This window comes from Lutra lutra, chromosome 8, assembly GCF_902655055.1.
Source record: "Lutra lutra chromosome 8, mLutLut1.2, whole genome shotgun sequence".
In the NCBI taxonomy this organism is placed as follows: domain Eukaryota; kingdom Metazoa; phylum Chordata; class Mammalia; order Carnivora; family Mustelidae; genus Lutra; species Lutra lutra.
The window spans coordinates 40349772-40421860 of record NC_062285.1 but is presented as its reverse complement, the minus strand read 5'-3'; the positions used below and the strand labels follow the sequence as shown (position 1 = coordinate 40421860).

The 72089-nt window shown below is 43.1% G+C and overlaps 1 protein-coding gene and 1 pseudogene across 2 annotated transcripts; one reads left to right on the top strand and one right to left on the bottom strand.

Annotated features, from left to right (window-relative positions):
• Nucleotides 1–21219: 21219 nt before the first annotated feature.
• On the bottom strand, nt 21220–27800 carry LOC125106850 (60S ribosomal protein L6-like; annotated as a pseudogene).
• A 6760-nt stretch (nt 27801–34560) lies between these two features.
• Nucleotides 34561–50380, top strand: FGF6 (fibroblast growth factor 6). Of its 2 annotated transcripts, XR_007129676.1 has the most exons (4): nt 34561–35130; nt 36097–36200; nt 45996–47788; nt 49990–50380. XR_007129676.1 is itself a non-coding variant. In XM_047743336.1 (3 exons), the coding sequence occupies exons 1-3, from the start codon at nt 34785–34787 to the stop codon at nt 46170–46172; spliced, it is 627 nt and encodes a 208-aa protein (XP_047599292.1). In that variant the 5' UTR covers nt 34561–34784; the 3' UTR covers nt 46173–50380. The 2 variants fall into 2 exon arrangements, 1 of the variants encoding a protein (XP_047599292.1); XM_047743336.1 differs by having other exon boundaries at nt 45996–50380.
• Nucleotides 50381–72089: the final 21709 nt, after the last annotated feature.

The window sequence follows — 72089 nt, the reverse complement described above, 5'->3', positions numbered from 1 at the left end:
GGAGGAGTTACAGCAGTGTGAAAATCATTATCACAGTTATGAAATAAAAAACATTTTACTACAGCACCTGATTTACCTGAAGTACCATGTATTCAGAACCATTTAGATGAATGGCTTTTCTACCCTTTAATCATCAAAGACCCTTTCCATTATCTTCCCCATATTTCTCTGAAACATTTTGAAAACTTTTACCTAGCAAACAATTGAAGTAAAAAAAAATCATTTTTGTTGTTGTAGTTAAAGACATATCTGGGGAGCTGAGTGACAGTATTAGTAAGCAATACATAGTGTATTATTATCATTGCACAATTCCCATACATAATTTTTACACATAAAATACATAGAATTATTGGGTAATACCAGGCAAATTCACAAAAACAACCTTGCTGTTTTACTTAACCTGCAAGATCTCATCCCAATGAAATGTATTCAGAAAGGTTTTTTTAGTTTATTTAATACTATGTTCAGTTAGCCCTCATTAGTTTTTGATGTAGTGTTCAACGATTCATTAGTTGCATATGACACCCAGTGCTCATCACAACATGTGACCTATTACCCAGTTACCCCGTCTCCCACCCCCTCCCCTCTGTAACCCTCAGTTTGTTCCCCAGAGGCCAGAGTCTCTTATGATTCATCTGCCTCTCTGATTTCTTCCCATTCAGTTTTCCCTCCCTTCCCCTATGGTCCTCTGCACTATTCCTTATGTTCCACATATGAGTGAAACCATATGATAGTTGTCTTTCTCTGCTTAACTGCACTTAGCAGAATCCCTTCCAGTTCCATCCATGTCAATGCAAATGGTGGGTATTCTGATGGCTGAGTAATATTCCATTGTATATATGGACCACATCTTCTTTATCCATTCATCTGTTGAAGGGCATCTTGGCTCCTCCCACAGTTTGGCTATTGTGGACATTGCTGCTATGAACATTGGGGTGCAGGTACCCCTTCTTTTCAGAAAGTCTTTTTTAATAGCTCAGTAACATCTCCAAGGACCACTAATTCCAGGAACCCCAAGCTGGGAACCACAACTTTAGATAGAAATACTTACGTGAGAGTACCTTACAAAGGGAGGGCAGGGATAAAGATGACATGAGTAGCAGATTGGCCCTAGAATCCCATTCCATAAGCACCAAATGTTTACTGAGTTTCTTCCGCACACAAAGGGCATGGTGGTTAGCAAGAGTCAGCCTCTAGAAGGCTATATACAAAGGCTATGGGACTTGAGGAACTATTTGATGAAGGTAAGAAGACTTGGCAAAGTTTTCTGTGATCTGTGATGCTGACTATGACCAAGATAAAATCCCAGGTGAAGCAGGTGAAGGGATAAGTAGCCTCCTGAGAATACCTACAGAAGAAATAATACGGGCTTGTGATGTCCTGTTCAATATACCAGCTACAATTATTGCAGTACAATCCAGATCTCTCTAGCTATCCTTTTCCTGACATGTCCAAATCCAAAATTTGGCTGAATTTTATGCCGTATATAGTCAATCCTCATTAATCATGGATTCTTTTTTTTTTTTTAAAGATTTTATTTATTTATTTGACAGACAGAAATCACAAGTAGGCAGAGAGGCAGGCAGAGAGAGGGAGGGAGAAGCAGGCTTCCCGCTGAACAGAGAGCCCGATGCAGGGCTCGATCCCAGGACCCTGGGATCATGACCTGAGCCGAAGGCAGAGGCTTTAACCCACTGAGCCACCCAGGCGCCCCAATCATGGATTCTATATTTGTGATTTCACTTATTGCTCAAATTTATTTGAATTCTAAAATTAGTCCATAAAGGCATTTACCAAGGCCCATAATCATTTACAAAAACAGTGGTTTTTTATTAAAAAAAAATCGAGTTGTGTGGCTGTTGTAAATGACTCACAGAATGAAATGGAGGACTTTTAGGGGCACTCACGAGAGAAAAATTTTGAGTAGACACACACACCTTCCCAGCTGAAAAGAGAAAGGTGACGCTCTGCCTTCTGGTTTCAGCGCTCATAAACAAGTGTCCTTTTCATGGTCTATTTAGTGTCATGTTTTCACACCTTTATGCTTTTTGTTGGTGATTTTGCTGTTCGCCCCCCAAGTGCGATGCTGAAGTGCTATCTAGTGTCCCCGAGCACAAGAAGGTTGTGATGTGCCTGATGGAGGAAATGTGTGTGTTCGAGAAGCATTGTCCAGGTGTGAGTTATAGTGCTGTCAGTCATGAGTTCATGGTTAGTGAGTCAACAATCTTTATTAAATAAGGTGTCTTTAAAAAGAAACACATTTTAAAATGTTATGTATGGATTAATTCACAAAAATGTAGTGAGAGGCTTGCAGAAACCTCACCCTATATTTCTTCTAGGAGCAATGGCTCAAAATTTCCTCCTCCGTGTTCACAGCACTAGAAGCAACAGGCTGTGTGTCTTCTCTCACAGGCCAGAGCACATCAAGGGCTACCCATGGATATCTTTCACACATGGGGAATAAGACATGAAACATATTAGCAGAGAAGCAAACAGGTCCTTTCTGGAGATGTTTAGGAATTAAGCAGAAATTGCTGTCATAAGTTAGTTATGATATCTGCAGGAGGAGAATGTATTTGTGGGTCTCTCCTTCCCTGTTTCATTCTCTCCTGCTTGCTATCCTTCTTTTTTTTTTCCTTTCTTTATACTAAAGTCCTAGCTTCTTGTTATCAGGAAATCTGTACTCAAAACTGCTCAGGATGACAGTATGGCATCAGAGATGGGGAGCACAGTTCCTAGAATTAAACAAATCAGGTTCAAGTGCCACCTCCCTGATTGACTTGCTGTGGTTTGTCACATTGGGCATATTACCTAACCCTCCTAGGCATGCTTCCTCGTCTGTAAGCTAGGAAAAATTAATAATAGTATCTACCTCATTGAGTAGTTGGAAGGATTAAGTCAGAAAGTGCACACTACCTGGCATATAGTCATTCTATAAATATTTACTGCTATTATCCTTCCTTCATGCCTTCCTGTCTCCCCTTCCTTCCTTCCTTCCTTCCTGTCTGACCTTTCTCCTCCTTTCCTTCCTTCCTTTCACTAGATAGTAGGGATCCGAAGTCATTTAAAATGTCATGTCCTCAAGGAGCTTACAACCCTATTGAGCTAAGAAGGGAAACTGTAACTCACAGTATTAGCCCACATAGAGTAAGGGTATACAGTCAGTGCAGAATAAAGTGTACACAGAGTGCTGTGGAAGTCAAAAGAGAAACATAAGCAATGCAGTGGGCTGAGAGGGATGTTGAGCCCCTTGAGAGCTGCTTGGCCCTGCCTTTCTCTGGCATTGCCTGAGTATCCTCTGGGAGCCCTTGTTACCCTCAATGTAGGTCAAGCACAAATCCTCCTGGCAGGGAGACAGAATGCCACCTGTGCCAGTGGCAGCAACAACTTCAGGAACAAAGGACAGGGCAGGTTAGAATGTCAGGAGGAAGTCACAAGGTAGGTGAGTAACCCTGTATTTGAGTGGAGCAGGAAGGACTATTACATTTTTATCAGGTGAATCTAGATTTTAGACATAACAGTAGTATGAAGTAATTATAAAAGTGAAAGTCTCCTACCCCTGTAACAGCTTCTGGATTTGCTTCTGGAATGCTTCCCTGGTTGTTCTCTTATGTCTCTCTTGTCAGTGAGCTGATCAAAAGTTTCCTACCTTACAGGTGACTGAGGCCAGAGGATTAAGTGCTGGCAAAGGATTAAATGCTACAAAGGTATAGGAAAGAAGTCCTACCAGTGGAGGATTAGAATTCAGACATAAGTGGACGACTTGGTATAATTGTGCATGTGGTGGGAGTGAAGGGCTGGGAGTAATAAGCACAACGCTTTATTTTAAAAATTGTCTTGGCGGGGCACCTGGGTGGCTCAGTCGGTTAAGCGACTGCCTTTGGGTCAGGTCATGATCCCAGGGTCCTGGGATCGAACCCCACATCGGGCTCCCTGCTCAGTGGAAAGCCTGCTTCTCTCTCTCCCTCTGCCTACCTGTGCTCACTCGCTCTCTCTCCCACTCTCTCTCTGTCAAATAAATAAATAAAATCTTAAAAAAAAAATGTCTTGGCTATCAGAATAACAAACCACTGTAAAACTTAGTGGCTGAAACAGGAAGCATTTATTTATTTATTTATTTATTTATTTATTTATTTAAATTTTATTTATTTTTTAAATTTCTTTCCAGTGTTCCAGAATTCATTGTTTATGTTCAGAAAGCCTTCATTATTCATGACTCTATGGTTCACCTCTGTAGTTCTTCTGGTCCTACCTGTGCTCACGCATGAGCAGGTCTTCACACCTACTTCAGTCGGTCAGATAAACAATTCTGATGAATGTGACAAGGCTCTCTCACATGTTTGAGTGTTGGTTGCTGTAGGCTGGAATAGAAGGACCTCAGCTGGGACAACTGGACTGTCCTTCACTGGGTCTCATCCTCCAGGAGGCTAGCCCAGAATTTTTCACATAGCTGTCGCAGAGTTAGCAAGGAGAGAGTGGAATCATGCACTGACTCTGGAGTTCTAGACTCAGAGGTGACATGCTAACACTTCCACCATGGTCTGTGGAAGAAGCAGGTCATGAAGCCAGCCCCTACTCAAGGAGTGAGGTAGTAGACTCCCCGTGCTGATGAGAAGGGCTACAGAAGTCTCACTGTGAAGAGCATGGGCACAGGATGGGGAGAAGAATTGACAATCTTTTTGCTCTTAATGTATCACTCTCTCCTCAGCAGTTACTACTCTCTCTTTTTTACATTAACATATAATGTATTATTTGTTTCAGGGGTACAGGTCTGTCTTTCACCAGTTTTACACGATTCACAGCACTCATCATAGCACATATCCTCCCCCCTACACTGTTGGGAATGCAAGCTGGTGCAGCCACTCTGGAAAACAGTATAGAGGTTCCTCAAAGAGTTGAAAACAGTTACCACTTTCTTGATGTTGTTTTTCACTCTTATGGGTTTATTTATAGTTTTAATGCATAGCTATATAGTGTAGCCATATATATACAGTGTAGCTGTAAATGTGTCATATTGAAATGTGCCAAAGTGTCATATTGAAGCTTTGTTTTCTACATGTCATTCAACAACTTGCTTTTTAAAATTTCAACATCATGTTTTTGAGATTTAATCATGTTAACATACATAGAGCTAGTTCACTAATTTTAGCTGTCATATTATTTTTTAATGCTCTGAATTATATGCTTGAAGCCCAGGTTATTTATTCATTCTCCTATTGATGGACAATGGGAGGTTATTTTCACACTTGTGCCGCTTTGTTCTGTGCTGCAGTAACCACATTCTTACACAGGATCATTGTGCATATACACTAGTTTCTCCAGGGTATAGATCTCTGAATGCAACTGCTGCATTACAGAGTCTTGACATCTTCAAATTGATAGTTTCAAATATTACTCCAAAGTGGTTGTACTAAATTCCCCTTCTATTTTCAGTATGTGAACACCCCCTTTTCTCCATATCTCATATAGACTAGGCACAAATTTTCAGAAATGTACATTTTTCCTGTTTTGATAAGTATGAAATATTATCTCATTGCTCTTTTGTTTTATGTTTCTGCGGTTACTGGTGATGATGAATAGCACAGCATGTTTGGTGTCAGTTTTTATTTTTGTTTTTTTGAGTTGTCCGTATGGATCCTTTCTATTTTTTCTACTGGGTTGTCTTTTTCTTGTCCTCTTTTTAAATTTTATTTATTTGACATAGAGAGAGGGACAAAGACAGAGCACACAAATGGGGGAGCAGCAGAGGGAAAGAGAGAAGCAGGCTCTCCACTGAGCAAGAAGCCTGATGCAGGGCTCAATCCCAGGACCCTGGGATCATGACCTGAGTCAAAGGCAGATGCTTAACTGACTGAGCCACCCAGGCACCCGTATTGGGTTGTCTTTTTTTATATTGATTTGTAGACATTCTTTTTATTATCTTATTATCTGAACATTAAACCTTTATAACTTATTCTTGTACATCTTTTTCTGCAATTTATAGTTTTCTTATCACTTTTTTATTACATTTTATTTTTCACAGTTTTAAATTTTAGTTTAATATAATTTATCACTCTAAGATGTATCTAAGATCTGAACAGGAAAGCAAAAATAAACCTACACCCAGGTTCTTCGTGGTAAAACTGCAGGACACCCAAAATGAAGATAAAAGTCTTAATGGTATTTTAACTTTTTTAATAAAAACCAAGCAAAAGCGTTTTGAATTACAATTTTGAAAAGAGCAGTCTTCTCAGTAGCAATAACAGATGCCAGAAAATGATCCGTGTCAGAGGAAATAACTGCCAACAAAAAAGTTTTATACCTAACTAAACTATCATTCCAGCCATACATCTACATAAATGCATTTAAGTAAAAAAAGGAGGTTTCAACTAGAAGAACTCCCTAAAAGATCATCTCAAGGAAATTACTTTACTTCAGAAAGAAGGAAACTTATTATCCTCAAAGGAAGGAAGAGTCTTTCAAATTGAGAACATAGAGTTTTTTCCTATAAAACAGCAAAAGGCCAAGAGAAATTTGGCCAAGTCATCAACAAAAATATTTAGCTATTTATGGATTTTCTGATAACTCTATCTTAAGAGTTTAGCCATGGAACACACATGGCACACTGTCCCCATTTAATGTTTGCCAATGTCCTTTTGTTGGCACAACCACCTTAGTTAAATCAAGACATCATTTCCCTTATCAGAATTTCTCCATCTCTAAAACTTTACTATTTTCCACCTATGCTGCATTCCAAGTCAATACTTCTTATCTGTTATCTGTTCACTCTTTCTCTTAATTTGTATGTAACTTACTCTTTGTTTCAAATTCATTTAACTTCAGAGCTGAGGACCACATAAATTCTACATTACTTTAATTTATAAAAATTCTTTGTAAATCTTCTTTATTCATCTGTTGACAGACATTTACGTTGTTTCCATATCTTGGTTATTGTGAATAATGCTGCAATGAACATGAGAATGCAAATAACTCTTCAATCTCCTGTTTTCATTTCCTTTGGATATATAATCAGAAGTGAGATTGCTGGATCATATGATAGTTCTATTTTTAATTTTTTAGGAACCTACATGCTCTTTCCAATAGTGGCTGTACCAGTTTACATTCCCACCAACCATGGACAGGGTTCCCTATACCTCACATCCTCACCAGCATTTGTTATCTCTTGTCTTTTTTTCCATCAGTTTTATTGACATATAATTGACATATTACACTGCAACATAATGATTTGATATACATATATATTGTGAAATAGATACCATAATAAGTTTAGTTAAAATAATCAAAATAGTATGGTATTGGCATAAAAACAGACCTAGATCAATAGAACAAAAGAGAGCACAGATAAACCCACACTTATATGATCAATTAATTTATGACAAAGAGCCAAAAATAGGCAAAGGGGCAAGGATAGACCTTCAATATATGGTGTTGGAAAAACCACATTTTAGTGGTTTCCTGTCTCACATTTAGGTCTTTCATCCATTTTTAATTCATTTTTGTATATGGTATAAGGAAGTGGTCCCATTTCATTCTTTTGCATGTAGCTGTCCAGTTTTCCTAGCACTCCCTGTTGAAGAGACTGTCTTTTTCCCATTGCATATTCTTGCCTCCTTTGATGAAGATTAGTTGACCATATAGTTGTGGGTTCATTTCTGGGTTTTCTATTCTGTTCTATTGATATAGGTGTCTACTTTGATCACTACAGCTTTGTAATATAACTTGAAGCCCAGAATTGTGATGCCTCTAGCTTTGCTGTTCTTTTTTCAAGGTTGCTTTGGCTATTCAAGGTCTCCTATGGTTCCATACAAATTTTGGGATTGTTTGTTCTAGTTCTATGAAAAATGCTGTCAGTATTTTGATAGGGATTGTATTAAATGTGTAGATTTTTTTATAGTATAGACATTTTAACAATATTTGTCATTCCAATCCCTGAGCATGGAATGTCTTTCCATTTCTTTATGTCATCTTCAATTTCTTTCATTAGTGTTTTGTAGTTTTCAGAATACAGTATACCTAGGAATAAACCTAACCGAGGATGGTGATGTGGATATTTTAACAATCCAAATCCATAAGCATGGGAATATCTTTTCATTTATTTTTTTCTTTAATTTCTTTCATCAGTATCTTATAGTTTTCAGTGTAGAGATCATTCACCTCTTCGGGTAGACTTATTCCTAGGTCTTTTTTCTTTTAGATGCAATTGTAAATGGGATTCTTTCTTAATTTCTCTTTCTGATAGTTCATGGTTAGTGTATAGAAATGCAACTGATTTTTTATATATATTGATTTTTTATCCTACAACTTTACTGAATTTATTAGTTCTAACAGTTTTGTGTGTGTATATGTGAAGTCTTTAGGTTGTCTATGTCATACCTTGTTATCAAATGCAGACAGTTTTATTTCTTACTTTCCAATCTAGTTGTCTTTTGTTGCTCTGTTGCCTAATTGCTCTGGCTAGGACTTCCAGTACTATGTTGAATAAAAGTGGGGATGGTGGGCATCCAGTCTTGTCCCTGGTCTTAGAGGAAAAGCTCTCAGCTTTTCACCATTGAGCATGAGTTAACTGTGGACTCATAATGTATGGCCTTTATTCTCTTGTGGGGCATATCCTCTAAACCCGGTTTGTTGTGAGTTTTTAAAAATAAATGGATATTGAATTTTGTCAAATGCCATTCTTTGTTGCATTTATAGAGATAATCATATAATTTTTATCCTTTATTTTGTTAATATAACATTGATTTTTAGATGTTAAATCATCTCATCCCAGGAATAAATCTAACTTTATCATGATGTATGATCTTTTTAGTGTATTATTGAATTTGGTTTGCTAATATTTTGTTAAAGATTCTTGCATTTATTTTAATCAAGAATGTTGTCTTCTAATTTTCTTTTCTTGTCCTTGTCTTATTTGGTATTAGGGTAATGCTGGCCTTATAAAATTAGTCTGAAAGTGTTCCCTCCTCTTCTCTTTTTGGAAGAATTTGAGATGGATTGGCGTTCATTATTCTTGGAATGTTTGGTGTAATTCAGCAGTAAAGCCGTCTAATCCTGGACTTTTCTTTGTTGGGATATTTTGTTTTGTTACTGATTCAATGTCTTTACTAGTAATTGGCCTGTTCAGCTTTTCCATTTCTTCAAGATTTAGTCTTAATATCTTGCGTCTTTTCAGGAACAAATCCATTTCTTCTAGGTTGTCCAATTTTTTAGCATAAAATTTTTCTTAGTAATCTCTTGTGATCCTTTGTATTTTTTGTGGTGTCAGTTGTAATGTTTCCTCTTTCACTTTTAATTTTATTTATTTGAGTCCTCTCTTTTTTTTTTCTTCATAGGTCTAACTAAAGGTTGTTTGTTTGTTTGTTTATCTTTTTAAGAAGACTATCTTAGAGCACCTGTGTGACTTAGTTTGTTAAGCATCTGACTCTTGATTTCACCTCAGGTCTTGATTGCAGCAGGGTCATAAGTTTGGGCCCACATTGGTCTCCATTCTGGGCATGGAGCCTATTATAAAAAAAAAAAAAAAAAAAGACTATCTCTAAGTTTATTGGCATTTCCTATTGTCTTTTTAGTATCTATCTCCTTTATTGCTGTTCTGATATTTGTTAATGCCTTCCTTCTACTAACATTGAGCTTAATTTCTTCTTTTTTTCAGTTCCTTGAGATGAAAGTTAAGTTGCTTATCTTTTTTACTCTCAGTTTTCTTGCCTATAAAGTATAATTAATACCTTTTTCCTCTCTCAACTTCATAGAATCAGACAGGAAAGAAAAATGAGATATGAGAATGCTTTATAAATTATAAAGTTACAAAAAATTTAATTTAATTAAAAAATATTTAATTTGATTCTTATGAGCAAAGGCCATATCTGGATATGAGAATCTTATTTCTTTTGAGGAAGGTAGACAGAAGGAAGAATAAAATTATCCACTAAATATTTATTACACAATTTTAAATACTAGAAATATTATATAATGCTGAAAAGGTCAGATACGATCTTATCTTGTGCCTAGTATGAGAGATATAATAAATCAAGAAGTAAATGCATGTGTAATTATAAATTATGATGATTCCTATGGGGAAATAATAAGAGGAATATAACGATATACAAATATGGGAAAGATTTTAGGAGGAAATGTCATTTAAGCAAAGACCTGTACAATTAATAGTAATGAACCAGACAAAGAATTGAGAAAGAGGTTTTCCCAAAATCAGGAAATAAAACAAAAGGAAGAACAAATTAAAAAAAAATTTTTTTTTAATTCAACAGCTGCAGGAAGTATGCAGGTGAAGGGAGAAACAAAAGGCCCAGACTTCTGACTAGAAGATAAAAAAGAGGGGACACAGGAAAGTCATGAAAAGTGAGAGCTTTAATACCCCATAAAGCTGTTTATGAACTCCTGGGATTACTCCAGAGATCTGTCAACATGGATCTGATCCTAAACATCATACTAAAAACTCTGATAATTGAATTACAAGTAGATCACTACCCAAATTCTGGACAGTTCACTGACCAGCACACATGTGAGAAAAATTCAAATAGCACTACGAAGACTTTGAAAATGGAACTTACACTGAAGCCATAATTCACAAAAGTTTGTTTTGAATTTTGGGCCTGAAAGAAATTGGATTGATTGCCAGTTAAGAGAAACATATCAACATTCTCTATAGGGTTTAAACAAGACCCACGATTTCATAACATAATATTATAAATGTCCTGGAGGCAATCTAGAAATATTTGTCATACATAGGACAAGAAAAATCTTAACTCCCAAAAGATAAACAACAAATGCCAATTCTGAGATTAACACAGATGTCAAGATTATACAACAAAGACTTAAAAAATAGCTATTATAAAAATGCTTTATGAACTAAGGACAAACTCTCTTGAAATGAATAAAAAGTAGAAATTCTTAGCAAAAACATAGATATAAAGAAGATTCTCATGAAAATTTAAGAACTAAAAAATGATTATCTCTAAAATCACTGGGTAGGGCCAGAAATAGAATGGAGATGGCAAAGAGAAGAATCAGTGAACTTGAAGATAATAGGAATTCTTCAGGCTAAACAACAGAGAGAGAAAAGTTTGGTGAAAAAATAAGCTGAGCTGCAGGGGCCTGTGGGAAAGTACCCAAAAGTCTAACATTCATACCTTTGGAGTCCCAAAAGGAGAATGAATGTAGTGCTGAAACAACATGTGAAAAAATATTGGCTGAAAACTACCCAAATTTAGTGAATGATAGAAATCTAAAAATTCAAGAAGTTCAGTAAATCCCAAAAAGGATAATTCAATGAAACTTACACCCAAACTCATCAAAATCAAACTACTGAAAACTAAAGACAAAGAAAAAAGCCTTGAAAGCAACCAGAGAAAACCAATACATTACTTACAGAGAATGCTAACTTGAATGACAGCAGATTTCTTTTCAGAAATTGTAGATGCCAGAAGGAAGTGGAAAAATATTTTTTAGGTGCTAAAAAGAGTGTCAACTCAGAAATCTGTACCCAGTGAAAATATATTCAAGAACAAAGGTGAAGTGAAGACATTTTTTGATGAAGGAAGAGTAAGAGAATTTGTGGCTAGCAGACCTGATTTGAAAGTATTGCTAAAGGAAGTTCTTCAGAAATTAGGAAAATGACTTTTAGGAAGAAATTTGGAATATCAAGAGTGAAGGAAGAATAACCAAAATGGTAAATGTCTGAGTAAATATAATAGACTATTCATCTCTTGAGTTCTTTAAACTATACCGGACAGTTGAAAACAAACAAAAAACAAGTAACATTGTCTCATGAGGATTTTGATGTATATAGATAGAACTACCTAACAGCTACAAAATAAAGGAGGGGTAAAGGGTTTATATGCTGATCAGGTTTTTGCATTTCACTGAAGTGGTAATATTAAGCCTAAATAGACTATGAAAACAATCAAGCAAATAAATAAACAAGTAAATATCCTGAGACAAGAAATTTGTCTGATGAATTCAAGTAAATAAGAAGTCAAATTGTACCAAGGGGCTACTGGGTCATGACTGCTTCTTCCTCATCTGAGAAAGATTCTAAATGGAAATTTTGCCTCATGACCCAGCCCTTTCCCACACACCCAATGTAAACAATCACCAAATCCTTCTTACTTCTTTCAAATCTCAAATATTTCTCTCCATTCTGTTAGGGTCTTCATAGTCCAGGATTCACTCTTTCTTTCTTTCTTTCTTTCTTTCTTTCTTTCTTTCTTTCTTCCTTCCTTCCTTCCTTCCTTCCTTCCTTTCTTTCTTTCTCTTTCTTTCTAGATTTATTTATTTGAGAGAGAGAGAGAAAGAGAAGCAAGGGGGAGAGGTAGAAGAAGGGACTCTCAAGCAGATCCCCCACTGAGTCCAGACCCTGACAAGGTGCTTGAACTCATGACCCTGAGATGAAGACCTGAGCTGAAATCAAAAGTTGGACATTTAGGGGCACCAGGGTGACTCTGTTGGTTAAGCGTCTGTCTTCAGCTCAGGTCATGATCCCGGAGTGCCGGGGTCAAACGCAACATCAAGCTCCCTGCTCATTGTCTTTGCCCTGCTCATGCTCTCTCTTTCATTCACTCACTCTCTCAAATAAATTTTAAAAATCATTTAAAAAAAAATAGAGTTGAATGCTTAACTGATGGAGCCACGTAGGTGCCTCTGGGGCATCATTTCTTATCTATATACCATCTCCCCCAGAAATGGTCTCCCTAATTCTAGTTTTGCCTCCTGCTTTTTTCTTCATCCCACTCCAATTACCTAAATTCAAATATTTGTATGTATTTCTGCTTATAACATCAATTACTCCCTCAATGCTTCTAAAATAGTGAATCCTTTAGCCTGTTCCAAGGCTTTTATTAGTATGCCTCCTGATCATCTCTCTACTCTCCTTCTTGCCATGCTAATTTCTCCCCCTCACTATATTCTCTAGACCAGCAGAGTAAACATTTTAGGTTTTGAGGGCCATATGTTCTCTGTTGCAGCTACTTAACTCTGCAGCCATGGATAGTATGTAAATCAATAGGTAGAATTATTTTCAATAAAACTTTAATTACAAAAACAAGCATCTGGCTGGATTTGGCCATGGGCCGTTATGTGGTGACCCCTGCTTTAGACAACTGAACTACCTACAAATCTGGGGACATGGCATTTTCTTTTATCTCTCGAGTACTCCACAATCTGTTGTCTTTTGGGAATGTTTCTCTCCTTTGTCTGGCTACTTTCAGTTCATTACCAGGTATCAACCTGGATGCTACTTCTTCAAACTTTCCTTAGACTCCCTATCCCTCTACCTCCATCATTGCACTTACCACACTAATATATTTACCTACCGATATGTTTCCCTGTTTACTTGCCTGTCTTCTCCCACTTGTGTATAAGCTTCTGGAGGGCAGAAACTATGTTCTGTCCACATTTTAATCCCTAATGCCTAGCAGAGTACTTGGCACATATAAGCACTTGATGAAATTTTCAGTTTTTCCATTGAATAAAGGGGAGGCCCATAGCCCTCTGGCTGACCCAGACCCTGTCTAAACCTTCAGGCTGGGAAAATACTGCCTAACTAGACAGTTGTATCTCCATGGAAGCTGTGATCTGTTTTAGGCAAGCCATCGCTTTCCTTTGGCCTGGATGCTTCTTCCAGGACCAACCACTGTATCGCTTCTCAGGCAGCACCCATCCCATCTACCAGGCAACTCAGAGTTGTCTGACCCCACTTTCGGCAAGCATTCTCAGCCACTGATTTTAAAAATACGCCCCGAGGGGGAAATTGCTACATCTCTTTCCAAAGGCTATTGTAGATGCCAAGGCGGTGGACAATGAACGATTTGTGGTTAAGGGTGGCGCCACCACCATTCAGCCAAGCATCCTGGGGACTCTCCCTGCCTGCTCAATGTCCTCCCTTTCCAGCCCATCACCAATAGAGTGGGAAAAGGGCAACTTTCTCCGCCAAGCCTTCAGGTAATTAAGTACCAGAAGGATCAACCATGTGTCCTGTTCTCAACTAGGGCTAAATGTCAGGTAAAGACACGGCCCTTCCTGCGGGACTTTACCATCTATTTTTAAAAATAATACAGGCATGTTTGAACCATTTAGAGGTTAGTAACATGCACTTATTTATTTACTCATTCACTTGAAAGTACCAACTCGATGCCAGGCACTGTGTGGGATGCTAAGTCACAGAGACAAAAAGTTCACTCAAGGATATTCTCAGTCAACTAAAATTTCCAGGAGGAATATGTAATGTGAGAAGGTTTTAGAGTTAAAGATATCAAAAGCTAAAGTTGTCAGAAAAAGTTCCATCAAGGACGTGGAACTTCAACTGGTCTTGAGGAAAGTATGGGGTACAGATTTATGAATGGAGAGAGAAAATAATTTCAGAAGAGATGACATGGCCAGAGGTGAGGAGGAAAACTGAGTGTGGAGAGAGGGGAGGAGAAGTCAGGAGTGGGAGATAAGGATAGAGAGAAAATGAAATATTGTAGTGGGAGTCCTTGAAAACTGGACATTTAACTCCAAGGGTGGGGGATAATATCCTTCTTCTTTTCTTTAACTGAGTTGTAGTTCACATACCCTAAAACTCACCCTTTTACAGTATAAAACTCAGTGGTTTTTAGCATATTCACAAAGTCATGCAATGATCATCATGATCTAATTCCAGAACAGACAATATCCTTTTGAATATTTCTGAACAGAGATTTCATGGATAAATGTGTGTTTCAAGCAGAGTACCCCAGCTACAGGAGCAGGAATGATTATGTGGGAAGAAACTGGATGTGGAAACAAGCTAAGAGGTTCAGAGGCTTGGAGACCTAAACCAGAATAGGTCATAGGCCACCTCCTGTCTATGATCTCGCTTCATCCATGATGGTGAGGTTTATGGCAGGATAATTTATCGAGATAATAATCTATGTCTTGCTCTCATATTTTCCCTCCCTTGTTCCAAGAAGATAGCAGACATTTGTGTTTCTTAACCTAAGCAGTTTCCGGGAGCTAGACTAAAAGCTAGTTGCCCATGGACAGCCGCCCTTCCTGACTTCTGTTTTAGGAGTTCTGAACTCAATGTTGGGATTGTGTTGGGGGAGGAGAGAAAAGAGACTCTTTGGGGGCAGTGGGAGCTGAAGATGAGAGAGCAGAGAGAGCAGAGCAGAGAGGGAGACTCCCCCAAATTTTGAGGGGATTTCTGGTTCCGAGAGTAGAAGGGGTGACAGCATGCTTGACCCCATGCCCCAGGTCCCAGAGCTTCAGGGCTGAAACCCTCAAAAAAGACTCTTGTGCCCAAGTGTGGTACAGGAAGTTTATCAATTCTGGCAAGATGAACTAAAGACCGGAAGAGCTCTCTCCTAAGTGTTCCATTCAACAAAAATGCCCATTCTAGGGGACGAGGAGCCCCAACCATAATGGAGACTGCATTAACCACCATCTTGGCAGGTTCAGTTTCACAATTAAAGAAGTTGAAGCACTGGAGACCTTCTTGAAAGGTAGTACAACATAGGGCTTACTCCTCCAGATTCTAGGAACAAACTGTCTGGGATTGAACCCATAAGATGGGCACATAAGGAAAGCTATGTAAGTGTTGACTTATTATTATTTAATAAGAGGGAAACAAATAGGGGAAAGTAGGAGTGTTGCCTTATAAAGCCAATCTATTGGGTGGAAATAAGTGTGGGGAAAATAGAGGGAATAAAGAATTTAAAAAGGCAATATTAAGGATGAAAGACTTAAGGTAGGTAGATAGCCATTTAGACACAAAGAAGAAAGGACAGTAAAATTAAAATGACGATCAATGGGGATAGAGAAATAGATTATTTGATTGATAGATATGAAATAAAGAGATTGAGAAATAAATACATAGTAAGAACATCACAAAGGTAGAACAATGGTGGCAAAGAGTATATATAATATATTCTTCTTATATACATAATATATGTAACTGAGAAAGTTATATAGTTGAGAAAGATCAACTAATATGGTAGATGATAACTCAGAATGAAATATAGGAAATAGCATCAGATGCAACAGGGAGAAAAGAGGGGACATAAAGGAAAGACTCAAGGGAGGTGGTGAGGACTTAGTCACAATGGATTGAATGACTTCCAGTCTGTGAGACAGAGGAGACTACTGTCCCCCTGCCTAACCCTGCCCCACCAACCCCCCCCCCCACACAGCTCAGCTCCATCTTCTCTGACTTCCAAAACATGTTCCTCCAACTGAGGACTCCCTGTTCTCTGTTCTGTACAGTTCGGAAGTCATTTTCTTCTGTCTCATTTTCTAACAGCTTTGTGTATGCAATTCTTGTCTCCATTCCAAAAGACTGTTTACCACTCTCTCCACTTTTGTGGTATCTCACCCAGTATGTAGAGGAGAGAAAAATATGTGGAAGGCTAGTCCTGGTATAGAAGTGGGAATAGTAAGGGGCACTCCAATCTCCAGCTACCAGTATCACCACCCTGTAGGACATCACCCATCACCCCTGGAAAGTTCATCTCTAAAAACAACCTGGAGGGGGGCGCCTGGATGGCTCGGTGAGTTAAGCCTCTGCCTTCAGCTCAGGTCATGATCTCAGGGTCCTGGGATCGAGTCCCATATCGGGCTCTCTGCTCGGTAGGTATCCTGCTTCCTTCTCTCTCTCTCTCTCTCTGCTTGCCTCTCTGCCTAGTTGTGATCTCTCTCTGTCAAATAAATAAATAAAGTCTTCTTTAAAAAAAATAAATTAAATAAATAAATAAATAAATAAATAAACAAACCTGGGGGGGAACTTGTCTAGCTTGCCACAGCACAATAAAAATTTATGTAGTATGTAATGATCCTTTCCCCTCATGCTTCTCAAAAGTCCAGACATCTGTAACTCAATATTTTCCTATAAATAATTGGTTTCTCTACATAATTGTGAGCTCCCCGAGAGCAGAGACTATATGGGAAAAGCTTCAGAAATGCTACAGAATGAGCAAGAGCTTCTATTCTGTTTCTGCCACTTCCAAGCATCTGAAAATTTCTACCATTGTAGTTGATGTGCTTGGTCCAAAGGACAGAAACTGTATCATCAGGAGAAGGGAAATTTGGCATAAGAAAAGAGACCTATGAAGCTCTGTTTACACAGGTCCTGAATATAGGACCAGGGCCTTGTAAGGATCCAGAGAGAGTTCTGGTCATTGTGGCCAAATGAAACTCCCCCGACTGATCTAAACCTGTTCCTTTCCTCCTAGACAAGAGGAAGGAAAAGTCCCATTTGTAACCACGGAGAAATAAAAGTCTTCCTCAGTGATTATATACAATTTACAGCAGAGTGTTTCATTTGCTGTCCAGGAGCCTGTAATAGCTGGAATTGCCCTTGTTCCTCTTCCTCCTTGAGGGCCAGAGCTGAGAAGTGCTCTGTGATTATGGGTCACGGTATGGCATCTCTATGCCAAACTTGCTCAGCCTGGTTTGCTGTTGTGTGCGTGTGTGTGCATGTGTGTGTGTGTGTGTGTGTGTGTTTCTGTGTCTGTGTGTCTGCTTCCAGAACAAAATTTTCCCACCTCCCTGCATGGTTTTTCAATTCATAAATAATGAGTTAAGATGTCTTTGCCATCTCACCCATACTTACTGGAAGGGAGGGAGGGAAAAGGAAGGGAGGAAATTAGAATCATTCCCCCACCCCACAACTTCACAGTGGATTGAGAACTACAGTATCAACAAAGCAGAAAAACTGAAGTGAGTTGGGCTGAAATGTACTGATGTTTACAGTATAGGTGATGAGAACCTGAGAGCAACGGACTTCCTAGATTGTGAAGGTGAATGATGTCTCATGAGATCGTTTGTGACTGGTACTCTCTCTAAGTTTTGGAACACAGAAGCCTTGAGGAGAGTGATATGCAATAAAATATTAGAAACCTTAAGTCTTGGTTGCAAACTTTTTCTATAAAGGGCCAAACAGTAAATATTTCAGGCTTCATAAGCTATATAGTTTCTCTTACAACTTCTTAGCTCTGTAGTGAAAAAGCAGACCTAGACCATATGTAAACAAACTGGCATGGGTATGTCTCAATAAAACTTTATTTATAGGGACACCTAGGTGGCTCAGTTGGTTGAGGGACCATCTCCTGGTTTTGGCTAAGGTCATGATCTCTTGGTGGTGAGATCGAGCCCCAGTCGGGCGCTGTGCTCAGTGCAGAGGCTGCTTCAGATTTTCTCTCCCCTTCCTGTTCACACACTCTCTCACTTTCTCTCTCTCAAAAATAAATAAATAAATAAATAAAATCTTAAAAAAAAAAACCTTTATTTACAAAAATAGCAGATGGTTAGAATTAGCCAGTAGGAGGTAGTTTGCTAACTCCTGCACTGAGTGATTTAATAGTCTGAGGATCTGTTTTTGAAAAATCTTGATATTTTAGAGTAAAGACTAGAAGACAGAAAGGATGGAGAAGGAAAGGAAGAAAATGAAGAGGTGAAGAATGGGTAATAACTGTTTTTAGAATAAAAACAACTTGGAGGGGCGCCTGGGTGGCTCAGTGGGTTAAGCCTCTGCCTTCGGCTCGGGTCATGATCTCAGGGTCCTGGGATTGAGCCCCACATCGGACTCACTGCTCCGCATGGAGCCTGGTTTCCCCTCTCTCTCTGCCTGCCTCTCTGCCTACTTGTGATCTCTCTCTCTCTCTCTCAAATAAATAAATAAAATCTCTAAAAAAATAAAATAAAACAACTTGGAGCATCTGGACCTACAGGCTGGGTACAAAGGGAAGCACAATCCCAGTTTGAGTCATTTGTGGGTGAAATTTTGGACATCTTTAAGTGGGGCTTTGAGTACTTGCAAGGAAAGCGGTTGTGATGAAGTACTGAGGAGTAGAATCTGTGTTCTAACATGAGAGAACGATCTCCCTGTATTACTTATCTATTTCTGTATAGCAAATTAACCCCAAACCTAGTGACTTAAAATAAAGATAAATGTTTGTTATCTCTCATAGTTTCTATTGGCCAGGAAGTCAAAATTGGCTTGGCCAGCTGTTTTGGTTCATGGTTTTTCATAAAATAAAGACAGGTCAGTCAGAACTGCCATTATCTGAAGGCTTGACTGTAACTGAAGGACCTGCTTACTCACCGCCTGGCAAGTTGGTGTTGGCTGTTGGTGAGGGACCTCCGATCTCCACATGGGCTTCTTCACAGAGATATTTGAGTGTTCTCACAACATGGAGCTGGCTTCCTGCAGAGTAAGTAAACCAAGAGGCCAAGACAGAAGCTGCAGTTTTTGTATGACCCAGGATCAGAAGTCGCACACCATCTCATCTACCATATGTCAGTGGTCACAATGACCAGCCCTGATTCAGTCTTGGGGAAGGCCAGTGCCGGGTGCAAATACCAGGAGACAGAAATCAATGGGGTCCTACCTAGAGGCTGACCACCTGCCACCTAATAACAGAAAGAGGTAAAAGATATGTCTATGATTTCAGTCTAGGATCTGCATATTAAGATGGCTTAGGAATTTGTGTTAGTTAGAATGCATCTGGCTAGAGCAAGAGACCAAAGAAAAACACCCACTTCAAGTTGCTTAAACAATAAGATTGATTTTAAGAAAGAATCTAGAGTCAGAAGTTTTCAGGGTTAGTCAATTCTGTAGCTCAACATCAGGTTCTTGTTCAACCTCTCTGTGGTTTTCTTGGCTTCTCCTTCATGGTCACAAGATGGTTGCCACAGCCCACATTACATGTTTACACAGTTGTATGTGAAAGCAGCAAGTACGGAATACCTATTGGGTAGCCAGCTAGCCCTGCTCGCCACAGAAACTAGTATGACGCTCTGAATTAAGTAATATGAATAGTGTACTTGTTACTTCCCTAGAACCGCAGGCTCTTCGGGATGACTAAGTCCAGTTCCCATGTAGTACTTGCATCATTCTGTTGGATCTAGGGAACATTAATCATACACCAAAATTTCCCCTCACTGTGGTAAAATAGCTTGGCTGCCATAAATATGACAGAGGCTTCTGGTCAAAGTGCAGAATTGTAAGAAATGTCAAAAGTTGAGGCCAAGTTATTTGGGGGACGATCCCTGAGCCCCACACTGGTAGCAGGAACTTTGGAAGTGCTAATGGAGTCTTTTATTGGGGACTGCCTCAGCATGCTCTGATCACCATATAGATGGGTATCTTTCTTGCCCTTAAAATGAGTTTCAGAAGAGGCACATTCCCCTAAACGACTTTTGCTTGTAACAATAAAACCCAAAATTGAAAAACTAAGACCCACGGATAAAAGTCACCAGGAGAGGGGCGCCTGGGTGGCTCAGTGGCTCAGTGGTTAAGCATCTGCCTTTAGCTCAGGTCATGATCCCAGGGTCCTGGCATCGAGCCCCACATCAGGCTCCCTGTTTGCTGGGAAGCCTGCTTCTCCCTCTCTCACTCCCCGTGCTTGTGTTCCTTCTCTCATTGTGTCCCTCTCTCTGCCAAATAAATAAATAAAATCCTAAAAAAAAAAGAGAGAGAATCATATAATATGTAATCTTCTCTTATCTGGTTTCTTTCATGTAGCATAATATTTTTGAGGTTCTTCTATCTTATACCATGTATCAGTATTCTGTAACAGTTTACACAAAAAGTATTCCATCTTGAGAGTATATGCATTTTGTTTATGCATTCACCAGTCTGATGGACATTTGCTTGTTTCCATTTTGGGACAACTATGAATGATACTGTTATGAACATTCATGTATAAATCTTTGTATAGACCTATATTTTCATTTTTCTTTAACTTTTTGAGTGTTTTTGCTCAAAACTATTTTTGGAGGCTGCATCATTTTACATTCCCAAAAATAGTGTATGAAGGATTTGGTTTTTCCATAATCTTACAAACCCCGGTTTTTGTCTCTTTTTTATTGCAGAGTCATCCTGGTGGGTGTGAAAGGATATTTCTTTGTAGTTTTAATTTGCATTTCCCTCAGGCTAATGATTTTGAGCACCTTTTCATTTGTTTATTGTCTATTCATATATCTTCTTTGGTAATATGTCTATTAAAATATTTGGACCATTTTTTAGTTGGGTTACTTGCCTTCTTATAATTGAGTTGTAGAAGATCTTTATATATTCTGGATATAAGTTCTTTATCAGATACATGATTTGAAAATATTTTTCCCAGTCTGTTGCTTCTTTGACTGTCTAAAATGACCATAAAATAAAGCACACTTTTAATTTTGATGAAGTCCAATTTGTCCTTTCTAAAATTTTTTATTTTATTTACTTTTTTGAAATGGATCAGTTATTTAATTCACAAACTCGACTTGTGAAAGAAAACACAGAGTGGAGGTAGCCCAGAAGCTAAGAAAGAGCTTCGATTTTTGGCAGAATTTATGAGTCCACACTTTCTGATCAACCTTGGAGCTGCTCTGTAGTCCCACATTTCTCTTTCTCCATGTGGAAGATTTCACCTTTACACAGCTTCTTCTTCTTGAAGTAAGCATCAGTAAGGTGTTTTGGGATTTTCACATAGTTGATATCAGTTTTGGTAGAGGTGGCAATGACAGATTTCTGGCATGTTCCACACAGAATAACTCAATTGAGGGCCAGAGGGCCAGTCACAGGTAGCAAGTCACTGCTCAGTTGCGTCAGGAAAACCACCATCTTGCCTCCGTGGTGCCCAGTGAGGACAGTGATAATGGTGCCAGGAGTGATCCTAGCTCGAAATTTTCTCACATGCTAACTGAAAGAGTTTTTTTGTCGGTGGTGGTGTTGTTTTGTTTTTTGTTTTGTTTTTGTTTTGTTCTGTTTTTAAGATTTTTATTTATTTATTTGAAAGAGAGAGCACAGAGGGAGAGGGAGAAACAGACTCCTTGCTGAGGAGAGAGCCTGACATGGAACTCGATCTCAGGACCCTGAATTCATAACCTGAGCCAAAAGCAAGATGTTTAACCAACTGAGTCACCCAGGCAACCTGACTGAAAGGGGTATTTTTTGTTTGTTTGTTTTTTGTTTTGCCATGGCTCAACAACATTTGAGGCACATTTTCAGTAGGATCATACCTAGGCATTTTGTGAAGTTTAACCACTCTGGGACCACCATTCTTGTCACCACCAGCTGGTTTTGTGACAGTAGCAACAACCTTCTTCTTCTTTTTCTTATCACCCATGGATTTTGTAGCTGAATACTTCCTCTTGTACATGGCTTTCTGGAATACATAGCTGACCAGGAATACTGGCCAATTCCTTTGACCAGGACAGGGCTTTGGTTTCAATGGGACTTCCCCCTTTTTGGCCTGGAGGTTACAGTTCTTAACCTTGCTACCAGCATCAGGCTTCCTCCTCTTCTTCTTCTTCTTTTTTTAAGATTTCTTTATTTATTTGAGAGAGCATGGAGGGTATAAGAAGAGGGAGCATGAGAATCCTTAAGCATACACGCCGTTAATTGCAGAACCCACTGCAGGGTTCCATCCCACAACCCCGAGATCAGGACCTGACCCAAAATCAAGAGTTGGGCATATAGCTGACTGAGCCACCTAGGTGCCCTCAGCATCACACTTTTTGGCTTCAAGTTTCTTCTCTTTAATATCCAGCTTCTCAGATTATTCACCCGCCATCTTTCAAGATAAGAAAGAGCCAATTTATCATTTTTTAAAAAGGTTTTATTATGCTCTGGTTTCTCTTCAGATCGCATAAATCTTTCGCCTTTTAAAAAGGTTTTATTTATCTATTTGACAGAGGGAGACACAGCGAGAGAAGGAACACAAGTAGGGGGAGTGAGAGAGGGAGAAGCAGGCTTCCCACCAAACAGGGAGTCCAATGAGGGGTTCGATCCCAGGACTCTGGGATCATGACCCAAGCCAAAGGCAGACACTTAGCGACTGAGTCACCCAGGCACCCCAATTTATCATTTTTAAAGTTAATTTTTATGTGTAGTGTGAGGTAAGACTTAAATTCATGTTCCTAAAAATGGACATCCAGTTCTCTTCAAAACCATTTGTTGAAAATTTAGCTCTTTGCCCCATTGAATACCTTGGCAGTTTAGTCTAAAGTCAACTTACCATAACTGTGCAAGTTTATTTCTGGACTCTCAATTCTGTTCTATTGATCTGTACTTCTATCTTTATGCAAAAGTTCTATTGAAAACTTACTAGAAAGTTAGCTTTTTTTTTTTAAAGATTTTATTTATTTATTTGACAGAGAGAGATCACAAGTAGATGGAGAGGCAGGCAGAGAGAGAGAGAGAGAGAGAGGGAAGCAGGCTCCCTGCTGAGCAAAGAGCCCGATGCGGGACTCGATCCCAGGACCCTGAGATCATGACCTGAGCCGAAGGCAGCGGCTTAACCCACTGAGCCACCCAGGTGCCCCGAAAGTTAGCTTTTTTAAAATTTTTATTTATTTATTTGACATAGAGAGAGAGAGATCACAAGTAGGCAGAGAGGGAGGCAGAGAGAGGAGGAAGCAGGCTCCCTGCCAAGCAGCGAGCCTGATGCGGGGCTCGATCCAAAGACCCTGAGACCATGACCTGAGCCAAAGGTAGAGGCTTAACCCACTGAGCCATCCAGGTGCCCCTAGAAAGTTAGTTTTAATAATCAAGATGGTAAGTTTTAAAATCAAGAAGCCCTCCATTTTGTTCTTTCTCAAAAAAATGGCTATTTGGTTTTTTTTTTCATTTTCATATAAATTTTAGAATTTTATTGCCTAGTATACAAAAAAAGGGGGGAAATTTTTAATGATATTACATTGAATCTGTCTATAAATTTGGGAAGAATTGCCATTCTTTTTAAGAATTGCCATTTTAATAATATTGAGTATTGCGATCCATGAACGTGGACTGTCTGACCATTTATTTAGACCGTCTTAATTTCTTTTAGTAATTTTTTAATTGAAATTCAATTAGCCCAAATATAATACATCATTAGGTTTCTAATCTCCAGTGTACAGGTCTTGAACATCTTTAGGTAGATTTATCCCTTGGTATTAAATTCTTTTTGGTGTTATTATAAAAGAAATTATTTTCTTAATTTCATTTTCAAGTTGTTTATTGTTAGTACATAAAAATAAAATTGATTTTAGTATATTGGCGTTATAACCAATGACCTTACTGAACTCATTCATTAGTTTTCATAGTTTTTTGTTTGTTTGTTTTTATCTTCTTGGAACTTTCTATCTATAATATAATATCATCTGCAAAAAAAGACCAATTTTACCTCTTCCTTTCCAATCTGGTTGCCTTTTGCCTTTTCTTGCTTAATTGCACTGGTTAGAACCTCCATACAGTTTTTAATAGGAGTGAGAAAAGAAACAAGTTTGCCTTGTTCCTTAATTTAGGGAGAAAGCTTTCAGCCTTTACTATTAAATAGAAGGTTAGCATAGATTTTTCATAGATGTCCTTTATCAAGTTGAAGAAGTTCCACTTTATCATTGACTTTCTGAGATTTTATCAGAAAATTATGTTTATTTTAACAAACTTTTTTTTCTGCTTATGTTGAAATAATTATAATCTTTTTTTAGTTTCTTAAGTCATGAATTACGCTGATTTTTGAGTGATAAACCAAGGTTGCATTCTTGGGATAAAATCCACACTTAGAGAGTTCCAATTTTTCTGTATTTTTATTTTTTTTATTATTCTTGTTTAACTTTATTTCATTTTTTTGGTGTTCCAAGATTCATTGTTTATGCACCACACCCAGTGTTCCATGCAATACGTGCCTTCCTTAATACCCACCACCAGGCTCACCTAACCACCCCACTCCCCTCCAAAACCCTCAGTTTGTTTCTGAGTCCACAGTCTCTCATGGTTCATCTCCTCCTCTGATTTCCCCCAATTCACTTTTCCTTTCCTTTTCCTAATGTCCTCCATGTTATTCCTTATGCTCCACAAGTAAGTGAAACCAGATGATAAATTGAATCTCTCTGCTTGAATTATTTCACTCAGCATAACCAATGTTTCTATATTTTTATAATTGATTTGCTAAAATTCCCTTAAGAATGTTTGCATCTATATTCATAGAGATATTGATCTAAAGTGCTTTTATTTCCATTGTAATGTCTTTATCTGGTTTTGGTAAGTGGTAATGTGTGCTTCATAGAATGAATTTCTTTTTCATCAATTTTCTGTAAGAGTTTGTGGAGATGGATATTATATCTTCTTTAAATATTTAACAGAATTTACCAGTGGAGCCCTCTGGGTCTGAAATTTTCTTCTTGGCAAAGTTTTTAACTTTTAGGTTATTTATTTAGGGCCATTCAGGTTATTTATTTATTTGAGAGAGAGGGAAGGGGAAATTATTTATTTCTACTTGCATGAACTTTAGTAACCTGGATCTTTCAAAGAACAGATCCATTTTGGTGAAGTTACCAAATTTATAGTCATAAAGTTGTTCATAATACTCCTTTATTATTCTTTCAATACCTGTAGAATTTGAAGGGATTTCACTTCTCTCATTCCCGATATTGGTAATTTTCATCTTTTCTATTTTATTTTCAGTCTGGTTAGAAATTACTAATTTTATTGATCTTCTTTAAAAATTCAGCTTTTAGGGGTGCCTGGATGACTCAGTCAACTGAGCCTCTGACTCTTGATTTTGGTTCAGGTCATGATCTGAAGGTTGTGGGATCTAGCCCTGCATCAGGCTCCATGCTCAGTGGGGAGTCTGCTTATCCCTCTTCCTCTCACTCTGCCTCTCCCCCCACTCAGGTACTCCCTCTCTCTCAAATAAATAAATAAATAAATAATCTTGTAAAACATTTCATTCTTAGGTGCATTAATTTTCCTTTTTTCCCATTTTTTTATTTTATTGATCTCTCTAATCTTTATTATTTCCTTTATTCTTACTTTGTATTTAATTACTCTTCTAGTGTCTTAAAGTCAAAGCTGAGGTCATTGATTTGAAATCTTTCTTTTTTTCTAATATGGCATTTTGTGCTATAAATTTTCCTCTGAATACTACTTAAGTAGCAGTCCACAAAGTTTTTTAAGTTGTATTATTATTTTCATTTAGTTCAAAATACTTTTTAATTTCCCTTTAGATTTCTTCTGTCACCTGTGGATTATTTAGAAGTGGGTTATTTAGTTTTCAAATATTTGGAGATCTTCCAGATGTTTTCTGATCTTCCAGATGTTTTCTGTTATTGATTTCTTAATTCTATTATTGTCAAAAAATATACTTTATATGACTTGAATCCAAACAATATTGGTTTTTGGCCCATAATATAATCTGTCTTGGTAAATGTAATTTCTTTAGTTGTTGGTTTCGGTTTATAGAGTATATTCTTGACATAGCACACTCCACCTCAAAATGTTATTATACTACTTCATGTATAGCATTGGAATCTAATAGAATTTCTTTCCTCCTAGACTTCCTGCTATTGTCATACATTTTATTTCTACTCATATTATACACTATATTGCTATTATTTTAATCTACCAGTTATCTTTAAAGATATTTAAATAAGTTTTAAAATATTGTATTTTCATCAATATATTTACCATTTTTTAAAAGATTTTATTTATTTATTTGAGATAGAGAGAGCAAGTGTGAGAGCACGCGTGAGGGGAGGGCAAAGGGAGAGGGAGAAGCAGGCTTCTCACTGAGCAAGGAGTCTGATGCAGGGCTGGATCCCAGCACCCTGGGCCCATGACCTGAGCTGAAGGCAGAAGCCTAACTCACTGAGCTACCCAGGTGCTGCAACATATTTACCATTTCTGATGCTTTTCCTTCCTTTAGGTAGATCCATACCTCCATCTGGTATCATTTTTACTCTCCCAAAAGAACTTCCTTTAACATCTGCTAGTGATAAATTGGTTTAGCTTTTGTTGGCTGAAAATGACATTTTAAAAAAAGATATTTTGGGGTGTCTGGGTGGCTCAGTAGGTTAAACATCCAACTTTTTTGTTGTTGTTGTTGAGATTTTATATATTTATTTGAGAGACAGAGAGTGAGAGAAAGAGAGAGAATGAGAGCAGTGAGTGTCAAAGGGAGAAGCAGGCTCCCCGCTGAGTAGGGAACCTGATGCAAGGCTCAATACTGGGATTCCAGGATCATGACCTGAGCCCAACAAAGACTCTTAACCAACGGAGCCACCCAGACATCCCAACCATCCAACTCTTGACTTCAGCTCAGGTCATGATCTCAGGGTGGTGAGATCAAGCCCCACATCATGGTTCCTGCTTAGCGCAGTCTGCTTAAGATTCTCTCTCTCTCTCTTCCTCTGCCCCTTCCCTGCTTGTGTGCCTGCATGCACTAAGTAAATAAATAAAATATTTTTAAAGATTTTAACAAAAAATAAATAAGATACTTTGCTGAATATAGGATTCTACATTGATAGTTTTCGTCCAGTATTTTAAAGATGCTTGTTCACCACCTTCTCATTTGCAATATTTCCTACAAACAAAACAAAACAAAACAAAAAACTCTGCTGTTATCCTTACCTTTACTTCTCAAGTGGTTTTCCTTTGGCTGCTCTTAAACTTTTTTGTTTGCCACTGTTTTTTATAAATTCGTTATGATTGTCTTAGAGTTTTCTTGATATTTCTTGGGCGTGTGGTTTATTGAGCTTCTTGAATCTGTGACTTTATAATTCTCTTCAAAGTGGGAAATTTTTCAGCCATTGTTTCCGCAAATTTTTTGTCCCCTCCCCAACATCAGAGACTCCAATTACACATATACTAGAATGATGCTCTGTTCCCTTTTTGAATTACTTTTCTCTCTGCAATGAGTTTGGATAGTTTCTATTGTTAAGTCTTTGATTTTACTGTTTTCTTCCACAGTGTCTAATCTGTCATTCATCCCACACAGTCTGTTTTCCACCTCAGGCACTATGGTTTTCATCCCTTGAAGTTCCACTTGGGTCACTTTTATATCATCTGTGTCTCTGCTTACCATGTTTGATCTTTCCTCTAGCTTCTTGAGCATATAAAATATAAGTATAGTAACTATGTTAATGTCCTTGTCTAATAAGACTAACATTTGGGTCAGTCATGGGTTGTTTTCTACTTTTTACGTTTTTCTCCTTATTATGACTCATATCATCCTGCTTCTCTTTGTGACTGGTCATGTTTTATTGCATGTCAGACATTTGAAGTTCACCTTCAAATGTTGGGGTTTGCATGTTCTTTTATTTCTATGAACATTCTTGGGCTTTTTCCCGGAGTGAATTTAAGTTACTTGAAAAGAGACTGATCCTTTTGAGTTTTTCTCTTATTATTTGTTAGGTAGGACCAGAGCAGCATTTGATCTGAGGATAATTATTCCCCATTACTAAGGGAAGACACTTGTAAGTACTCAACCTAATGTTCTCATGAATTACTGTATTTTTCCATCTGTCTGGTGGGAATAAGCACTGTCTCCAGCCCTACAGAAGCTCCAAGTACTATTCTCTCTAATTCTTTTGTGTAGCTCTCCCCCCATCTTCAGGTAGCTTACACATGTGCTAATCTGTACTCTGCCGACCACTCCAGAAGGTTGCCCCTCTGCATATCTCTGAGTTCTCTCTCATGCAGCTGTCTCTTATCTGGTACTCTGTCCTGAAAACTCTGCCTTCATCTCCCACAGTCAACTTCATTTCCTCAATTCAAAGCGTTTACCAGACTCCACCTACATTTCTTCTCTCTGAGCCGTGCTTGAGAATTCTCTTAAGAGAGTAAACTGGACAATTGTCTCATTCACCTTGTTAATTTCTCATTTTTCAGGGAACCTTGCCCTTTGTGTCCCGATACGTAATGTTCGAAAAACTGTTGTTTGATACATCTTTTCTAGTTCTTTAGTTGTTTTGAACAGGTGGGTAAATCCAGTTCCTGTTATTGCATCTTAGCCAGGAGAAGTCTTGAAAATGTTGCAGAGAGAGGGTCCAGACCCTTAGTCCAGGGCTTAATGATCACTGTTATTAAGGTATGCCTCTTCTGGGGTCTCTGCTGAATGCTCTCTACTGAGCAAATCTAATTCTCTCCACTCTGGCTGGTCTGAACACAAATAGCCCCGTGACCTCTGGAAATTGCCTACCTTCCAGTGTTCTGATAGTGCTTATCCTGTTCCCATAGAGTTCATCCTGTATTTATATGGCTGGATATTGAGCAACAGACTTAAGGGCAAACACATCCAGATTTCTGGAGCTCTTTCTCTACGTACTCCTTCTTGGTGTTCTACCCTGCAAGTTCTTGCTGCCTCAGTCTCCTTCAAACACTGGTCTCTGCATCCTCATCTCACTGTGACCTCTAGGCTGTGCTTGGGTTCTGCTCTCCTCTCTGTGGTCTAGAAAGTGTCTCCAGGAGGAAGGAAAGGTGATGCTAGAATCCATCTTATTTGTTTCCTTTATTCCAGAGATCACAGTCCTGTACTGCCCATTAACCAAGGTCTAGAAGCAATTGTTCCATCTGTCGGTGTTCTTGCTGTCTGCAGTGGGGGCAACAAATCCACTGTGGGCTTCCCCATCATGGTGGAAGCAAAGGCCAATGGAATTTTTTTTTTCATGACAAAATGAAAATCAGAATTTTGAAAGTGTTGTTTTTTTCTTTTAATGGACGTGCCCCACCCCCACCAAAATTCTGATCACCCCTCCACAATGGGCTGGGCCCTTGCTGAGAATCCTCTGCCTAGTGAAATCCATAGATTCAAAGCCTTTAATTCAACATCTGTTCAGACATTCTATCAACTTTATTGTGTGGCAGGCACTGTGCTGGGTTCTGAATATACAGAGATCAATAAGACACCATTGTTTGCCTCAAGGATCCCACTCTCAGAATGATGACCTTGTCAAATTATTATAATATAACATGGTAAGGGCGGTGATTGAGATAGGTACAAAGCACTAATGAGGTGAGGATGGGCAGGCAGTGGAGATGGGGCCACCAAGTCCAGCCTAGAGACAGGAGGAAGGTCATCGGGGATTGCTTCCAGAGGTGGCACTTAAACTGAGTCCTTAAAGATGGGAAGCAATTTGCCAGGCAAAGAGAGGACAGTTAGAGCAAAGACATGGGGGCAGAAGCAGCACAAAGTGTGCCTGAGAACAAGCCATACAGGATGCAAAAATCTCCAGAGCTGGAGAGGCCAGCAGAGGTCAGGACACCATGGGCCAGTCGTGCCACACTGGGGAGCCTGCCACTAAGGGCTGAGTCTCTTACATAACCCTGCATGGTGGCTGGCAGGGTGCATGACCTCCTCAGCACGCAGTAGGTATTATTAGATGATGATCATGAAAGGCAAATCTGAGAAACCGCAAAAGTCTGAGCAGAGCCAAAATCCCTTACGTTCTGAGGCTCCAGAAAGTTATCTGACTCCTCTGTCTCTTTGCAAATTCAGCTGAGATGTGCTGCCATGGTGGTCAGCCAACACTGAGGTGCTGCCTCCTTGGCAGTTGGCTAGCCCTCTAGGCTTGTATATATGGTGGAGGACAGTAGGGGGAGAGAACAGGGGAGCCAGAGAGAGAAGAATGACAGAGCCAGGAGACAGGAAGACATAAAATGACAACAAGATGGGAGCTCAGATCGAAGGATAGATCCAGAAGATGATTTCTGGGGTGGAGGGGAGGACATGGACTCCTCCCAGCAGACTCTGCAAATCCTCGAACAGCCAGGCCACAAAGCAGAGGGTCCAGCCACCTTCCCTCCCCAAGGATGGGCTGCAGGGAGTGGAGCACGGTCTTCCATGTGAACTCAGGTCAGGATTCAGACACATGTAGACAACCAGTGGGTGGCCCCAGCAGAAGTCTATTTACTTGAGGGGTGAGGAGCCTCCATCCTGAAGGAAAAGGGAACCGAAGTGGATGAGCTTGTCCCATGAACAAAGACTGAACGTGCTACAGGTAGGGAATCTGAAAATAAAATCCAAATGAATACATCACCAGAGGACAAGTAGTACCAGTCAGACATTCCTTTAATAAGTATAACAATGAGGAAGAGGACTAAGATACACGTTCCTTCTTTGAAACAGAACACGAAGCAGCTTTCAAGCCTTGAGGGCTTCAGGTCATGAGCTGTGGTGAGAAATGCCATATGCATGGCTGCCAGGGGGAAGTGGCAGGCTGAGGGACAGCATTGTCCACCCAGATGCCCTGCAGGGACCCCAGACTGGAGCAGTCACGTAGTCACAAACATGTGTGAGACATGCTCTGGGAACTCCACAAGTAACCTGGGAAAGACTTATAGTAGGGTACAGTCCCTCCATGTGAGCTTGTAGAGGCAAAAACTCTGGAAATTTGGATCACAATGGAGTCCTACTTACATGGGTGAGACCTGGAAAAATTGAGTTCCACTGGGAAAGATAAAGTATGGATTCCTCCACCGACTGGCTAGCAAGACAGCACCTGACTTCTCTGGCAGAAGCTGAAGACCTTTGTTCTGGTCCAATTTTCTCTCTTGAATCCTCCCACTTGTAACAAGTTTTATGAACCCTAAGTACCTCTTTTGCTCAGCTCCAAGGCAGGGTTCTTCTTAATCCCTCCCCCTCTGCACAAGCCCATGTCATATCTGCCAAGCAAACCCAACCCTAAAACACCAGGGGTAGGCATACAGGTGCCTGTCTGAGCAAGAGGGAAGAGGAGGCAAAGGGAGGCAGCCAGGCCCCTGTGCCAAAGGAGCTCAAAGAAAACCTGAGACAGAAGAGATAAAGACACTAAACACAAATAGTTATTCTATTTTCTATCTTACAATTTTTTGTATTTTCAAATTATCTATAGAAAGAGGCAAATATTACTTCTTTCAAAGCCAAATGAGAAAAATACGAATGAACACAACTTTTCACAGTCAACATGAGCTAGATATGCTGTCCCTTAGAGTCACTCTGCGGAGCTCGAGCTTTATTATGTAATACACAAGAGTCCTAGAAAGCCACCTGCTCGGTGTTACAGAAGTGGTTCCATTGTGTAGGTGATGTGCCAAATTTGACTGAGCCGCACTGACTGGTACCCCGCTCAGGGACAAAGACCCTGTCATGGAAGGAGACAGACATTAACATTGTTTCCCACTCACCTCCAGTAACTCTTGGCTCATCCAAAGAGAGTGATTGACAACCCCAAAGGCTGCTGGGCAACTATTCGAAACAGGGGTCCACAGAGAGGCCTCCCCCACCTGTTACTCTTTTCTCTATCACTTCACATCCATAGGGGTCCCTAAGCCCCAAGAGAAGGGTCAAGTGCAAATCTGGTAAACCAAGAAGCCTGAGCAGTTGTCAACTTAATTAGCCTTCAGGAGAAATATATGGATATATGAGCACAGTGGAGTTGCTATAGAGAAAAGCCCAGGAGGCACATTTAGAACAGGGCCTCATCACATCACCCGATAAAAATAAGACTCGGGCTTTTTAATAGAATGAATTACTTAAGTTTTATATTTAACAGGGACGATACCAAGGCTATTACTGGTTTTCAGAATATTTTAGGAATCTAGACTGCCTGCTTTGGCATATGTTAACAGCCATCACAACATATGCTCTGGTGGCCAGGAATTAAGAACTGGAAGCCCATATGTCTCTCTCTCTCCCACCCCCTGAGATGAGAGAGGGTCCTTCTCCCTTTGGGCTTGTCCTCCCTCAATTGGGTGAGAGATTTTCAAAGTGTTTGAGATAAAGGACCGGAGGAGAGCTCTACTGTGCTTTGCACAGGGCTGTTCGCATATACCATTGCTAATCTCTATCACGGGCTTATGAAGTGAAGATCTCATTTTGCAGATGAAAATAATGAGGCTCAGAGAGGTTCAAAATTTTTGCAAGGTCACAGAGCTCACGAATAGTGGAATCGGGACTCAGATTCAGGTGTCCTCCACTCAAAAGTCCATTGCCTTAAAAGACACCACCCACAATCTCTGCACACAAAAGAATCTGGGAGGGAGGGAGTCTCAAGAGATTTACCATTTTTACTGAAGTCTGGTGTGGACTTTGTTAGAGTTCAATCTCTCCTCTGAGGCAGTCCCAAAGTGGATGGGTGCCAAGAATCCCCCAGTGATGATGATGAGCGCCTCTCCAGGTATCCAAGGCAAGTGTTCATTTCAGACTGACTTTTTACCATCCAGCATGCTTCTGGGATGCCTCTTCCCTACATCAGCACAGGAAGCATAATTAAGACAATATTCTAAACTGATCATCAGTAAGAAGACGTCTCCACTGCTCTTGCATATGTGAAAACTTAAATATATGAAATCAAGTGAAGGTCATGTTTTTGTCTTCTGATTATTCATGATTCTCCTACTTTGCAGAGATTCTTTTGTATGATTTTCCATCAAAAGCCTACACAGTAGACTCAATCTGTGCCCACAGGTGCCAGTCATTCACAGTTTTTGGGAAACCAGGGTGTTGGTGACAGTGAGGCTGGACACAAGGTAGTGGAGGTGCCAGGGAGGGACAAGACGGTCGGGAAGCTGGGGGGCCTGGTGGGGAAGGGGTCCTAAGCAGAAGTACATGTATCCCTCCCCATTAATTTTACCAGCAGAGGATAATGGCAGAAGATGCCAGGGCTTCAGAGGGTCTGAGAGAACATATCAAGGACAAGACTGAAATGCATGGCCTGACAGAAATTCTAAGCAAAGCATCAATCCAAATGAACAGGACAGAAAGGCAGAAGGCGGGTAGAAGTACAGACCAAAGGCTTGACCCAGACCAGAGCAGGAGGCTTGGAAGCAGAGGGGAGGGAATGGTGTCTCAGAAGAATCCCTAAGCAGTGGGATTCGTCCTAGAAGCTTTCCCCAAGCTGCCCATAACCTCCAGTCTGTGTGTGGAAGTGAATCATTTGTGCTATTGAAATAATTCTATGATGTACTCTTAGCTTTGAATGAGCTCAATAGACTCTGTGGGCCAGTCTGGTCATCTAACTTCTACTATAGGCAATCCTGTGAGGGGTTAAAAGCACAGGCTTTGGATTCGGGCCAGTTGTTAGCTATGGTAACTCAGGCCAGTCACTTAGGTTTTCTACACCTTAGCTTCTTATAAAATGGGAATGCTATGAGGCAGATGCCAAGGATGAGTCCAAGTAGGAAAATGGCCAGTGGACTCTGTCAAGGGCCAGCACAACTTCCACCTCATTGGTTGGGTGAAGGCCATGGCCAGAAGAAGTCTGACCCTAGCCCTCTCTTCCTCGACAATCCTAAAGCTCCTTGGACCACCTCCCCACTCCCCACCACCAAATCTCTGTTCTTTCCTGTTAAAAGGGCTCGGTCTTTCGGTGTCCCCCAAAGCTTACCTTGGCATGCATTACCATGAGCTCTTTCCATGAAAAGGTCTCTAGTGTAGCTCAAAGGCCACAGTCATCACCTGCCACCAAGCTTTCCCTGTCACCGTCTTTACCCTTTGCCCGCTAAATAAGGAAGTCAGCGGCACTGCCAGGCCAAGAACTTTTGCCCAGTTTGGGTTCTGGGTGGCCTCTTGCCTCCCTCTTCCCTGGCTCCCAGCCAGATCCTCCCTCCCTCAGAGATGCTCCCTGCTCACTTCATTCCTGCCTCATAGCTGGAATGACAGTGGCTCCCAGAATCCCTGGGGTGTGGGGAGGGTGATGGGGGTCTGGGGAGCCAGCCAGGCCTAGGAGCAGGTTAATGTTACAGCCCTGGATAAGCGAGCTGGGACAGTTGACGTCAGGGTGATGATGGGTGGAGGGGAGGGACAGTCTGCTGAACTATAAAGATAGGTCAAATCAAATATAATCAACTCGGGACGGAGCAAGCAGGCGAGCTAGACGCCGTCCCCAAGCCATGGTCCCTACTAGCCGCGGCTCAGCCTGGGTCCCTCTGCTCCCAACCCGAGTGCCCAAAGCAGGCTTTGGTTTCATGTCAGCAGCCTTCATCTGCCTTCCAAAAATAAGCCCCTGCCGCCATGCTGAGGGGAGAAAAACAAGAAGGGCGGTATTTTTAGGGCCATTAATTCTGACCACGTGCCTGAGAGGCAAGGTGGATGGCCCTGGGACAGAGGCTGTTCATCACTATGTCCCGGGGAGCAGGACGTCTTCAGGGCACGCCGTGGGCTCTCGTCTTCCTAGGCGTCCTAGTGGGCATGGTGGTGCCCTCGCCTGCAGGCACGCGCGCCAACAGCACGCTGCTGGACTCCAGGGGCTGGGGCACCCTGCTGTCAAGGTCCCGAGCTGGGCTAGCTGGAGAGATTGCTGGGGTGAATTGGGAAAGTGGCTATTTGGTGGGGATCAAGCGGCAGAGGAGACTCTACTGCAACGTGGGCATCGGCTTTCACCTCCAGGTGCCCCCCAACGGCCGGATCAGCGGGACCCACGAGGAGAACCCCTACAGTGAGTGCCAGCTACGGCCAGTGGGGAAGCGGGGGTCTTGGGCTCAAGCAGGGCTAAAAGACAACGGGGACTTGCTGGGGTGCATGGGGTCTTATTGCAAAAGGGAAAGAAGTATTACTCCCTGCTTGGATGCTCACAGGATAGCTGCCTCCCCTAGACTCATTTGGACCGTGCCTGGTTGCAGGCTTGATATGCTGAGGTCTGAGCATTCTGGTGTCCTTTGCCATCACCCCACAGGGCCCCGGTGGCACTAATTACTTCAGCATTATAGGCACATCCATGGCCGTGGACGACCACCAGAAACCATCACCCGGGAAGCCATAAGGCATGGGTGGTGAGAATAAATGAGGGGACTGGGACCAGGTTAGACTCAAGCTGATTTTTACTTAGCTTCCCTCTTTGAGAAGGAAAGGCAAGTGATTTGCAAAATTTCCTGCTGAAGTACATCTTTCTTTTATATTCCAACCTGCCTTCTCTGTCCTCAGGCTCCTTGTCCTGGGGTTGCTGCGTAGATAGACTCGCCCATCCAAGAGGGGACAGGAGGGGCAGAATCCAGGCAAGCCATCAGCCTCTGTGTGGCTGCAGTGTTTGCAAGTTGAGATGAGCTGAGATTTGTTGAAACAGGTGGAGAATCAACTTTATGAAAAAACTCATCAGCATTCATTTTTCTACCCCAGGCCAGGACCTCATGTGATTAAGTCAGAAAGCTAATCTTACGTAGCTATGCTGTCAGCCTTGGATCTGATGTCAGAACCACCACCACCCCACCACCCCTTGTGGAGCTGGATCTTTGACAGTATAGTGGCAGGACTGGCCGAGTCCAGAGTGAGATCAGGGATACAGGGTCTGGCTTTCTAGGAGCTGGGGACGGGCTTAGATGTCCTTGTGGCATCACCTCTAGTTTGACATCCCACGCTGCTCCACTCAAGCCTTGGGTAACGTGCCCCCCCCCCCTTTCTTTGTCAGGCCTGCTGGAGATTTCCACAGTGGAGCGGGGTGTGGTGAGTCTCTTTGGAGTGAAAAGTGCCCTCTTCATTGCCATGAACAGTAAAGGGAGATTATACACAACGGTGAGTCTATCGGGTCGGGGGAGCTCCAGCTTAGGGGAGCAACCTCCAGCTGTGAGGGGTGTAGCTTACACAGCTGAAGAAAATACTAGAAAAGCTTTGAGTAGAGAAGTGCCTATCTGTCTAGAACAAGAAGGAGGGGCCCGTCCCAGTAACCTGCCTGGAAATCATGCCTCGCTTGCTTCATAGTTAATTCGTGTCTGCTCTGGACCATGTTTTTCCTGACCCTTCCATTGTTGTAATTAAATAGGAATCATGGCTCAGGAGGCTACTGGTTCTGAAGGAGAGCTGGACGCCGGCATAAAGCTGTCATCCAGGCTTACGGTTGGGTTTGATCCGCTGAACTGGAGGGGCCCAGAGAAGCAAGGCTCTTTGAGGTTGGGGTGCTGTTCCGTAAGAACCCCCCTCTGAGAGGTACCCCCACCTACGGTCCAGCAGACTTTCATCAGGGTGTTGAAATTTTACTTTAAGGTTTTAAGTCCTCTGACCCCTGATCCCAGAGGCTAGAGAAACATACTCAGCCCACCCTCTGGGCTGACACCCCAGTGCTGGTCCCCTCCCCATCACAGATCACCCCTGGGAGGGCAAATGCTAGTCCCTTGGTTAACCTAGCCAACTTCTAAGCATATATACTTAAATCTCTGCTCTCTTTGACCTCCTGAACCCTGGGGCTCTCCTCCCATGATTCAGCTTATTCCAAAATATGGCTGGGAAAACATCCCTATGAAGTTGAAGAAACTGGGAGTTCTTTTGACAGAAATAAGAAGGCTAAAAAGGTAGACCTCTGAGCAATTGTCAAGGAATATCAGAGTTATTTATGGAAAGGGCGTGGAGTGCTGTTCTACCTCTCCTTGGAGACAGACTGAGCATCAGGAAGTGAGCAGAGAGATCTGGGGTTGGTGCCGGGTTCTGGGGAAGCTATCCCTACAGAGGGGGTCTGCTCCCTACCCAAGGAGGGTACTCAGGTGGCCTCTTCTGTGTGATCTTTAGTCCCGACTCTAAATCTGAGTCAGTTTGCATGGAAACAAGGCATGGATTAAAAGTGGGTGTGTGGAGTAAGGGGAAGAGCTGAAGGGTAGGTGACACCAGGAACCAGAACTCGGGCCCCAGTCTCTACACCACGGGCCCTTCTGCTGCAGGTGTAACACGCATTACCTGCAGAGCCCAGAGGCAGGTCCACGCACAGCCCTGACTGGACATGAGACCTTGGAAACCTTGGAAAGTCCTGTCTGTAAAGGGAGGATAAAGATCACACACACCTCCCAGGGCTGCGGGGGGATAATGCTTGGAAAGCCCTCTGCAGGGTGTCAGCCAAACACTAGGTGCTCAATATGGGGCGGCTATTACATTATCTAAGGAGGGCGAGGCACCCCGCTCGGAGGCTGTGCACCCCACTTTCCTAGAGGTGAGGCAGGTAGGACCTTTTGCATCCACGGCATCTTGGTGTTCAAAGTGCAGATAGATGTCAGGGACCTCTATCAGAGATTCTTATCCAGCAGAGCTGGCGTGGGGGCCTGGATATTGGTTTGTTTGTTGTTTTTGAAGCTTCTCTGGTATTTCTGAGGCACAGAAAGGTGTGGGGACTACCAGGCTACATGGCCTTTGGAGGGTTGGGCAGTAGAAAGCTAGCATGAGCCTTGGAATTCCCACTCTTTTTCTCAGACACCTGTCTGCGCAAAGGTGATGGAGAAGGGCAAAGGCTGCCTGGGACCAACATAAGTGTGGGTGCAGCAGGGCCCCTTCCTGTGGGATGAGTCATCCCCAAAAGCCCCTTCTCACCAGCCTGCACAGTACCTGGGATCCCACTGACTGGAAAGCCAGGAATGGAGGTTGTTGGCTGTGACACTGTCTGCAGGGGACCATTTAGCACGTAGATCTCTGGGAAGGAAACCCAGATGACAGAAGCCCTTCTCTAGTATTGCTTTCTCCATACCCGGAAGGAGGCTCAACTCTGAAGCAGGGAAAGGGCATAAATACAGGAGCATTTACCCATGTCCCCCTTAAAATGTGGGGCCCTGGCAAGAGAACATACATGAGATTCCAAACTCAGAGCTTTAATCACAGTCAGAGAAAGTACTGCAGGGGCACCTGGGTGGCTTAGCCACTTAAACGTCCAACTCTTGATCGCAGCTCAGGTTTTGATCTCAGGGTCGTGAGTTCAAGCCCCACATCTAGAAGAAAGATAAGGAAAGGAAAGGAAAGGAAAGGAAAGGAAAGGAAAGGAAAGGAAAGGAAAGGAAAGGAAAGGAAGAAAGAAAACATTTAGAAATCACTGTAAAGAGGTAAAGCATTGAGTAGCAAAAGGGAAGGAGCCATGCCTGAAAGTGGGCTGACTCCTGATGTAGGAGACACACCTGCCCCAGCCACCATGACTTCAAAGGGGGTCAAGTGGGCCCATTAGCTGGAGGGTTCACTAAGTGAACAAGTCCAGGGAAAGGGGTGGGGGGTTCTGTCCTGAGGAAAGACCCATTCACTCTGCACACTCAACCCCTCCCCCATTTCCCAGGAGCATTGGGTCCAGGAACACCTTGTCCAAAGTGGGAGCTCGGACCCCTGGAGCCCAGGGCCAGGGTACAGAGAGTGGGGCTGGAAGAGGGTGTCTGGCCCAACTGTGCCCCAGGCCTGGGCAACTGACGTTTTGTGTGGCTATGCACCAGATGCGCTGAAGCACCTCTACCCCCTCCTGCTGCCCCTCGGGGGCCTGTTATCACAGTCTAAAAAAACAATTGCCAACTGATCCCCGGAGCCAGGAAGACTCCCGCTGGGTGATGATTTCATTCACACTATTTCACTTAAGCCGCTAGAGCTGCCTCAGCTCCCCGGGCTCAGCTGCTACAGCCTGCGGCTAAATGAGATTTCTCTTGGGGGGAGGGGACCCATGCTGGGGTTGGGGACACGGGACAGCTCATGGTTAGAGAATAAGAGCCCTGAAAAGCCGCCCAGGAAAAGTGGCCTCCTACCTGCCTCACCTCTAGGAAAGCGGGGTGCACAGCCTCAGGGTGGGGTACCTCGCTCTTCTTAGATAATAACCATCCCATATTGAGCCCCTAGTGTTTGTCGGGCACCCTGTGGAGGGCTTTTCAAGCATTATCCCCCCACAGCCCCTGGAGGTGTGTGTGATCTTTATCCTCCCTTTACAGACAGCACTTTCCAAGGTCTCATGTCCAGTCAGAGCTGTATGTGGACCAGCCTCCAGGCTCTGCAGGTCATGGACGGGAAGGGACGGGAAGCCCACAGCAGAAGCACACTGACAGTCCTAGCCCCTGTCCCACCTACCTTCCACTACTCTCTCATCTGGGGCAAAATCACTGACCTTCTCTGGGCCTGGACCTCTGCTCTCTGAGTGTAGCCAGAGGCAGAAATCAGTGAATTCCAATCGCCTTCATCCTTTAAAAAGTAAAATTGAAAAAAATCAAAGATCTCCACCTGACAATGTTCTATGAGAATCCTTTGGCCAAGAAAAATGTACACAGACAACAAATGAGTACGAATTGAGTTATGCTTTGAAGCGATTTTAGTTTTACTAATTACAGCTGTGTCTACATCCTGTGTAGTAGTATGACAGAGTGCAAAACACGCTGTTTGTTTCATCCATCAAGGCCTTTGATTATTCTCTTGGGCATTACTTTGGGACAGGGGAGGACCAAGCCATGCCCTCACTTAGCAGCAAAGCTCAGAGAACAGATTCCCGAGGGGACGTGTTGGCTCCAGGAAAGGACTAGTTGCTGGGACCTCAGAGCCCTGCAGAAAACTCTCCCCAGCTCACCGCCTGCCTGCTACAAAAGGCTACACCACAGGGCGCCTGGGTGGCTCAGTAGGTTAAGCCTCTGTCTTCTGCTCAGGTCATGATCTCAGGGTCCTGGGATTGAGCCCCGCATTGGGCTCTCCACTCGGCAGAAATCCTGCTTCCCCCTTTCTCTCTGCCTGCCTCTCTGCCTACTTATGATCTCGCTCTCTGTCAAATAAATAAATAAAATCTTAAAAAAAAAAAAAAAGTCTACACCAGAATTAGAGAATGATGTGCCCGCTGAAAACCTTTCAAACACTGTAAACTGACAATGCAATCGTGTGTTACCAAAAAAAGGCAGGTGCAATTGACAGACCTCTTCAGGGCTGGGAGATGGTATTTCTCCATTTCCGCTAAGGACAGATAAAGAAACAGTCAGGGGGCTGCAGAAGAAAGCGTCTTAGAAAAAAGAGCCTTTTTTTTCCCCTCACTCCCCACCTCCTTAAATACGTCTTCCCCCCAACCCTTCCCAGGCACACACACAACCAGAGTAAGAGGGACAGGTGGCCAAGGCAGCCCCGGGAGGAAGAACTTTAAAGACAAGCACCCACCCCCAGCAGTCCAGGTGACTTAGCTCTGCCTGAAGACAAGAGGATGGTTGTCTCCTCCACCCCAGACTGTAAGGGGCATTTCTGCCAGAGGTGACATGCTGAGACAGCCTTCTGCAAAACCTCTATCCAAAATGCCCTTCTCCTTGTAAGAGCTGATCGCTTTGGAGTTTTGGTTCCTCATTAGACCTACACAGAATTTAAGACGTTGTCACGGTGGGGCCTGAGGCCCGCGCGGCCCAGAAAATGTGATCTGGCGGAATTATTTTCATTTGTTCGAGTAATAATATATGGTAGCTCCTTTTCTTAACACGGCGTTCACTTGGCACAAGTGCTTTTCTCACCAGAGCCAAGCAGCCAGCACTCCCAGGCCATGAGAACCGGGGGCTCATGATGCCAGAGGCACGGATTAAGGGGCTGAGTCTGGATACCACACTGAGCATCAGTCAGGACAGCGGGAAAATCCTATTGGCTGCTTCAAAGAGTTCAGGGAAATGGTCTTGGCTTCCTGACGGGTGGAGGGGTGAAGAAAGGGACAGGCAAGGGAAAGAGAGGGCTCCGAAAGCAAACTTCATGTTTCACTGTAGAGTTGTACACAGTTCTGGGGAAGGCTGGGAATCTGAGCAAGGCTAGAGAAAAAGAACCAAATGGAAACAAATGAAAGTAGGAAAACATTTTTGTGAAAGGAGAGGGAATTTGAGTAATCAAGAAGCGATGAGCAGAGCACAAAGCACAGTGCGGACAACCGCTATTGTGCATATTTTAAAATGTTTCAGGAGCCTCAGATGCTAGGAAAGACTGGATTCTTAATCCACACATTCTAGAATGGAGGATACAGGCAGATGCCTTCAGAGTTTCCTGCCTGAATCACTCTGTCCGTCCCCTTCCCTTCCTCTCCCCTCCACACGCTGGCACCAGGGTTTGATTTCCTCTCCAGAGTCTGCAAACCACACTCGAAATCTGTCCCGTAAGCACCATCCAGATCAGAAACTCATTCTCCTGGAAACTGACAGTGGGGTACTCTCCAGGGACATATAAGTTACAACAGAGGGGAAAGTAGTGGGTGGCAGGGGCTGAACCGGACAAGGGCGGCGGGGACCACCAGTTTCTGATAGAAATGTTTCCTTGGCTCTGTTTTCTGGCCCATCTTCTATCCTGAACTCCCTTCCTGCTTTAAACAATCTACTTACATGACTAGGTAATATGTGAACACGGTGGGGCGGGGGATGGAGGGAGAAGGTACAAAAGAACAAGCCGTGGAAATTTAGTTCCTTTCTCACTGTCGTTTGAAGCCACTAGTATCTACCTCCCCAGTGAAAGACACTACCCATCCTTGTGTGTTGTTCCAGGAAGAACCTGTGTCCCTGTGAGTGTGCCCTCATTGTTAACCTTAAAAACTCACATGGATAAGAGCACACTACACACCGTTTCGAAGCTTGCCTCTTCACTTACCAGTATGACTTTGAGGCCATTTCAAGTTCATGCACATGGAGGTTCCGTATGTTTCATGGCTCATAGTATTCAACTGTGGGACTCTGCCAGAACTGAACTAACTCCTTCCCTCCTAATAGACACTTTGTGGTTTTTGGTCTTTTACTATTACGTAAATGTTGCAGCTAGTAACTCTTCTACATGTGTAGGAGTGTGCCAGGAAGATAAATTCCTAGAAGAAGAATTAGTAGTCCTTTTTCATTCTAGAAGATATTGTCAAATTGCTCTGTATAGAGCTCATTACAATATAGACACCCAGAGACATTAAATGAGAATTCCTAGTCTTCATGCTCTCACCAAGGGAAGAATACTATCAAGGGGCATGTGGGTGGCTCAGTCAGTTAAGCATCAGGGCTCTTGATTTTGGCTTGGGTCATGGTCTCGGGGTGTCAAGATGGAGACCCGAGTTAGGCTCCAAGCTTAGCGTGGAGAAGGCTTGACATTCTCTCTCCTTCTCCTTCTCCCTCTGCCCCTCCCCACCTTGCTCACATGTTATCTCTCTCTCTAAAAAAGATAGAATAATTTCAAACATCTGACTTCTATTAATCAAACAGTTAAAAAATGTCTCACTATTATGACTTAGATTTCTCTCCTTAGGTATATTTTCTCATGTTCAAATGTTAATGGTATTTCCTTTTCTGTGAATGGTCTGTTCATAAACAGTTCTCAGTTAAGGGTTCTGCATAGAGTAACAAAATCATACTCCCTGACACATATACATTGCAACTATTTTTTTTATTTTTTATTTTCATTTTACTGTTTTTTGTTATTTATTTATTTATTTTAAGTAGGCTCCACACCTGGCATGGAGCCCAGCATGAACTTACGACCCTGAGATCAAAACCTGAGCGAGAGTTGGAAGCTCAACGTCCTGAGCCACCCAGGCGCTCCGACATGGCAACTATTTTCTTATGCAACTATTTTTTAACTGAGTTTGCTATTTATAATTTTGTTTTGAGGCAATTTTTTTTTTCCAGGCAGAAGTCAAATTTATTGGTTTTGCTTTTTTTATGGTGTCTAGTTTTCTGTGTCCTGCTCAAAAAGAGCTTCCCGACTCAAGATTATTGAAACAAATTTTTTCTGGACTTTTAAGGCTCTCATTTTCACATTTAAATCTTTGCTAGTTGTAGAATTTATTGTAACGTAAGGAATGAAATAACAAGTCAAACTTTATTACTATTATTATTATTAGATATTATCCAGTTGTTCCAACCCCATCTTCTCTCTAGTGATTTGAAATGCCTTTATTTTATATAAATTTCAGATCCATTTTTATTTTATATTGACATATATTTGGATCTACTTCTGCTTCTGGACTCTATTTTGTTCATCGATCTGCACCAGACCTGTTTTTCTTTTTAGAAAGAGAGAAAGAATATGTGATGTACATGTGCGTGCGGGCAGGTGTGCAGTGGCAGAGAGAGAAGGAGCGAAAGAGAAAATCCCAAGCAGACGGCATGCTCAGTGCAGAGCCCCATGTGGGGTTCAATCCCAGGACCCTGAGATCATGACCTGAGCCGAAATGGACAGTCCAAAGCTTAATTGACTGAGCCACCCAGGTGCCCCTGCACCAGACTTTTAATCGGTGTAGTTTTATTTCTCAGTTAAATTTACAATCAATCCCGAGTGTACTTTCTCCTAGCGTTGTTGTTTCAGAGCTTTGCTCACCAACAATCTTCGCTCCTGTGGCTGACCCTACACGCCATGCACAGGTAAAGAAAGCACGGTCCAGAGAGGCCCCAAAGAGCAGTGCTGGAGCATCAGCCTCCGTGTACCCTAGTTCTGTGCTCTTCTCATACAAGCTCAAGGTCTCGAAGTCATTCAGTCCATAACTGCAGAGTTTAAAACCAAAAATGTGTCATAACCCACAGCAGGTTTTGCAGGTTTGCAGGTTTTGCAAGACAGACTTTCAGGGCTTTTAATGTAAAGTAGTTTGTGATAGAGAAGAATTATAGTAATAACAATATTTTCTACTTCACTACGTGCCAGGTGTTATACCAACAACTTGCTGTATGTTATTTCAATTCATGCTCACGCCAGTTCTATGGCATAATTATTCTTACTGTCCCCCAATGTACAGATGAGAGAACGGAGGTTAAGTCAGAGGAGGGAAGGTTAAACCACGTGCCCGTGTTCACAGAGCTATGTAAGAGGTAAATCATCCTCAATGTACCCTCAAACTAGTGCACACCTATGCTTTTTACCTACTTTGTTTAGTTTATTCTCTCTGCCTTTGGGACCGTCCTTCCACAAATACTTACTGACCATCCATAACAAGGCTAGCTTGGGAAAATCCAAGCTCCCAGTGTGGTGCTAGGAAGTCAGCTGGTGTGGCTGGCTGAAGCTTTCATATTCATCCCAGGTAAATTAGCACTTGTGGAAGTGCCTTTTAAACGATAAAGGTGGGGGGGAGGAAGGGACAAAGGGCAGGTGGGGAGTGTGCCCTTCCCTCCTTACACTGCACTGCTCCTTGCTCACTCTCGTGCTGCATGGAGTCGGAGGGGGAGGGGTATGCACCTGCCTTGCTGTTGCCCCTGTTAAATTCAGCGTCACGTACCTGACAAGACACAGTCCTTGTCTTGGGCTACTTGGAGTCTATTGGGATAGAAGAAGCTGTCCCTGGGGATCACACGCTCTTGTATGTGCCGCCTGAAAGGTGCAGGTGCACCCAAAGAGCTGGGGGGGTGTGTGGGGGGGAGGCGTCTGGGAGCCCAGTGAGCTAGCTCATCACCCTCCGTTCATAACAGGAAGAGGCTCTGGTCCATCCCCCGCCTCTGCCAGCCCAGGGCGCTCACAGTACGATTCCTTCAGAGAAGGTCAGATGACAGCTCTGGCACAGCCGGCCGGCCATTGAGTGGGCTTTTTATAGCCCATGGCCTCGGTCAGCAGGAAATTACATCCCATCTCTCTCTTTTTGTTTCATTCTGTACTTCTTTCGAGACTGGACCCCAGATCTCCTGGCTCTCATCTTGCTCTTTCTTCCTCTAGAGCCCACAGAGCCGTTCCCCGTCCAATGCACAGAAGTCTCCCCAGCCTCCCTCAGCAGGGGGCCCAGAGGCCTGGGGAGGAAGGGCCCTCTTTTCTAGAATAAAGGAGGACATGTGTGATGGAGCGGGAATGAACTTGTTGATGTGTGACAGGAAGTTCAGCCTTCATTTTCTGAACAGATGGTCCACACACGCTTCTCTACCAAATTAGCACTGAAGGGGCTGATTTATCACTGGCCCCAGACTCCATGGCACCACCTGCCGCAGAGGGAACCAGGTTCTCTTCCCCATAAAAATGGCTGCTCCTCACCATTTCTGTTCCCAGACTTGCCATGAATGTCGAGGAGGCACCGGGCATCTTCTGGGTTCAAAGTCAAAACCAAGAATGAACCTCTTTAAGGGGTTGCAAACCTAGGGCATAACCTGGGAAAGAGAGTGAGGGGACACCAGGGAAAAGAAGAAATGGTTAACATAGTCAACAGGCAGCGTTGGAAAAGACCTGCACACCCAGGACACAGCTTGCAGGAAAGGAAACAAAGGCTGAGAGGGAGATCCTGCCGGAGGTCACACAGCTAGAAAGCAGGGAAGCTAAGTGGAGCCCAGGCTCCCAGTCCTGCTCCACTAGACCACCTCTCACAGTGGACATGAGAAAAAAGCCTATTGTATCCTTTCCTGAATGAAATAAATTATCAGCCAGGTGCTAAGTGGAGAGCGCCCTAAACTGAAAGTCAGTAGACCCACCCCCTGTGATACAGACCATCGATGTCCCTGGACCTTGGTTTCCTCATCCTAAAGGAGGGAACGTGAGAAGGACCCAACAGCTCAGAATTCTCTTCCTTTCTGACCTTCCATGACCCAGTTCACCTAGGATGGCTCAGAATCCCTGCTGGTTGTCTTACAGAGAGGAGGGGAGGCGCACCTGGTAGGGGGACCGTTACACTTCATTTGTAACTGAGCCTCTACTGTTTGTCCATTTCTTTGGCAGCCCAGCTTCCAAGAGGAATGCAAGTTCAGAGAAACCCTCCTGCCCAACAATTACAATGCCTACGAGTCAGACCTGTACCGAGGGACCTACATCGCACTGAGCAAATACGGACGGGTAAAGCGGGGCAGCAAGGTGTCCCCCATCATGACTGTCACTCACTTCCTTCCCAGGATATAAGGACCCTGAAAGGAGGCTTTCAGATTGAAAGCAACATCTTTTGTATCAGAATTTTGCACAAATGAACAATCCCCTTGCCCCCCACGACTCCTGAGTCAGGCTTCTCTTGTGCTTGGGGAGAAGCCATACCAGACCCTATGGTATGAAACCAACCCAAGAGAGAGGGCTTGCAACCAACATCCTAGAATGGTGATGGATACATGCTCTGAACTCAAGTGAGGGAAGAAGCTACACGGGGCATGTGACCATGTGCACGGGGAAAGGCCAGAGTGGCAGCATGTGTGTGTTGGTGGATATCCACACATCTTTGTGTAGATGGTCTGAGCAAAGGCATGGCAGAGCGTTGGGTTTCTTTCTCCCAGGATCACTGTAGCAGGAATCTGCCCGCAAGAATGTCTCCTGTCAAACCAGCAAGATTGATGTGGACTCTCATTGTGCCACTTCCCAATCATCCTTCCATTCAGAGGCCACTTGCATGCACGCATGGCTTGCACAGGCAGTGGGAGCAGCTGTCCTCTAAGCATGGAGGGCAGGATGGGAGGGAGAGTAGGGTTTATCTGCAAACCAAAAAGAAAGTGGGCAGGCTCCAAACTTCCTGCCTATGAGGGCTCCGGGGACACTGGGCTGCCCTGACAGGGAAGCTGGGGGAGAAGGGATCCTCTTCTTGCAGAAATGGAGTAGAGCTGTGTCTCGGGCAGCTGGGGAAGGCCTGCTGGAAGCAGCGGAAGGGACTGGATGTCCTGCGGAGTGCCATTCGGCCTGGAGGATTCAGTGCTGTGTGTGACTCCAAGAACAAGCCGGGGCCAGGCTCCCTGCCCATAACTTTTCCTCACTTTGAACTGGGTCTTATTTTAACCTCAGATGACAAGGATCCTAATAATGGCAACCTCTTTGGCGAGGGGTGAGGGGGTACAAAATAGGGCATGAAGGAAGTAGAGAGGCTTGGACTGCAGATGATGATTCCTCTCCAGCTACGTCCGGGAAACTCACCCAAGTCCTCATCTGATACTCTCACTTCCTTCTTGGTCGTCCTCATCTCGCATACACACTGGTGGCTAGATGCAGTAGAATGGGCACCATGACCTCCAGAGTTTGCCCCCTCTGGCCCCCCTACAGTAAGAGAAGAGTGATAATCCTATGAACTCAAGCAGCCAAGCTATAACAGCTCCTTGCTGTACAATGCCTTCTTGCCTCCTGTCCTTTGAGAGTATTTAAAGCAGAGGTTCTCCCCAAGTGACTATAAATGTTGTCTGCCTAGAGCCTTCAGATTCCTGAACGATTGGAATGTTCCTAAATCTGAAACCAGAGAGAGCCATATCAGAGTGCAAATATTTTCTGCATACGTGAACCATCAAGTTACAGAATGACCTGACACCCTCCACTACTCTCAGGGGCCCCCTGCCTGGAAGACAACCCCCCATCTGCTACAAATGCCTTCGTCTTCGACATACCTCTCTATTTGCAGATGCAACCATCTATAGATAGATCTGAGCTGAGTGACTGTGAACTGGACATGGAGGTTGGCCACCCAGCAGAGGCATCCTACAGGCTACCTCTCTGTCTGGCACACATCAGGGAGGACATGTGCTGGATGAGGAGGAAAAGGCCCCACAAAGGTAAGCAAAGATTGAACAGACAGTAAGAGCTCAGGAGCAAGAGTGGACATGACACCGCCTTGGAAGAAACTGGCAGGAGCTAGGGTCTTGGGTCAACTGGAAGGGGGAGAAAACTGGTCCATCTTGACCATTTGGAATATTCAAAGTGCAGATCTGCTTGGAGGCAGAGGACAAAGCTGATTATTTTGTCCAGAATAATTGATTGGTCTCTTTGACAGGGTACATCAGAAACTGATGCACTCAGAACCCGAGGCACGTAGCCATACCCAATGGAAAGTGCTGGGAGTGCAGAAAGGCTCTGGGAGTGCAGAAAAGTGTTAGGTCCCAAAGTGTTAGTTCCTTTCTTCCTAAACCTTTGAGCCAACCTGGCATGAGAGGGGATACATTTCTCAAGGGAATCTCAAGGCCTCAGACTGCTAGACCTTGTCTGAATCTTTCTGGAGGCTCATAAAAGTGCTCAGATGCTGACAAGAAGTTCCTCCAAAAGTCCACTTCCATATCTCAGGCTAGGAATGAGAAGGAGAAGCTAAGACGTGCCTGGGACCAGGCAGGCTTGCTATCCAGTCACCATGCAGAGGCACCAACACACCCATTGCCTATGACTAGAATTGCTTCCTAGCATCAGGGCATCTGTCCTAACTGGTACCGGAGCCTATGCTATAGCAGTCATTGAACATTCTAAATATATTCCTAGATGTGGGGATGCATCATTGACTCTTTAAAATGTCTTCTATCCAGAGGCGTTCTCTCCCAAGAGCTTTCTCTTCAATCTGTAAGTGGCTTAGGCTTACAAGTCACTCTCCAACCATAGTAGTGGGCAGGAACAAAGGAAGATCAGCAAAGGACTGCTCAGTCCCTTCTCCCCTGCAACTATGTCTGTGCACAGGTGTATCTGATCACCATGTCTACTGAGTTCCAGACTGAGCTCTTAGCCCCGTTGGATCCAAAAGGCTGCAGCAGACATCGCATAGGCAGGGGAAAGAATGACCCTCACCTTCCTGCTGCCATGTACTATAAACAACTTAGGTCGTCTCTCTCCCAGATCCCGAGCTATGATCCTGGTTTATAGAGTTTTGTAGTCATTGGCTTCTCTCCTACCCTGAACCTTCTCTGGCAGCTCCATGCAAACTTGGGACTCCAGAACCCAGATGCTGCTTTATTCCTTCTTCAAGAGCAAACTATAAAAATGAGAGCAACGTACGAGCACATTCTTGGAGTGAACTTCTCAGCTGGGGAGATGTGAGCTCAGAAACCATAGGGGAGTTCCAGGCACCCTGTAGAGTCTGCACTCTCCTCAGGACAATGGGTGGACCTCGGAGGAAACCAGAAAACCCCAACTGCCCCATTGAAACTATTGATTGTGTTTGCTCCATCATTTGCTGCCTTCTAATACCCCTTCCCTTCCTATTTGCCATGCATCTTTGAACCTCCCATGAAAGGCAGCATATAATGTTGTAACACCCTAACATTATCCTTCACAACCTTCCCCCTCTGCTGCCACATCCCACAACACATCCAGCATATGCACCCCATTCTATGGCTCAGGAAAGAGAATATTTTCTCCTCTCTCCTGATCTAGGCTACAAACCTCTCTCCTTTTTAGTCATATAGGATTTTCTCAGGCCAGTAACCCAGGCCTGAAATTCTTTCCTGATCTTGTCACATGCTGGGAAGTTTGGAATTCTTCTCATGATGGTGCTGAGCCCCTTTCTTGTCCTAGACATCAGAGCCTTCAAGTTATCATTCGGTAGAATCCTAAGAGAGAAAGATGTATGAAAGTCCACAAGCTGTAGTTCTCCTTCCTCCCAGAGTTGTAGGTACACTGTCCTTGCCCATTATGTGCCATGGCCACTGGTGGAAACATATCTACCAAAAGTAGTCACTGGCCCCTAAGACATGGGGTTATTCTCTCTCCTGTCTATCCCCTTCTGCTGCTTTTCACGTGGACAGAAGCTAGAAAGCGCCTATAACTTTCTGTCCCCAAAGGCTCTGGGTCAGATGTCACTGAGGAGGGACTCTCTGCCACTTGCCACTTTCGTGTCTAGGAAGTGGGTCTCTCAAATCTGTCCCCTGCCCCTCCACTTGGCTAGGAATGGCCACACATTCTGCTACCTTCCAGAATGATTGGGACAAGCCCAGGAGAGAAGATAGAAATAACTCCATTCTGTACTTACACCTGAATTGATGTTTCCTCTTCCCAGAACGGAAGAAGGGAGTGATTACACCCAAAACAGATCCTGAATCTAGTCCGTCATGCCAAGAGCCAACACAGAACCATGTTTGTATACCTCATTGAACTACTGAAATTCCAGCACTCAGACAGCTGTGTCCTCATGTGGTTTTCCCCTTTCTATAAATCAATAAGTACCTCAGACTGGGTCCCAGTGCAGAGCTATCCTCAAGTTTGGGTCAAGTGAGTAGAAAAACCCAGAATTTGTTCAGTCATGTGCTTGTAAAATGTGATGCTTCTATTTTTTAATATGTATGTGCTATGCACAAACCATATCATGTTCCAACAAAAAGTAAAAGGTCTTTTTATACGTTTCTCTAAACTGTCAGACTCCACCCCTCCTATTAAAACTCACAACGAATCTCTGGGTTGTTGTTGATTTTCACCTTGATTCTTTCTCATCTGTCAAGGAGGAAGGCGAAGGGAAACAGAAAGCATTGATTCGTGGTGCTGTCCATATTACAGATTCAGAGTGCTGTGGGTTATTAAGGCAAAGAGAATTCCTATGAGCCACTTAGTCCAACCACCATATTTTATAAATGGAGAATTCAGCCCCAAAGAGGAAGGAAGCTACCATAGACCATAATGAGGCAGCAACCCTCTTCCTCTTCTGCCTTGGTTAAAGCAAGATATCCCCATTTCTGTGACTATAACATTTATTTACTCACCCATCAAGAAATAGTTATCGAGCATCCTATTTCTGTCCTACATTGGGTGGAGCTTTGGGATATGTGAGTGAAGGAGATAGATGCATTTCCCACCCTTTCACAAACTAGCATTTTAAAAAAAAATCACCCAAGAGTATGTTAAAATGGGGATCCCCTGGCCGCACTTGCAGTGAGACTGATCCAGACACCTGGATGGGGCTTAGGAGTCTACCTTTGTAACACACACACCTGGTGATTCTGACATTGAGAAGCTCTAGTCTAGTAGAATGACTGGAATTATAGAATATTTGAGCCAAGAGAGACTGTATATATTAAAAAAACATCTTTTCATAGGTTAAAAGAAGAAGACCAGGGAGCTTAATTTTCTCACCCAGCATTCCAAAACTAGACGAGAACCCATGACTCCCAAGTTTATTCTCTCTTGTTCCACGTACCCCTTCCTGCACCCTCCCATCCTCACATCTGTGATCTCCGCACTCTGTACCTCGTCATGCCACTCCCTCCCATATCCCTCTTCTATTCCACATGTAGTCCCTAGGGAAAGACTAAAATGTGTACCTTCCATTGAGCAAGACTGGGTTCTCAATAAATCTATGTGCTCTTGGAAGAGCTGCCTGGTCTTTTGGCCTCTGTGCCTCATTCTTAAATTTAACCACACAATTAATATTTCTAAAATCTGACTATGTGCCTTGGAATATCACTGTTGACAAATTATGTGTGGGCTTATATACCAGTAAGGGAGACAGACATTACACAAATAACCACAGCAAAATGTGATCAGTGGCATGAGAGACAAAGTCCAGGTGTACAAAACCCAGGTATGGGGGCACAGAACAGGGTCCTGAGCTCATCCGGGTGGACAAGGGCATCCATCCTACAGAAAGTTGAGCTTTGAGGGGTTATCAGCCAGATTTGGGTCAGGCAGCGGGGAGGGAGGTCACAGCAGGTGCTTAAAGGTGCAAGTGGGGGCCCAGAGGAAGAATAAGACACTTGGAGGACCTGAACCAGGGCCAGTTTGTGTCCGGTATTCAGAGAGAGGGAGGGGTGAGATGGAGCCCAAGCCAGGAGAATTCTTTAGAAACTGTATCATGGAGCACCTGGTAAATATAATAAGGTGCTTGAATATTTTTCAATTTTTCATATGTAATCCACCCTATTCAAATGTACAATTCAATGATTTTTAAGTAAAGTTAACCAAGTTGTGCAACCATCACCATACATCAGCTTTAGAACATGTTCATTACTCCAACTAGATGCTCTGTGCACATTACTCTTAATCTCCACTTCACCATGTCCACCGCAGGCAACCATTAATCTACTTTCTGTCCCTGCAGTTTTGCCTTTTCTGGGTATTGCATGTAAAGAAATCACACAATATCTGGTGTCTTGTATTTGGCTTCTTTCACTGAAGAAGCTTCGATTTTCCTCTAAAAACAATGTGAGGTCCATCCTTGCTGATTTGAAGAAGTAACAGGACCAAACTTTCTTTAGAAAGAAGACTATAACTGTCCTATGTAGAGTGGTGTGGAGGAGGCCAGTCCTCTGCAGGGAGGACAGCTGGAGACTGGTGGAGTGCTCCAGGCTGAGGACATGGTGACAGAAGATGAAAACAGGGCTGGTCAATTCACACAGCAGTCCTGGCCCCAGGGAGCTCTTCATAGGCTGAACCTCTTTCTTCTAGAACATGAGAACCAGACTCCACCATTTTCCAAGGTAGATCTCAAGAGATTTCACATTCTCTGTTTGATGAGCTCTCTCATTCCTAGATGGACCAGCCAAAAAGTTCCTCTGCTGGTATCTGTGTCCATCATCAAGGCCTTGAGGTCCAGGGCAATGGTTCTGAACATAAGCAAAGGGACGTTACAACCTCATTTTACAAATAATGCTTGACCAGGATGGCTGCTGCCTCTCCTTTCCTCGGGGTTTAAGAGAAAGTGTCAAAAATGCCAAGAAGGGGCACCTGGGTGGCTCAGTGGGTTAAAGCCTCTGCCTTTGGCTCAGGTCATGATCCCACGGTCCTGGGATCAAGCCCCCCATCGGGCTCTCTGCCCAGCGGGGAGCCTGCTTCCTCCTCTCTCTCTCTGCCTGCTTGTGATCTCTGTCAAATTAAAAAAAAAATTATAAAAAAAAATGCCAAGAAAAGCTAATACCGGGTATTGAACTGTTATTGTGAAAACAATATCCTGGGAGTACTCTGGATCTTCCATACCCAGTTAAAATTTCTATGCTATATTCTCTTACTGTCTCCTACAAGAGGAAATGATGCTCAGAGTGAAAATTTCCAGATCTGCAAAATCCTCAGTTGACAAATGCATTTATTAAGAATTAAGTGCATATTTTAAAAAGATTTCAACATAAAACTTTGGGTACTCCTCTGAAAGAGTTTAAAGTTCAATGTAAAAAAAAAATCAGCCAACCAAAATATTCTACTCCTTGAGCATGCCTTCTAAGGTTGCCCTGAAAGGGAGAAGGGAGCCTATTCACAGTGGCTTTTTGGAAAGCTGAAGAGTCACTTGACTGGCCAGTTGTAGTGTTTATTAAAAATATCAGTGATTAATCATTGCTTATTTCTATAAGGAACCCTAGAGCCCTCCTATCTGGTTTTGTTGGGCCACTCTCCATCTAACAGGCCAGTATATGTCTCGATGAGACAAGGCTACCTGTGGTTCCAAGAGACCATAGGGGTGTTCTCCCTCTTGGAGAGGTGCACAGACTGCCTGTCTGAGTCAGCTCAGGCTACCTTCACAAGATGCCACAGAATGGGGCATTGCATAACACTGTTCTGGAGTCTGGAAGTCTAAGATCAAGGATCAGCAAGGTCAGTTCTACTGAGGTCTCTCCTTCTGGCCTGTAGAGAGCCACCTTCTCTTTGTGTCCTCATGTGGCCTTTCCTCTGTGTGTGGACATGGACAGAGAGAGCTTTCTGGTGTCCGTCCCTCTCTCTCTTTAGAAGGACACCACTCCCATAGGATTCTGGTCTGCCCTTATGACCTCATTTAACTCCAATCAGCTCCCTAAAGTCTCTATCTCCAATTATACTTCCATAAGGAATTCAGGCTCCCAACATATGAATTTTGGGAATATGTAGACATTCAGTCCATAACAGTCCCCCACCACCATCTGGGGAAGTCTGGCCTCAGACATGATGAACATTCCAGGAAGGAGATTGTCAGTCAGTCCATTTCGCAGACATCCGGGGGTCTGTTATAATCACAAGTAGCCCTCATGTGGGGGCCCTATTCTTTTGAGTAGGTGAATTTACCTCTAAGGTAATGGTTCACAACAGGGGAAGACTTTGACCTGCAGGGGGGGACATGTATGGGACACCTGACAATATCGGGAGACATTCTTTTTTTTTTTTTAGATTTCTAATAGTTTATTTGAACATATTATTAGTGAAGTTGAACGTTTCTTTTTTTTTTCACATTTTAATTAATTTATTTATTTAAATAAACATATAATGTATTTTTATCCCCAGGGGTACAGGTCTGTGAATCTCCAGGTTTACACACTTCACAGCACTCACCATAGCACATACCCTCCCCAATGTCCATAACCCCACCCCCCTCTCCCAACCCGTCTCCCCCCCTCAACCCTCAGTTTGTTTTGTGAGATTAAGAGTCACTTATGGTTTGTCTCCCTCCCAATCCCATCTTGTTTCATTCATTCTTCTCCTACCCACTTGACCCCCCATGTTGCATCTCCTCTCCCTCATATCAGGGAGATCATATGATAGTTGTCTTTCTCTGATTGACTTATTTCGCTAAGCATGATACCCTCTAGTTCCATCCACGTCGTCGCAAATGGCAAGATTTCATTTCTTTTGATGGCTGCATAGTATTCCATTGTGTATATATACCAATCTTTATCCACTCATCTGTTGATGGGCATCTAGGTTCTTTCCATAGTTTGGCTATTGTAGACATTGCTGCTATAAACATTCGGGTGCATGTGCCCCTTCGGATCACTACGTTTGTATCTTTAGGGTAAATACCCAGTAGTGCAATTGCTGGGTCATAGGGTAGTTCTATTTTCAACATTTTGAGGAACCTCCATGCTGTTTTCCAGAGTGGTTGCACCAGCTTGCATTCCCACCAACAGTGTAGGAGGGTTCCCCTTTTTGGGAGACATTTTTGATTGTCACAACAGGAGGTGCAGAGTGTGTAGAACTACTGATATTCCATGGGTAGTGGCCAGGGATGCTGCAGAACATCGGGCAGTGTACAGGACAGCCTCCTAACTAAAAGAATGATCCTGTCCCAAATATCAATAGTGCTGAGGTTAAGGAACCTGCTCTAAATGGTAGCCCACTTCTCCTTTGTCCTGCTATTCTTAAATCAACCCTCATCAGAAGATCCAGGTTAGGAAGAAAAGGCTGGAAGAGAAGCTTCAGATGCCATTATCAACCTTTACACCCAGAACCAATCTCCAGGAGGTCCCTCTAAGAATGTGATCAGTGGGTACCCAGGCGGCTCAGCTGGTTAAACATCCAACTCTTGATTTTGGCTCAGGTTATGACCTCATGGTCATGGAATTCAGCCCCATGTTGTGCTCCATGCTCAGCCTGGCTTCTGCTTGAGATTCTCTCCTTCTCCATCTGTCCCCTCCCCCAGCACATGTGTTCTCTCTCTCTCTCTCTCTCTCTCTCTCAAATAAATAAATAAAATCTCAAGAAGAAGAAGGTGAAGAAGAAGGAGGAGGAGGAGGCGAATGTGATCAGGACAATGGGTTTTCAAGACTTGTCCAGAGAATAGGTTGGAAGATGGACACTGAGAAACCTTGCACTTGGGTGTCAGTTTGTATTTCTGGGTCTGCAGGGTGGCATGAGGGGCAGGTCACTAAGATCAAAGGGAAGGAACTCAACAGGCCCTCACTCTTCTTTCTCACCATCATCCTGCTTCCTCTTGCACCTGGACGAGGGCTCTACCTCCAGTCCCAGGACAGCCAAGCAGGACTTTTCTTTAGAACTTTAGCGATAAATTGTTTTTACGTATATAATCTTAATTTCTTCATCTTTTTTTTCCAAAGATCACAGTTGATTCTCATTTCTTCAAGGTTATACAATTAAAACCACGTTCATGGTAAAAAAAAAAAATACAGAAAACTCAGAAAATTTAAAAAATGACTTCCTCACTCCCCAAAGACCACTGCTATTAAGATTGTGCTGGGCTCTCCTTCAGTCTTTCATATGTAAAACAAGTGGGACCTGCACATGAAGGGAGGCTGCTGCAAACTATTTTATTTTTGTCTCTCCCCTTCCCTTTAAGTTTGCTCCATGGACCTGGTGTCCTTGGAGGAAAACTCAGGTACTCACAAGGCTTTTCTGAACACTTGGGGCTAATACAAAGCCATAGGTATTTCAAGTTGCAAAAGCAACTTTTTTTTTTAGTTTTCTTTTTCATTTGAGTTGGAAAACAGAGCCACTACTTAGAAATGTTAACATCAAAATAATCGGCACTTTGGTCTTCACTCAAAGGTAAGACTTCCTCCCCTAACCCCAGCTGGGGCTGCTGCAGGTATGTGAGAAAGTATGGTCATGGTCAGTTTCTTCTCACTTTCTTGGGCACCTCCTCAGAGACTTGCTAGTCATTGTTAAGGACCCTTTTGGGGTGCAGGAGGGAGGCCAGGAGGAGGAATGGTAAGGCGAGCAACAACATTCTCACCTGAGTGGCCCTATTATAAATTGGCTTTGTGTTCTCTGGGCCTAGCAAATACCTAAAACTTTCTCTTTCTCTCTCTCAACCTTTTTCTCAATCTCATTCTCTCTCAGTGCCTATCTCTTTCTCTCATTAGGTGCTGCTTTAGATTTTTCATGGACTGTCAATCTCTGGAGAATTCTTGCCTATAACATTCATGACCCAAGAGTTCATCGCTTTGGGGGGAGGAGTGGTGATTGACTACTCCCTTTCCATTCCCTTAGAAGGCCAGCAATCCACCTACAACTTCTTTCTGCCATAACCCATTACCTTTCTAGGAGGCTGTATTGAGCTAGCTCTGAGTCATCCCCTCTCCCATATGTGACCCACACCCAGTCCTTGGGAAATACACACAATCCTGGCCCCTATAAACTCCAGAACAGAAGCAACCTACCCTTCACCTGTACCACAGGAGCTGCACTGAACCCTCCTTTCTCCTGCTTTGGAGACCTCCCAGGCAGAATCACACAGTATCCATCGTGTCCCTCAACGTTGGGGATATGTGGTCCACAAAATGTTGTGGGATCTCACCAACTGTCTAACACACTCCAGCCCAGCCTAGAGTCCTCTAAAAGGTTTCCTCCTGAAATCTCACTTCTCAAAACCTTATTTTCTGACCCTTGATATAGATGAATCCCACAAATTCTTGAACTCCCCCCAAGCCCTAACCTCCCCCCCAATATTCTTTGGCCCTTCTCCATTCCTCTTCATCCAACTCTGCCTCACCCTTCTCCAGGGTAAGCCGTGGGTTCCCTCTGATTTCCAGCAGGAAAATAACACATCCCAAAGTTTTTAACGGTCTTCTGTTCATTTTTAATTGGGAACAAGCAGCAAAACAATTATAAGTGAGTTAAAAAAATAAGTAACCCATAACTCTTGATTAAAAATATTTTAAACCCACAGACAACAATTAGGAGGGTGGAGGAAGAGAGGTAGCAAAATTTGGAAGAGAATTATAGGAAATAATACTAATTGTGCTTTTTGCCCTCTTTACAGATCTAAATGTGTGTCTCCATTTATGGACTATGTTATGTGTTTCTTGACTTGTTAATAAAACTTCAGGAAACTACAGATGTAATTATTTTATAAGGAAGAACAAAAAATATTCAGCAGAAAGAGCCATTTCTTCATGTTTTCCAAATTGTTGAAAAACGTGAAAAGATATAACTTCCAAAAATTTGTTCTTTTTCTAACTTTTTCTAATTTCCCTCCCACAGTTCCCAGTGTTGTTTACTTTTTTGGCTAAACACATTTCAATCATTGTGTACTTTGGTTCCTTTGTCCTTCAGGGTCTCTCTCTCTCTCTCTCTCCCCCTTTTTTTTTTTTTCTTGAACACGACAAAGATCATAAAGATTTTATATCAGTTTCCTGGGGCTGCTGTAACGAATGAGCCCACTCCAGGGCCTTCAAACAGCACACATTTGTTTTCCCACAGTCTGGAGGCCAGTTGTTGGAAATCAGTTTCATTGGGATGAAATAAAAGTATCAGTCTCCAGAGTGTCTAAGGCAGACTCTGTCCTTTGAAGACTTCATCTTCTGGTGGCTGCCCCATATTCCTGGTTTTATTACCATCAGTTCAATTTCTGCCTTTCTGGTCACATTATTTTCTCCCCGGCATTGTCTGTCTAGTTTCCCTCTGCCTCTCCTTTATTAATTTACATGAAATTAACATAACAGAATCAACTCAAATTGAATTCAATTTAATTCAATAACAATTTAAAAATAAAGAGTGCAACTCAGTGGTATTTGGCACATTCACAATGTTCTGAACCCATCACATCTATTTCATTCCTAAAAATTTTTTTCACTCACAAAGACCCTGCACCCATTAAGGCTCCCGGTCCCTGGGAACCAATAATCTGCCTTCGGCCTCTATGGATTCACCTGTCATAGGTAAGTCATATAAACAGAATCGTATAATATGTGGTCTTTTATGTTTGACTTCTTTTTTCAGCTTAATGTAAGCTCATCTGTGTTACAGCGTCCCTCAGGGTCTCTTACCCAGAACACCCGTCTCCTGGAAGGAAGTCAGAACAGCCATTATTAGACCTTTTGGTACTGCCCCCTTGTGGTTGCTTTCTTAATAATGATTATTTCATCCCTAGATTTCAAGATGTTCAAGAAAGAGCCACTGAATGCCAGTTGTGAGTTGGGACGTGGATGCTAATTTTAGAAATGAATGGATCACAGCTTTGCCTAGAAAGAGATCATGAGTGAAGACAGTCACCTGCCCAGTTAATGCTGCTCTAAGTCAGAATACACATGAAATCACAGGGGCAGAAGTGACTCACGGGAGAGGACAGGATGGGAAAATGCCTGGAGGAGGGGCCAGTGGGACTGGGGCTGCAAGGATGAAAGGCACATGGAGAAAAAGAATATTCTAGGCTAAGAAGAGTCTGAGCACAGGCCCCAGTCAAAATATAAAACCCAAGCTATGAAAAACAATCGGAGGGTTTTGAAGGAGCGGGGGTGGGAGGTCGGGAAAGCCAGGTGGTGGGTATTATGGAGGGCACGTATTGCATGGAGCACAGGGTGTGGTGCATAAACAACGAATTCTGTTACAATGAAAAGAAATAAATTTAAAAAAATTTTCCACCACTAAATAAATAAATAATACTCAAGCTAAGTTCAGCTTAGTGTGGAGTTAGAGTGTGGCAGACGGGTGGGAGGGTCAAACCTTGGACGCGCCATTCAAAAGCTGCATGATCTTAGGTGAGTTATTGAAGCCTCAGTTTCCTTCTCTATGGCAATGGGGGACAATAACTGTGCCTATCTCATACAGTCCTGGCCAAAATTAAATAGAATAATGTACATACAGTACTTTGTACAGTGCTTGGCCTATGTCAGGGTCCAGTAAAAATTAGCAACTAGAGGCAAGTAGTTAGGGTGCTTTAGAGTGTGGGTGGCATGGATGGGTGTGGAAAGGAATGAAAGTTGGAACGAGATCTTGAATGCCAAGCCAAGGAGCTCAAAATTACCTTGTAGACAGTGGTTGCTTCATTGCAGGTTTTTGCAAGGAAAGTGGTGTAATGAGATCTTCTTTTAAGAGGAGACATTTGGGACAAGGATAAAAGATAAGCAAGGAAGATACTAGTTCATTTATTAAACAAGTATTTATTTAAAACCTACTAATTTTAAATAACCATGCTGGTACTTGTGGAGATCAGTAAACTGGAGACAGTAGGTTCCTGTTTATTGAAGTTTCATTTCAGTGGAGACTAGACCGTCTGCTAAGTCACCACAGCCATATTACACATCATGGCACAGGGGTGGGGGGCGGTTGGCAAGGAAGCACACAGGGCTAAAATTGGGAAGAACGTCAGGGACCCGGGTCACCTAAGTGTTCTGTGCCTCAGTTTCTTCATCCCTTAAATGCCATCAATAACCCTGCTCTGCTTACTGTGCCGTCTGTGTGTAGATTCACAGGACATGGTATTCTGGAAGAGTTTCATGAGGTGTAAATCACTACAGAAGTAAGGACAATGCACTAGTTCTTTCCCTGCTGATGGCAGGTTCCTGGTGAGATCTTGGAGACCTATGCTCCAGGATCCCCTGCGGTTGCTTCACCTATGCCTCCTTAGCCAGTCCACATGCAAGACAGATCTGGTTCTCCTCTCCCCTGTCCCTTCTCCTGCTTCTAAGGATCATATGGAGAGACAAAGGCAGGCAAGGGGCAGAAAGGAAGGAAGGGAGGGCGGAAAGAAATATTCTTGTAAAGTGTCAGAACTGTTCTATCAGTGGTTACCAATGGGAGCACCAGGACAACCTGGGAGGGTGTTTTGTTGTCACAATGATCGGGGATGCTCCCAGCCTTTGTGAGCAGAGGTCACAGGACAGAGACATCTGCAACATGCAGGACAGTCCCCCATGGTAAAGAATCATCCCGCACTCCGCTCAACTGTAGAATGTCATACAAGAGAAACGCCTGTTTATAAACCTGAGCCTGGACTCCAACTCTATTTTACATCAAGCAGGAAGTGTTTTCCCATCGGTTTCATAGGCTCTGAACTCTCCAGCAGGGGTGTGAGTCCCAGAAGGACCACCTGCTCTTGGTTTTGCTTGGAACTTTCCAAGAGCAGTTCACCATTTTGGAAAATCTTCTCATGAGGGTGCTGCTGGTGGTACTAAGTTATCAGAAGAGCTGTGTTGTCTTCTCCAATGAAGACATACAAATGGCTATCAGACACATGAAAAAATGTTCATCATCACTAGCCATCAGGGATATTCAAATTAAAACCACATTAAGATATCACCTTACACCAGTTAGAATGGCCAAAATTAGCAAGACAGGAAACAACATGTATTGGAGGGGATGTGGAGAAAGGGGAACCCTCTTCCACTGTTGGTGGGAATGCAAGTTGGTGCAGCCTCTTTGGAGAACAGTGTGGAGATTCCTCAAGAAATTAAAAATAGAGCTTCCCTAGGACCCTGCAATTGCACTACTGGGTATTTACCCCAAAGATACAGATGTAGTGAAAAGAAGGGCCATTTGTACCCCAATGTTTATAGCAGCAATGGCCATGGTTGCCAAACTGTGGGAAGAACCAAGATGCCCTTCAACGGACGAATGGATAAGGAAGATGTGGTCCATATACACTATGGAGTATTATGCCTCCATCAGAAAGGATGAATACCCAACTTTTGTAGCAACATGGATGGGACTGGAAGAGATTATGCTGAGTGAAATAAGTCAAGCAGAGAGAGTCAATTATCACATGGTTTCACTTATTTGTGGAGCATAACAAATAGCATGGAGGACAAGGGGAGATGGAGAGGAGAAGGGAGTTGAGGGAAATTGGAAGGGGAGGTGAACCATGAGAGACTGTGGACTCTGAAAAACAATCTGAGGGTCTTGAAGGAGTGGGGGGTGGGAGGTTGGGGGCACCAGGTGGTGGGTATTGGAGAGGGCACGGATTGCATGGAGTACTGGGTGTGGTGCAAAAACAATGAATACTGTTACGCTGAAAAGAAATAAAAAATTAAAAAAAAAAAAGAAGAGCTGTGTTGTGGTTCCCACATTCACGGTTGTTGTTGTTGTTGTGTGTGTGTGTGTGTGTGTGTGTGTGTGTTTACACAGATATACTTATTGAGCCCTGACTTCAAACGTCAAAAAGGCATGTAACTTTTAATTAAACGTTTTTTTGCTACTCTGAAATCCTATTTTTCCATTGCAAACTACATATGAACAACTATGTTCTTTATTTGGCCTGTTAAAGTAGTTGTGCTTGAACACTTAAATACTGAAATACAGAGTATTTGAAGTTACTTTCATTTCTCCTGCAATTAAGGCATTCTAGTGATGTTCTTAAAGTGGTGTGTATAAATTCTATTAACTACAAATTTCAGTAGTTAATAGTAAACAGGCGGGATGCCTGGGTGGCTCAGTGGGTTAAGCGTCTGCCTTCAGCTCAGGTCATGATCCCAGGGTCCTGGAATTGAGTTCTGCGTCAAGCTCCTTGCTCGGCGGGGAGCCTGCTTCTCTCTCTGTCTGCTGCTCCCCCTGCTTGTACTCTCTCTCTCTCTCTCTCTGTCTCTGACAAATAAGACCTTAAAAAACCAAACCAAACCAAAACAAAAAAAACAAAACAAAAAAAACTTTAAAAATAAGATAGTAAACATGCTGTTATAAAATATTTGCTGTGAAATGTGCTGCTTTGTGTGACAGGGTAGGGAGTTACAGTGTTGGTTCATTTAACAAGAGCAGGTGAATAGATAAAGCTCCCAGAATTCCCTGGTGACCTGTCATCAGGGCAGATTGAGAACTGTCTCTATTTACCCCTTGCGTCCCTGGCCTTGAGGCTTCCTTGGAACGTCTGTCTGGGCAGCTACTCTGTCTGGTCTGATTTTAGCAGGCTGGAGCACCCTATAGTAAGGACCAGGGCAGGGATGTCCTCACAGTTGTCTGTAACAATTCACACTGTGTCCAAAACCCCACACTAAGCCATTATGCCCTGAGGATGTGATTGGGGGCAGAAAAAGCCCCCACATTACAAAGAATGGACAATGTCCTTCTGAGGGCTCTACCAGCATAGGGCTGTCGCAGTAAGTGACCTGACCTGAGTCGCCTGGACTAAATTTAAGTCCCCAAGGGACCTTCCCCCATCTGGATCCCTCTGGCGATCTGTCCTCCACCCTGGGATTTCCAAGTAGCAGAAAGATGCTGTATTTATAGGGCATCTTTCTCAGAAGAGCTCCAGCCTCTTTTGGGACATTAGCTCATTGCAGCAGGGCTAGAGGGAGGAGAGAGAGCCGGACGCTGTGTTCTTCTTTCCCGTTAAGGCAGAGGAATGAGCCCCACTTTAGAGGCTCCCTGAGACCTTAACTGGGTCAAGTAAACCTCCCCCTGGTGGCCAGCACCACTCTCCCAGCCCCTGTGGAGCAACAAGAAGCTGGAGATCCGCCTCGCTTTCTCATTTCCCGAGCAACCCTGCCATGAGCGAGCTGCATGTTTAGCAAACAGAAACACAGAGGCCCGTGAAAATTGGATTCCAGATAAACAGTGAATAATGTTATAGTATAAGTATGCCCTCCAGAGCTCTTTTCTGGACACGGCAGGATCTCTGGCTGAATTATTTCTTTAGTCGTGGTGAAACAGACATAACATAGAATTTACTATTTTAACTGGTTTTAACTCTACATTTTAGTTGCATGAAGTACATTCACACTGGGCAGCCACTGCCACCATCCGTCCCCAGATTTTCAGCTTCTGCATCTTCTTAAATGGAAACGCTGTACCCACTAAACACTAACCCCTCGTCCCTCTCTACCCTCAACCCCTGGGAGCCACTAGTCGATACTTTGTGTATCGAATTTGTGTACTTTGTGTATTTCCAGGATACCTCATATAGGTGGAATCATACCATACTTGTCCTTTGTGTCTGGCATATTGTCATTCAGCATAATGTCATCAAAGTTCATCTGCACTGTGACACCAAATGGCATCATTAAGCCCATCCCTCCCTCCCTCCGAGATGCCTCTTCCCGCAACTTATCCGCATCAGGAACCGGATGATGTGTCCTCTCACACACTTCCATTAGGGGCTAAGATGCAGACTTAGCTGGATGCCGTACTTCCAAGTTGTATAGAGTTTCTTTTCAGATACCCAGTTTCCATTCCTGTGCATCTACTCATACTCTGAATGTAGGGTTCCCATATTTGCCAAATAGAAGCACAGAGGTCAGTGAAAGCTGACATTGACTTTCAGATAAACAATGAATCATGTTATAGTATAAGCATGCCACCATGCAATATTTGAGTTATCCTTATACTTAAAAATAATTTGTTCTTTATCTGCAATTCAAGTTTAACTAAGCATCTTGGATCTTACCTGGCAACCCAGTCCTAACACCCCTCCATGTTGGTGGGAAACCCCTTGCCTTCCTAATCTCCTTTCCCCGTATCAGTCATCTATACCTACGGATGCAAGCAGTATGGATCTAAGTGAAAAGAACATTTCAAAATTTCAAAAGACATTTATACTCAGAAGACCTCATCTGAATCTCAGGTCCACACATAGTTGGTAGAAAATCAGTTGGTCTTTCTGAGTTTTATTTACCTCATCTGAAATGAAGATAGTAACCCCAGCTGCGCAGTGTTTTTAAGAATCAAGTGGTGGGGAAATTGGAGGGGGGGACAAACCATGAGAGACTATGGACTCTGAAAAACAATCTCAAGGTTTTGAAGAGGCAGGGGCTGGGAGGTTGGGTGAGCCTTGTGGTGGGTATTATGGAGGGCACGTATTGCATGGAACACTGGATGTGGTACATAAACAGTGAATTCTGGCACACTGAAAAGAAATTTAAAAATAAAGAAGAATCAAATGATACAGCATATGTGAATTTCCTTACACGTGTTATTTATTTCTTTGCTCTAACTGTGGGGTTATCTGCAAGGAAGCAAGGATGCCTTTGAGATGTCTCCCATACCATCACTGTCTGACTACATCCACATGAGACACCCGATCAAGAGCCACCTAGCTGGGTCCAGTCAACCCCAGAACCGTGAGATGTATTAATAAAATAACTGCTTTTTTAAGCCATTGAGTTTGGGGATCTCTTTTTTTCTTTGTGCAGCAGTACTTACTAGAATAAGCGGGAACAACAAGTACAAAGGTCCTGTGGCAGGAAAGTGACTATAGGAGGAAAACACAAGGTGATGTGCCTCATTTTGGCCTTTTTATTTTTTTTTTTAAATTTTTTTTTTAAGATTTTATTTATTTATTTGACAGAGAGAGATCACAAGCAGGCAGAGAGGCAGGCAGAGAGAGAGGAGGAAGCAGGCTCCCCGCCGAGCAGAGAGCCCGACGCGGGGCTCGATCCCAGGACCCCGAGATCATGACCCGAGCCGAAGGCAGCGACCCAACCCACCGAGCCACCCAGGCGCCCCTTGGCCTTTTTAGATAAAAAGAGCCAGTCCCCTCAAGTCCTATACCCAACCCAATATCTCTCTCCTTCTCCGCATCCTTCCTGTGATCCTCGGTCTGCCTCTTGAATACAGTCTTTTCTGGCTAGTGAAGGCACTACCCTCTGGCTGCTGCAACCGGTCATCTGTGATTCCTCTCACCCCTTTCATTGTAGTAAGAGTCACCGTGGTCAAGCACCCACAGTGTGTCCGGCATCGTGCATACTTAATTCTCATCACTTGTCTCTAAGGCCAGCACTATGACCATTCCCCACTGATTGATGAGCGTTCTGGGGACAGATGTGGGGGAACTCACCTATGCACACACAGGTAAAGCAGCAGAACCAGGATGCAAACCTGGGAATGTCTGCCTCAGAGCCCACACTCTTACCTAGAGGGCACTACTGCTTTGCCAAACTGGCCACTGCCATGTCTCGTCATGCCTCTCGTGGATACTGGGGATGGTGGCAATCATTATCCAGCTTGTCTTTCAGCCATCTCTGTTCTCACTCTACAATTTACCTTCATGTGGCCACTAGAATGAGATTTCTTGGCTCACATCTGTAGAGGAGGATCTAGACTCCCTTTGCAAGCCCTTCACTTTCTAATCTTTGCAGACTTTCCATACCCTCCCCCATCCACCTTTCCCAATGTCACAAGGAATTCACTGTCGCCCATACCTGCTCCTTCTGAGTCTCTACTTATTGCAAGAGCTGATCCTTCCCCTAGAATGCCCTTTCACACCCAGTGCAATTTTCACTACCCTGCTCAAGCATCACCCCTAGTAGAAGCCTTCTCTCCTCATGCCCCCTAGTTCACTCCCTTCATTCCCTGCACACATTTCTCGTGCTGCGCCATTATTACACGGGACCTTGCCAACTTCCTCCACTTGCTGGTTGCTCCTTGATGGCAGAGAGAGATTCATGAGTCATCTCTGTATCCCAACCTCAACCCATCCCTGCCGGCTTACAATATGTGTTCACTAAAAAAAAGTCATATTGAAAGAATAAACGAACAAATGAGTATGCTTTGAGTATATGAGATGGGCTAGAGAAGTCATTAGAAAATCAGTGGTGCTGTCGAGTGCACAGAGTGAGCCCTTTCTTCATTGTTGAGAGAATATAACAATCATAAAAGAGGCAGATGGATGGCCTGTGTACTAACTAACCAAGCTCTGGGTCCTGGACCATGAGTAAGAGAGCCACCAGGTTTTCTAGTCCAACCAGCAAACAACCAGTAGTTCTGAGACCCCTTTGGCTTCTTGCCGTGATGGCACTGAGGGCAGAGATCCCTTCCCCCATGTGCCCTCATTTCCTCCCTCCTCCCACAGGGGCTGTGAGTAATTGGAAAGGAAGCTTATGGGGAAAGCCCTACACAGCTGATGAAATGCTAGTAAATGGCCGCGTATGGCTGGCCAGGCCACAAGAAAAACATGTGGCCAAGTGCGTGATTCCTGTCACCTTTAGTCCCGTGCTGTGATTTATCGTAAGCATCTCTCTTTCAGCCAACAGTTCTAGGAATCAGGCGGGACACCGAATCCTCAGACTGCAAGGAACCTACAGAGGCCAGCAAGCCTATGTCTTCCCTTAAGACTGAGCGTGGCCCAAGTACTTGCCCCATTCTTAAATGTCTTTGGGACATTACTCATAGCTGCCTAGGGACACCTGTTCTGGAAGTTTCTCAAGTGAGGAAGTTTACCCACACCAGTATCTTTTTACGTTCAGCTCAATCTCCACCAGGTCATTTTCTGACTCTGTGTGACTCTGTGCTCAACACGGTACTCAGGCCCTAAGGGAGGTCACCAAGATGGGTAAGGCACTGCTCCTGCCCCTAGTAGAAGTGGAGAGTGCAGAAGCTGAGACACGGGCTCTAGAAAAGGCCCACCTTGAGCCAAATTCTGTCTTCACCACTTCCTACTTACAGGACCTTGGGCAACTCACTTGACCTGAGACTCAGTTTCTCTACCTGTAAAATGAATGTGATCTTTAGTACCTTCCTCATAGGTCTGTTCTATGAATTAAACGAGTAAATATGCCCAAAGTGCTTAGCACAGCACAGCCTGGTACAGAGTAAGGGGTCCATACATGTCGGCTACAGTTACAGCACTGTGAGGGACTCAGACATGAGCACAAGCTATTGCTAATACAAGCAGCATAATGATGTCCTTTCACATATATTCTACATTATGGCATTCTTTTTACACTTTATCTCATTCAATAAGACGACAAAGAGTGACAGAGTGACAAAGGTGACAGAGGCCATTATTTGCTGCTAGAATTAAATGCTTGGAGCTAAGAGTAACCTTAGAATCAATCTAATCTCTATTTGGCAGAGAAGAAAAAACATGTGGCAATAACTTGTCCACACCATACATCTCAGTAAGAGCAAAAACGAGAACTAGATCCTGGTCTCCTAACTTCCCCACATAATGCCCATTCTCCTACATCATTAGCATACATGCACAACCAGAGCAGAGATGGAAAGATGAGGAAAGTCCATTGGGAGAAATCTGTCTGCTTGTTCTTTCCTTGGTAGGAGTATAAACACAGAATGAGGTGGTCCAGGGCTGGGCAGACAAGGTAAGACAGGTAGAAAACCAGCAAAGTTCACACGTCTGGTCTTGGCCCTGTCCGATTCAAATTGATTTTTGCTGAAATTAATTCTTAAAATTTTCTTAAAATGTCAAGGTTAAAATGCTTAGAGAGAGTATTTGGAGAGCTCTCATCTGGGTATAAGCTTTCAATGAACATGAAAAATTAATTAACACAAGAACGAATATTCAGTTTTGTGGTTGATTCTTTTTTCTTTTCTTTTAAATTTTATTTTTGAAGCAATCTCTACACTCAACGTGGGGTTGAACTCACAACTCCAAGATCAAGAGTCACATGCTTCCCTAACTGAGTCATCCAGGTGCCCCATGGTTGATTCTTTCTCTGGAATCAGGAACCTAGAATATTTATCAATCTACTCACTTTTTCATCAATCATAACTCATACACCTTTGTGTCTTCACAAAGGTCTGGCTCTGGGGTGCTCTGGGTGGTGCAATCAGGTGTCTGCCTCTTGGTTTTGGCTCAGGTAGTGATCTCATAGTCGTGATCTCAGGGTTGTGAGGTCAAGCCCTGTTTCAGGCTCCAGGCTCAGCCCCTAGCACAGCGTCTCCTTAGGACTCTCTCTCCCTCAGCCTCTGCCCCTCTCCCCCTCAAATAAATAAATCTTAAAAAAGGGGGGGGGTCTAGCTCTGAGCTGGGCACAGTAAGGGAAAGTATAAAGTTGAATCCAAACCCTCAAAGTTTGCCAGGGTAGCTTTTCTCCTGCTCGGATGTTGTCATTGTCCCAGGAAAGAGAGCACGGATCCACCTCCTGTACCGACAAAGGCACTATGATCTCACGCATATGCGGAAATTAAGAAACAAAACAGATGGACACAGGGGACAGGGAAAGAGAGAGAGAGAGAGGGAAGCAAACTATAAGAGATTCTTAATTACAGAAAACAAACTGAGGATTGACAGAGGGAGGTGGGTGGGGGATGGGCTGAATGGGTGATGGGTATTAAGGAGGGCACCTGCGATGAGCACTGGTGTTATACGTAAGTTACAAATCACTAAATTCCACACCTGAAACCAATATTACTATATATGTGTGTGTTAACTAACTAGAATTAAATAAAAATTTGAAATTAAAACAAAACAAAACAAAACGTTGAAGGGCTCCTGGATTGTTCATTCAGTTACGCATCTGCCTTCAGATCACATCATGATTGGAGTCCTGGGATCTGGTGCTGTGTCAGGCTCCCTGCTGAGCAGAGTCTGCTTCTCCCTCTCCCTCTATCCCTTCCCTTTGCTCATGCACTGTTGGTATCTAAATAAATAAATAAATAAATAAATAAAATCTTTAAAAAAAAAATTGACCTGGCACAGTACTTTTGTAAAAAGCAGGCATCCAGTCTTTCCTGGGTGGATGCATGGACTGGATGGACTAGAGAATTATTCTTGACGGTTCCTGTTTGCTTGGCTAACAAGTGAATTACCAAACATTTTTTTTTTTTTTTTTTTTTACCAAACCCTTTTTAAGCTGAGCATGCCTTTCTTCCCATGGCACTCTCCAGGCTCACAAGAAGTATATGCATGTGCGCATCCCCCATGTGAAAAAGAACTTATGTAGCAGATGGTCCAAGTTTAAATTGAAACCCTCCAATTTTTTTTTTTAAGACCATCCTCATCCATCCTCAGTTCTAAACTATTTCTACGCTATCCCACCAGTGTTCTTACAAACTAGAAGGAATCATTGCAAGTCGTAGTTATCCATTGGTCATAGTGCTAAAATCTGAAAGTTATTGCTAGGAGACCACAGAGGTCATCTAGGTCTGCGGTTATCAACAGAGCAGCACATGAGACATGTGGGGCTTTTACAGGATGCTGATGATTAGGTTCCCATGAGTCATTTCTGGAATCTGCATCCAGAATCCCTTCTGAATCATGTGTCTGATGTACAGGCTGGGCCTAGTCTACTGCCAGGTGCTAGAATCTATACCTGGGCAAAAGATACAGCCCCCTCCTTTTACAGATGATAAAACTGAGGCGCAGAGGGGATACCTAATTTGTGGTCACTTCTAACTAACTATATGTTGTCCAGACAACACTGGTTTCCATGTGTGAGCCTCTGAGGCAGTGTCCTGGTGTTGCCCCCAATATCCCCTGTAATTCTCCAATGAGCTTAAACTTCCTCTTTGAACTTAAAGCAGAGCTGGCACCCTCCTTCCCCTTCATGATTTTCCCCTCCAAGAAGCCTCAAACTAAACACTACCCTTAATCTTCTCGAACCCCCTGCAAGAGGAGGGAGGAAAGAATTAGCACCAGTCACAGTTTTATAAATGCAAATAAATTGCAAGCAGTCAACATAGCCCATCTTAGGTGGTACAACAAAGTCCATCTCAAGTGCCGAAGGTGGCAGCAAGTGCGGTCTGCCGTAGCTCAGTCCAACATTTGAGGCTTTCTTAGGAGTCAGTCTGGATGGTTATCTGATATTTATGCTTGACTAGTCTCCTTAAGATGACCAGGATGACCAGCTCTCTCAGAAAATGCTTAAATGGGTGGCTCAGGCACAGAAGACAGCTTCTTCAACCATCAGAATGGAACCCAACAGCCTATGTTAACCTAACGCGAACCAAAAATTCTTTCACTCAGACCTCACTCAGTTAAATGAACTGCTTCTCTTTGTTGGCCTTGTGTATTCATAGGGTTTTCTTAAAGCTTTCCCACATTTTTGCACACAAGCTTCCCCAGGTTTCTCCTTTTCCATATGACCCGTATCAGTGTCTCCTCTTTGGCACAGAAACAGAGAATTCATAACTAGTCAAGCTTCTCAGTGTGACATTCAAGGCCTCCGGATATTGTCTCTCTTTGTTTCTATCCTCGTGATTTAGGTCCTTCCGGAGTTTCAAAGATTCTTGGAATCTGAGCCATACTCAGAGGTATGCTGTTGACAAGTAGGGGTGGGAAAAGAAGGAGAAATTTGGGGTAAGGGAAAGCGAGGGTGGTCAGCAGGCCACCTGGCCTCTGTACCTTTGCATGGTTTCGCTTCCCAGGACAATTGTATCCATGCCTGGACAAAAACATTTTCTGAGAAATGATCATCATTGCTGTCCTCCTTCCTGGACCAACTTTGGCAGATGCTAGCCGGAAACAAGTCTTTTCTACTCTTTACCGGAATGGTATCCTTGTTGCTGTTTCTGGAATTCACATGTTTATTGATGCCCTGTCCTCTCCTTACCATAAGGAAAGGTGAGACTCACTCATTGGACTATATCTATGCATTTGGTCCATGCATTTAGAAAACATTCGTTATGTGCCCTCTGTCTGCTCAGACCACTGTCATCCTGTGGAGGGGATATAGTTACTATAGAATGAGAATTAATAGAAACATGACCTGTCCTCTAATGGCGATCAGCCTCAACCAGGAGGACAACACAAATGGGGAGATACAAGTGGACCATTTCCAGAAGACAACTTAGTGCAAACCAGTGTTACCCTAGGTACTAGTTATCTTCATGAAAAGTACATCCAAAATAATTTTTGAACCAAAAAATGTACTATAGGCATACTAAGTAAACTTTATTTTTTTTTAAAGTTTATGAGGAAGAACACTTAACCAATCCGAGAGATCAGTTGAATCAAATTCTGAAATTTGTGGAATTTCAAATTCCAGAAATCCTTTCTGGTTTTAAAATTCCATAATTCCTTAAACTCACCTGAAATCTTGCCCTAACTTTAAAGACTTAAAAAACATGAATATGAAGAAAAACCAGGGCTATGATAAGATCAAGGCCTGCAAAATAATTCAGTGTAATTGGGGCAAATATGGACTTTATACAGCAAACCTCAAAATATTAAAAATGTAAACTCCCTTCTCAAAAGTTATAAAAGTCCTAGAAAATTGTAAAATAATTAAGTGTCGTCATGTTTTATGCAGATGATAAGGTTACAAAACTCATTATTTCCCAACATTAATATAGACTGATATTCTGGTTAAGGTTGAGAAAGAAATTTATGAGTTTCTTTTCATTCATGAAATGCATGAATTACCATATGGGCATGTTTGGGGTTCCTGACATTTGAGGCTAACAGTCAAAAGAATGATATATCCTGGCCTGGGTTCTACCCCATGCTGTGACACTAATCAGCTCTGAAAATGTGGACAAGTCATTTCCCCTCTGGACCCACCTGAAAAATGAGGGGCTGGACTGGATGTTCTCCAAGTCCCTTCCTTCTCCACTTTTCTGAGAAACCATCTTTTGGAGCTGCTGGAGAAAACAGGATATAGGGCTCCATGCCCATGGTTCAGATGCAACAGGGTAATTCTGGCATACTGAAAAGACACCTATGGTGAATGCCTTTGTAACAAATTCATCTGTTTTCTGTTATCTCTATTGAGGTTTCTGTGTGCTCACTTGTAATTGCTTTTACATATACAACCCTGAGAGGTTATGGAGTCTGTGAGTGGTCGGAGGGACCCAGGTGAATCGGGGGGTGGGGGCCAGGGGGAGGGCATCTTTGAGATGAATCTTCTCTGAGTTTTGGAAGGTGAGCCAGGTGATGACAACTGAGACTAGTAACATGTGCCCAGCAGTCGTTCAAGTCAGGGGCTGAAGCCAATGAGACCAGCACCTCCCAGGAACAGCCAGCATGTGCAGCTAGGTGATGTGATCCAGGGTGGGTCGGATCTACTCTGGGCGCCCCTCCTCCAATAAAAAATACCTTTTCTGTGTCACCCTGCTTAAAAACCACACTACCTGTGGATCTCCTGT

Bases quoted from the DNA above. Each gene is read 5' to 3' on its own strand.
- FGF6 (XM_047743336.1), top strand. From the start codon at position 34,785: ATGGCCCTGGGACAGAGGCTGTTCATCACTATGTCCCGGGGAGCAGGA. The intron at 35,131-36,096 runs GTGAGTGCCAGC...TTTCTTTGTCAG, and splicing joins CCACGAGGAGAACCCCTACA to GCCTGCTGGAGATTTCCACA. The intron at 36,201-45,995 runs GTGAGTCTATCG...TTTCTTTGGCAG, and splicing joins AAGGGAGATTATACACAACG to CCCAGCTTCCAAGAGGAATG.